We start from the raw sequence: 72,089 nt of genomic DNA, 5'->3' as shown, positions 1-72,089 counted from the left end.
TGCTTTGAGACGAATTGAGATGATGCCGTTGTTGAATCATAACCCCCTGGAGGGGAATTGCAAACACATGTAGGGGGGTGCGAGAGAGAAGCTTTTTGGGTTTAAAGGAATCAATGCCAAGAACAGAGGAGCTGAGTGGGTGAAAGTACACGCTGGTGTGGATTAGATCAGCCATTATCAGAAGCAGAGCTGGCCTGGGCCCTCCTGTCAGTCCATGTGATATAAATGAGCAGTGACGTGACAGTCGTATCACCCACAACTACCCCTGACAGAGTCAAGAGTTGAAATGCAAAGAACTATCGCTGTAAGTAATGCCAAATCCAGATGAGGAAATAATGATTGCAACTGATGAAGTAGGAGGGGAGCTTTATTTTAAGTGGTTTTAAGAGTGGAAAGTGAACTGGAAAGCCTTTAGAGGTTGGCCATGTTGCGAAAGACTTCAGAAACCCAAAAGTGAAACAGCAGTAGGGAGCGGAGCTGGAGCGAAATGTAAAATGGACTTTGGAGCTCAGTCCAGCAGGAAATCCAATAAAGAACTTCAAAAGATCGCAGCTGACAGTGAAAAATCACAAAATTCTCAAAATGAGCTGGAGAAATGAAAAAGAATGATTGAATTTGGCAAGGGAGCAAGGGAACAAGAGCCCAGGGCGACACGGCCAAATGAGCCGTCACAGATTGAGAGAGCTTGGCTCTGTTCGAGTTCAGCATGGAGGGGAACTGGTACACACTTCTTCTGGCCTTGCCCAATGAAGTTTCCCTTCCTCCCGGGGAATTCCCTATCGTGTTAGTGATGACAGAATGAAAGATGTAGAGAAGGGCTTAGTGGGGACATGACTTAGGAAATGAATGGATGGCAGACCCAGCAGTTGACAGGCAATTGGGAATCCAAGTGAGATGCATCGGTTTGCCAAGCACAGTCAAACTGAAAGGCTTTGGGTTTCCAGAAATGAAGGTCATTTCTCAACTGTGTTTAAAAATGTGTCAGCATGCAGCAAGATGAACTTAACCTGCCAATTATTAATATATCTGTGTGCCTCAAAGTGAAATTTAAAATCATTTTATTTAGATATGGTGAGCATGCCAAAACCTTAAATATGTGCCTCATCATAAAAGCAAATGGGTGTTCTACATCAGCCTTCAGACCTCTTGCTCGACTCGTTCAAGAGGCATTTTCCTCTTTCCCCCCGGCCCCCCATCGCACCACCCACAACCCGCCCCAGCATTTTCGTTTAAGAAAAGCCTGTCAGAGGAAATCAAGTCAGGCTGAAGACATAGTTGAGCGTCTGTGACAGGCTGAAAGCAACTCAAATGGGTCTATAATGAGTCTAATAATGGTGTGGGTAAGCATAATTTAGCAGGGCAGGGGCCTCGGCGCGGCAGGGAGAGTGGAGGAGAATGATGAGTGCAGCGCCGCTTGGCAGGTCGTGATGAGCCTTCGTTCCCAATGATACGACAAGGCCAGAGCAGAAGGTGGACAAGCTCCAATTCCGCCAGTCTCTCTGCGGGCCGGGGCCCTGGGGGCTGAGCCGTGGCCAGGCCTGCTCATCACGGAGCACTGGACTGGAAAATCACACATGACTGGTTGCTTCCACAGGGCCTCGGCTAACTCTGTGGCGACCCTGTATCTTTGGAAATTGAGAACGGGGTGACCTCACACTGCCTAGGGAGAACATGTTAACTGTATCTCCCCCTTCCCGGCGTGCACAGTATGTGTGTGGAAATGTGTGTTTGTGTGTGTGTGCAGTGATGTGGGGGGGAAGCGGTGACAGGCTATAGCCACAAGCGAATCACCCACGCTCCCCAAGGAGACAGTTCCCCCCCAGGACAGGATAATCAAATGTCCCTTGGCAGAAACCAGCAGAATGATGTAAACAAACACACATATACACACACAGAGGGATCAGCAGCAGACACACGTGTCCTTGGTTGTACTCCGGACTCTGTCCCTGCTGTAGACAGGGCCGTGGTGAAAGGTGGCTCCGGCCCAGGGTGATTCCCACCAGGCTTCCACCGGGCCGGACAGCAGCAGACTGACCTCCATTCTCCTTCAGTTGTTTTGCTGAATGCCACCAACTGCTGTGGTGGTCTTACCTTTTGGAAACAATCATGTGCTTTAAATGGTGTCAATCATAGATTTATAGATAAAGGCTAGATGTCTCGTCCGCGTTGCCGGCCAACGGAGACGAACGTCCCCACATGGCGGCCATCTTGCTAGGGGGCAGCTCGCTCACCCATAACATTGTGTTGGTAGTGGTAAATAACCATCACTTGCTCAATTTTCAACCGATTTTTAAACGGTTTGGTTTAAAAAAAGTCAGAGATGTAGATATGACACTGCATTAGGGTTGCAAAGGGGCGGAAAGTTTCCGGTAAATTTCCACGGGAATATTAGGCTCGGGAATTTTGGGAATTTTGAAAAAAAAAACTATGCAAATTAAACGCTGAGCAATATAAACATCGTTCAAAACACTATTTTAAAGATGTATGGAATGCAGCACAGACTGCACGTTGAGTTTCAACCCTCCACTGAGCATTCTTCCATCACATGCACAGATAACTCCCAGCATCCTTCACTCTACAGCAGGGCTATTGAGGCCTGCTGTAGTGTGCAGGATTAGTCAGGTAAGTTTCCATGATATTACTGGGGAAAATATATTAGCATGCTGATTGAGGATTGTTCATCTGTTCATCTAGCCTTAAGAATGACACAAAGATGCAGAAGCGTATAGTCAAGTGCCCAAAGTTTCCTCAGGGCTCAAATCAGCCCATTACAAAACAAAATGTTTATATTTATGTCTGTATATGACAAGGTAAATACAGTTATTATAAATTACCCACATAATTTCCAGTTTATTCCTGTTAATTCCCGTATATTCCCGTTTATTCCCATGGAAAGTTTCCAACTTTGAATATTCCCGGAATTTTGCAACCCTACACTGCATACTTATGAATAATTATGTTATTTTCTAAAAAAAATGAATAATGTATGCAGTGTCATAACTACATCTCTGACGTTTATAACAAACCAGATCGTTTAAAAATCGGTTGAAAATTTAGCAAGTTATGGTTATTTACCTCTACCAACACAATGTTATGGGTGAGCGAGCTGCCCCCTAGCAAGATGGCCGCCATGTGGTGACGTCCGGCTCCGTCGAACGAGACATCAAGCCTTTATATATAAATCTATGGTGTCAATAGTCTATATTTATTTGGTGCTTTTCTCATCTTTATGTATCTATGTGCAGCACTTTGTCTATGATACATCACTCGCACAATGCTGGCTCAGCTGTCAGGGGTTCTTTGGGGTTCAGTATCTTGCCAAAGGATTATTCAGCATGCAGAATGTGGGAGACAGGGATCGAACTTGACGACCGTTTGGTTAGTGCATGACCCGCTCTCCTGAGCCACAGCTGCCCAATATAGCCATTTTCCTAGTGCATATATTAACATCATTTTTTTTTTTCTGTGAGGGGCAATTTGGGGGACACCATCTTGCCCAGGTACACTTGTGAATGCAGATCGAAGACTGGGATTGAACTGTCAACCTTCTGGATGACTCTACCCCTCAGCCACAGCCGCCTAGCATAAACTCCGATCATGTGATTCTCTTTGCAACACACAGACACCAGCGCCAATTTCCCTCTCATGCTTTTTAATATCCTCAATGTTCATCAGTGTAGAAACACTGAATATATTAATATACTGTTATGTTGTGGTTCATCTGGTTGAAAAAATTTGACTCTTATCTCTCCTACAAAATAAGACATGGGTCACGACATAGGACATGATAGCCATGAGCCACAGCCATGGTTACTATGGAGATGAGTTGCGAATCAAAACTCAATCCAATTTTTCAGTGAAATTGCATTGACTTTTGAACCACATTTTCATATCGCTGAATGCACGCATTTTTGCACTTAACCTGAAGATTTTCTCGCTCATCATGCCTTTGAAATAACTCCTAATACTGTCTTTGCAAAAGATGAACCAGATTTTTTTTTACTTCCTGTTTTCCAGTTCCACCTTCATTTTCAGCCATAACAAACACATTTAGGTTCCAGTTGTCAAGACGACCACCCTTAATCCATGACCTGTAAACCCCAGCTATTAGTTTTGTTGGACAAATTGCGCACCTGGCCAATTTATTTCCTGGTTTGCAAGTCGCAATGTTACAATGGTTATTCTAAAGTAAACGAGGATGACAATGTAAAGAATAAAAGGATTTACCCATCAATTTACCAGGGGCTTTATGAAATTGCCTCGCGGCCTGGGTTCTCGGCCCTTGTTTGAGACACCTGCTTTAGTGTAACTGGTGCAATAGCCTGAACCGTGGCCTCTGCTCCGCCTGTCATCCAGGATACACAGACTCAACATTTGTTTAAAATGTGTGCAACATCCCCTGTTAGTGTTTTTCCTCGTAATGCCAGGATAATTAGTTGGGCTGTGTGACAGGAGGCTGCGTCAGGCCCGAGGTCAGCAGCAGAACAGCAGAGTGTCTGTTGGAAGGTGGACTCAGCTGGGCAGTGCCTACGTGTTTTTAGGGAAGCAGCAACAGCAGCAGCAGAGCAGGGGGTTGTGGGAGACAGTCATCAGGGCCAATGCAGCGCCTCCAGTGAAGCAGGTAGACGTGCGGATCGCCTGCCTTGGTTGCCACCACCTTGTCAGAGTCACTTTCCCAAAGTCGCAGTGACGCACGGAGCCCTGAGCCCCACGGTTCAGGTTACAATAGCGGTAAAAGGGATAATGGCCTGGCATTTGACATTTCTGTTAGGGGAGAGGAGCATTTAGAGGGCAGGGGTAGGAATTGGACTGAAGATTTTTCTGTGGATGTGGATTTTACTTCAACACTCCACAGGTTTAACTCTAGATTTTTTTTTTCATTTGACTCTGCCTCTCTGAGTTTACAATTCTCTCTGTCTTCCCTCCTGTCTAAGGACACGCGTGTCCCAGTGTGTTTGGCACTCGCACTGTGTCTGATGGCTAAACTGAGCAGACAGGCCGCTGACAGGCCCGCTGCCAGAGCGGGATATGCCAACAGGGGAGATTTGTGAAAATATGCCCTGTGTCATTTCCTCTCCATTTCCTTGACAACTTCACTCTGTCAAAAAGCCTACGTGTGAGTGTATGTGTAGGTAGGCGGGCGGGGGACAGTGTGTTTGTTTGTGTGTGTGCGAGGGATAAGATGTCTCAAAGTGTGTGTGGGTGGGTGAGTGACTGGGTGGGGAACGTGATATCTGCATGTGTGTAACAGAGACAGAGCAATGAATTATGCCCATGTCATGACAACAAAGTCTGCAAAGGTGGAAGCCAAGTGATTAAATCTGTCTCGAAAGCATCTCTGCCTCAAACTTCACCCTAAACCACACGTTTCGCTTTGGTGTTCTCACTCTTCAAACCGCTCCCCAAATCTACCCTGAGTTTAATCTTTGATCCCTCCTCTTGGAATGCAGGCTGAGAGATAACATTTCATGCAGGGCAAAGCGGAAGAAAAACCGCCTGCAGAAAGCCAGCGTGCTGAACATGCTCGCTGTCAGCCGCTCTCGCTTAATTTGATGCCTCTGTCTCTGCCGCCGCCAGTTGAGTCTAATCTCACTGAGCGCTAGAAATGAGTGTTGGTGACAGGGATGTCAACAGCGGTTTGTTTCGAGCTCGGCGGGAGAACAGTACCTGCCTGTGTGTCTCTGTTACACAAGTGCCCCCAGTCTTTCTCCCCCCTCGTGTGTCCAAGTCAGCCGGCGTTACTGTCAATCCTGCAGGCCGGCTCTGACGTGTTTAATCACTCTACACCACAACTCCACACACACACACACACACACACACACACACACATGTCCCTCTCGCTGACAGCTTAAATAGAATCCCACCTTGCCACACATGAAAAAAAATTTTTTAAAAAGCCCAAACCTTATGTTTTCATTTGGATGGATTCGCACTGAGTGGCTTCCAACATGGCTGCCAGAAAGTGAGGATGTGTGTGTGTGTATGTGTGTGTGTGTGTGTGTGTGTGAGCTGGTCTGGCAAAGGCCCTGACAGTTGGTGTAGGGGTCACGTCAACTTCTGTGACTTTACAGATGTTGAACTCTCCCCTGCATGCTGCTGCTGCTTGACCCCATAAGAACTTCACCTCCTTCTCTCTCCTCCCGCAATTCAATAATTCCCCAACGACTGTCACTCTCCCAGTGGGGCCGGCTGTACAGACATCCTGCGGAGTGACTGGGCATGTGGGAGAAGGAGCAAAGGGGGGGTGATAGCCAGGGTCACAAGTTCAGAGTAAACCGATGACGGAGTTGTGCTTGAAGAACGTGTGTGTGTGCTGAGGTGTGAGTGGAAAACTTTCAGCACCATTAGGCTGTACGCTGTGTGTGTGTGTGTGTGTGTGTGTGTGTGTGTGTGTGTGTGTGTGTGTGTGTGTGTGTGTGTGAGCAGAAATCCTTGCGGCGGTAGCAGCAGTGAGGGGCAGATCCGGTGCAGCAGCAAGACAGCGAATCCGATTCTTCCTGATCAAAGGCTGCTGTCAGTGACAAAGGACCGTTTGTTTAGCCTAAGCATGACATGTATCTGAGAGCCATAAATTACAGGGGGAATTAGAGGAGGTTTGGTGGATTTCATGCTCGTGTGCCTGTCTGTCTCTTTGGGTACAGCGCACACACACTCGTATGCATTCACGATCACACAGACCACACACACACACACATGTACATAGAGGGGAGTGGGAAGGGAAAATGGATCCGTATGTGACTGTAGAAGTGATGATGAGCGATGGGAGCTGGCATGTGTCGGGCTCTGGATCAGAGGGTTGGGTGCAGAGAGGAGGAGGCTGGAACCGGGACCGTGGTGGGGACTGTGCGTACAGACTGTGAAGGTTTGCAACAGCAACACAAAAGGATTTCTACTGGCTTAATGGAAACTAGAATGGTACTCAGTTCAGTGCATTCCTCCGCCAAGGCCCAACAGCCCCTCATGAAACCACGTTTCAATTCACACGATCTAGATTTTTACTTTGAATCATAAATATCAGTCCATTAAACATACCTTTTTTTTCATCAGGTTCTATGAATTATTCTTTGAGAAGTCAAAGACAATGATCAAATAATCTAGCAATGTTAAAGAAAGTGAAATAAGATTCCTGGATCCGCCCCCAGATTTGGATCAGCACCAAAATTGACTGGGTTCTTTCTTGGCTCATGCCTCACCTCTCCACAAAATGTCATGGTAATCCATCCTGTAGTTTTTGCATTATTCTCCTAAAAAACAAACAATTTTAGACTGGCACTCACGGAGCCCATTCCCAACAGTTTTCTTATGAAACCACATGTTTTGTTTTGATCTACACCAAATTTTACAAACTATTAGTCCCCTTAACATGTCTGCATTTTTTCATCAGGATCCTCAAAATAAAGTCAAAGAAAGTAAAAACAAAAAAAACCTGACCCATGACACATAATACTTATACTTTTTAGGTAATCCTGCTGAAACAAGTTCTGATAAAAACATAACGTTCCTTGTTGAAGGTAATAATGTGTTTTTGTTTGACCCCAAACCAGCCAAAGACTTGTTTTTTTGTAGCACAAGATTAGCAATGTAATAAATAAGCATAGTTAAAGGATTGGGGGAATTATGATTACTGGTTGTCTTGCCAAGAGTTAGATGAGAGAGTTGATGCCACTCTCATATCTGCCCGAAGCTACAGGAGAGGGTTAGTTTTAGCTTAGTATGTCAGGGGGGATCAGATAGCCTGGCTCATAATCATCTGTGCTATGAGCTCCCCTGATTGGGAATCACTGCATGAGGCCTTCTGTGAGACAGAGAGAAAAAAGAGGAGGGGGTCGGTTACACTGTCAATGCTGTCAAAGGGAATCAGTTGCAGGAAAAGTTACAGTGAAGTGCACGGCCCTCATGCAGCCGTACTCTTTTTGTCTGGCTTGCATGACATTTGTTTGTCTGACGCTCTGAGCCAAAGGCGTCATCTCTGTTGACTCTACTCTGGCATGTTTGGCAAAAACTTGTCAATAGTAATTATCCCACTTTAGCAGAACACGACTGCTGAATTAACAAAAATACAAGTTGTTGAGCTGATGAGCCATGAATGTTGATCTGATGCCTGGAGGTTTCTCTGAGCCCAATCCCTTGACAGCAAACCGTGGAGATAAATTGTACTCGGGTGGGAATTAATTCAAGTCTATTTCAGAGCAGGGGAATTTATGTATTTTGGTCTGAGTACACGTGATGTACAGTCAATGGGTTTTAGTTTCCCGAAATTATCTTTTCAGAGTACTCGAGGTACTGGGAAACACATTTCTGGAAGCCTGGAGTAAAGAAAGAAAAACTGCTGCAATGAATTTAAACGGTGGAAAAAAGTGAGCAAGTTTTGACAAATTAGTTTGAACACTTTTGACTGTCAAGTCGTTAATTTATGACTGAGCAAACTTCAGAGTGTTTAGCTTGGACACCTAACACAGGGGCCCACAGCTCTTGGAGGTGAAAGTCACATGAAATATGGAGGCAGCCGTACTATTTATTTATTTCTTCCCCTGCCCGGCACTTTCATGGCCCTATTTGTTTTAATCCTCGTGAGTGTTGTAGGAGAAACCGATTCCTGTTCACATTAATAAAAATAATATTTTGCAGAGCGAGGTCTAATGGTCAAAATGTCACATCTACGACTCTCTCTTTTTTTCCGACCCACAGCCATTACTCAACAAGCCTCTCTTTTATTCCGAGCCGCCAAGGACAAATCTCCCCACGGCTTCAGTTTGTTGGTCCTGCACATGTGCTGATCCAAATTAGGGTTTATGGAGCTTACATGACAATGCCAATATATTGTTGGCCTACTAAAATGCTTATATATGACAGAACAAAAAAAAGGCTTATTTAACAGCTGGAAGACCCTCACGTGATGGTAAAAATTCCAAAGGCCACTGATTGAATCTTTTCTGTCAGGCCTTAAGTCATCATGGCACAAACTTCAGTGCATGTTTTTCTGGCTGACAGATCAATTTAACACGAACACTAACTGATGTGTGTTTTTATTCTAATAAATTGCCACTGTTTGCACAATACAACCTCACCTCCTTGCAAAAGTCCCCTTTGTGCCGTTTGACTTTCCCAAATGCTTTTATTCTTCATCTGTGAAAACGCTAGAAGCTCTTTATCTCCCCGCTCGACTCTGAGCCTCTCCCCGCCTCCCTCCCTCCCTCCCTCCCTCCCTCCCTCTGGGATCACTCCCCTCTGAGGCGTTTGACTGAAAACATGCGCTCTTTAATCACTGGGGTGACAGTCCCTGCCCTGTGTTTGCGCCTCTGCCCTGCTGCAACAATAAAGGCAGGGTCACACTCAGTGTCAGCTCCAGGCGTGATGTTTGAAGGAGGGAGCGAGGGCAAAGAAAGAAAGAAAGAAAGAAATTGAGAGGGTCAGAGGAAGGGGTTAAGGGAAAGGGAGAGGAAAAGCTAAGGGATATATTGTGAGTATGTCAGCCACTGATGGAATCTTACACTCGTCAACAGAAAAGGAGAAACTGATTCAAAGTCAAAAGGATTCAGGGTGTCGAAAAGAAGTTGACATAATTTTGTGGGTTTGTTTGACTGGCTGACGGATCAGTGTGTGTGTGTGTGTGTGTGTGTGTGTGTGTGTGTGTGTGTGTGTGTTGAGATCTAGGGTAGCAGAGGAATCACAGGATCCCATGACCCTGCGACCTGGGGGACCTTGTGCTTCTGTTTGTCTGGCTGATTGACAAATGAAGGGGCAAGCAGCAGGGGGCTGGGCCTCTGGATGTGTGTGTGTATGAGCCTGTGAGTATGCGTGTGTATGTGTATGTGTGACCTTTTCTCAGTTGCTTTTGTCTGTGTTTGAGCAGGAGGCTATATCTGAGGAACAGGCTCAGGTATTTCTGAATTCTTAGGTGTGAGTCCCGAGGTGCGTGTGCCTTTCTACATGCGTAACTAGCATTTTTCACCGTGTTTAATTTAAGTGCAAATCTAAAAAATCCCACAAACTGGTGGCAGCCAATTATTTCTCAAGTTACATGTCACTTGAACGCAGCATGCATGTGCGTGGTTTGTTGTGTGTGTAAGCTTTGCCTGTGTGTGTGTGTGTGTGTGTGTGTGTGTGTGTGTGTGTGTGTGTGTGTGTTTGTCTCTGAATTCCTGTGGAGTTCACGGTGAGGCCAGGCCCCATGGCGCAGCACCAGGGAGAGCCCATTAATTACAGAGCAATGACACCAGGACGGCCGGGGCCTGTAATTGATGCCTCCTGTGCGGCAGGAGAGGCGCTCAGTCACGAAGGGAAAGGAAGGGGTCACCCTGCAGACAGGCCCGGGTGGGTGGGAAGGGGTGAGGGATGACGCTGGACGACATCAGCTCTCATATTGGCCCTTATACTTATTGTTAAACCATAACGGAAATGGTGCTGTTGCTTTCCAATGTTGCAGAACTCTGTCATGCAATTATAAAGCTCATAATCACTCTCTTTAGTAAGAACAACAACTTTATTCATGTAACTGTCTCCTGACAGAAGTGAGTAGGACAGAACATGTCCACCTTCAGAAGAGGCACTCTTCCTTGAAGGAATCATATACAGTTAATGTTAGAAATATATTTTTAAGAGTCAGGTATGAGGCTGTGGTACAACACATTTGGGATTTGTTGAAATCTAGTCTTGGTAAATAGCTAATCCTGCTTTGTATGGGGTTAAAAGGTCACATTACACACACATCTGTCCAGAGCTTACATTCTCCATGGTTATTTTTTATGTAAAATTGCTTTCTTTGTTTTGCATCAACCAGTAGTAGCTAAAATACAGCATCATATTATTTGAATTAAAATAACAATGTTTTTAATTATTAATGGAATTGATTCAATTTCTATTCATTGGTATTATTTAATGTTGTTTCACTACAACACTTTTGCATGGATGGACTGAAGCGTCAGCACTGTCGCTAACCTCACTTTGAACTGTACGGCAGAGATGTGTGTTTCAAGTGAAACCAAAATGAGGCACCTGTGTTGATTTGGACAGATTCAGATTTAACTCCTGATGCAGAACCTGTTTGAGCTGGTGAAGGTGAAGAGACCCTTGTGACTGGGAGGTTGCAGTTTCGGGGGTTAGAAATGTGTAATGTGTGTCAAATGCAACTTTAGACTAGTCAATTCTGTTTTCCTCTTACAGATGAAGTGAAGACATCACTGTTCCAAATCCAGTGATTCCTTTACTGATTAGTCAATCAGACACACAGGTCGTTACTTGTGCTGCATATTTTGACCCTGGCTGATCTCTTCAGTGATTCAACACCTGTTGTGACCTTCCCTCTTACGTGCATGAATAAAAAAGAGACATCAACCCTTAGACCTATTAATAATCTTTCATACATTCTTGGAATAGTTCAACATTTTGAGAAATTCTCTTTATCATGAGTTAGATAAGAAGACGGACACCACCCTCATGTCTGTTATGAAGGACACTGGGGGTAAGCAGGGAAAAACAGCATGCCTGGCGCTGTTCAATGCCAACTATACAACAATAATAGTGTTATGTGTTATGTTGTGATTACAAACAATCTGTGTTTATACTTGTTACCTGACATGTCTAGGTCTCCATAATTAATATGTGGAACATTTTAGAAAGTTTCTATGCTCCTATATTCACTTTTGAGTGAAAGTTCATAGTACACTTTTTTCAGCCCAATTTGCAAATCGCAGACAAACTTTGCAACGAAAGCTCCCAATCAACACTGGTTATGTGTAAACTCTTCCAAGACATGATAAGAGAAGCTCACTGATGTGTCGTACACATGTTTAGAGACCAAACATGCAAGACAGCAGGTTGTGTAGTGTGTACTGTGAAGTGTGCAGCCATCGGACAACTTTGAAAGTGTGAGCTCAGCTTCATAAAGGTGTGTCTCCCACTTGACCTCTCCCTTTTCTGCTGTTGTGGTCCATGGGAGAGGGGCTCAACTTGTGTACACAATTGAACAGAGGATGTTGTCGTTCGGTGCTTTCAGGCCCAGAGGACAGAGGTTGCCTCCAGAAATGATCATGGTCTGGCCCTTTCATCATGTCACAGCGCCCTATTGATAGATGGTTGGATCTACACAGCAGTCCTGTGTGTGAAGATTCACCAACATCCCTTAAGCTCTCAATTATGACTGTATCTATTATTATCACATCTTTGTATGTTGAAGCTGCTGGTCACAGAACTTCATGTTTCAGCCTTTATCAAAACCAAACTTCTCCCTGAGATATGAGTCCTGTTTCACAAGCCTGGACCAGCAGTCAGATCCATGGAGAGTGTGCCCCCCCCCTGTCAGCTGAGGATGAGCGATGGCCTGCCAGCCAGATGGACTCCTCCTTGTCAAGGTCCTTTCACTTCCTGCGGTTGTCCTTTGATCTGCCTGATGACTAATGGCTACCCCGGGAGGAGTCAGGCAGGTCGACACGAGATCCCCATGTGTGTGTGTGTGTGTGTGCGCGTATGTATGAGAGAGGCCTTTTTACATGCTGCGCAGGGGGTCTCTCTTTGGAGGCTTTCAGCACCAGGGAGCCCCCCTGCTTGCTCGGCTCTCCTGTTGCAGCAGCAGAAGAAGAGGAGGAGGAAGGAGAGGAGGAGAAGGAGAGGTGTCTGTGAAGACATGGGTGATTGAGAGAGGACAGAGAGTGAGGTCAGACTCAGGGCATCAGGAGACACACTCGCCAACCCACACACAATGTGACAGGCCCTCTTTAGAAGTCATGGATACCCTATGTGACCTCTCTGACCTCTCGGAGGGGACTGGGACTGTTCTACCCACTTCATTCTGGAAGTCTGCACTTGTTTGTGAAACTTAGTTTGCACTAAAATAAACCTGTAAAGTAATTTGTCATATAAACCATATTGATATTAAATATCATTTTATACAATAATATTGTCTTTTGCACACTCTGTCTACATATTCTTACACTCATAGTATATTATATTACCTATTGTATAGTCAAATACTTATATTCATACCTCTACTATATATCATATATTATATCATACTCTCTGTATATTCTTTGTATACATAAGTCTATATACACATTTATACATGTGTACATGTTATAATTACTATTATTATATCACTATTACTATTATATATACTGTTGCTGCCATTATTACTATATACTGCTTTTATATTGGTATAATTACTATCATATATAAATATATATTATGTTATATTATATACTATTCTTATATACTGTCTAACAATCACATTACCATCATATCATCAGTACTATTACCATCATCTTGCCACTGCACCTTATCTACCTATTTATCTTGTGTTTCTGTTTTTTATTCTTTCCACCTCAATATTTTTTATTTTATTGTATTGTATTTTATTGTATTCAAATATACCGGCTGCTATGACGACTTAATTTCCCTTCGGGGATGAATAAAGTACTCTATCTATCTATCTATCTATCTATCTATCTATCTATCTATCTATCTATCTATCTATCTATCTATCTATCTATCTATCTATCTATCTATCTATCTATCTATCTATCTATCTATCTATCTATCTATCTATCTATCTATCTATCTATCTATCTATCTATCTATCTATCTATCTATCTATCTATCTATCTATCTATCTATCTATCTATCTATCTATCTATCTATCTATCTATCTATCTATCTATCTATCTATCTATCTATCTATCTATCTATCCATCTATCCATCTATCTATCTATCTATCTCTACTCACCATGAACTTTCCTTATCTAATCTAAAGTTGAAATTTCGGACTCACAAGTCTCACAGTAAAACGCTCTCGGTCCATAATCGTGCATCTGAACATTATCTCCCGTCTGCCTTCACACAGACAGACAGAGAAGTGGAGTTCCTCCCGCTGCTCTGATGGAAAGTGAAATGTGAGAAATGAGAACCAGGTGTGTGAAGGATCAGGGGTAAGATTGAGCAGACAGAGTGGGGGGGGGGGGAGGGCGTTGGTGTTGTAAGCTGACCTAAGCAAAAGGGCCAGCAGGTCAGTCAGGGGTCAGGGTGTACACGGGAGGGTAGAGTGGAGGTGAGAAGGTTACAGAGGTGAATCCAGGGGTGGGGGAAGAGAGGGGAGGGGGGTTGTGTTAGTTTAAACAGGTCGCCTCTAAGCCAGTCGCCAGGGGAAGTGATCGAACCCCCCGAGCCGGCCCTGTGATTGGTTACCGGTTGGGCGACGAGCAGACTTTCCCTTTGGTTAACTGGCGTGGCGTGTTTCATGTTGATTCGTCGCTCTGGAACCAAATGAGTGACAGTGCCGCTCTGGCGGGACGTCTTTATCTTGCCAATTACTGTAGCCGGGGCCTTTTGTTGCCTTCCTGCCAGCCCTTGGGAGAGATCACACGGGCTGTCAGTCAGAGCCGGCTTCCCACAGAGACACGGGGTGATTGACAAGCACCGGGACTGACAGACTGCTGCGGTGCCTGTGTGTGTAGTGTAAATGACTGCTGCAGCTCCAGCATGGGGCTAATGAACAAAGATATTTCTCTTGTCACTCTTTTATGCGATATGATGGATGAAAAAATAGCTTAGGTGATCAAAGTGAAGTGAAGTCGTGGAACGCAATCTGATTTACACTTCAGGCGTTTGGAGGGACTGAAAGGAGTGAGTCATGCATGACAGGCACATAATGGCTGAAGCCAGGAGTGAATGTGTGAACTTTGGGGCGAAGGGACAGCCTTTCTAACCTCTCTGTCTCCAAGTGTGATTTCATATTATTCCACTTTGCCTGTCCGTAGGTAAAACAGCGCCGGGGCTCGTCGGTTGACTGAATCATTTCAATGATAAAGCAGAGCACCTTAGCCAGCTCTTTGACTCAACTGTCAGTGAAGGATCACACTGCACCAGGAGGGTCCCGACCTCATGCAAAGGGGAAACACCTTTTGACATTCAAATCCATAAGCTCGGGCTGCTCTTCATCCCCAGAACTCCGGTGAACTTTTAACACAGCACACTGATAGTTAATACAAATATGATCCACCCTTCCTCAAACGTTTACAGGAAAAATCAGCAGCGGCAGCAAAGTATCCAAACACTCCCGGATGATTTATCACACACAGGATACATCAGCTCGAGTTGAAAGGACACGAGGAGCAAAACCGGTCTGGATAAAAAATAAACAGGAATAAATCCAGTGAAAAGGGGGAGGGAGGGAGGGAGGAGCGGGCAGCGGGCCTGGAAGGATGTGGAAATGGGAGGAGGTGGCAAGAGGGGAGTGCTGGGTCGTTGATTCATGAGCCTTTTGGTGTTTAAATCACCCAACACACAACACCCCTTCTTGTGAAATCATGTGTCCCTTTCCCACCTTTCAGCCCGTTTAACCCCCCCCGGCTGGTGACTCTGGTACGCTGGTGACGGGGGGGGCCGGCCTCTATCGCGGCCAAATGCCAGTGAGTGAGCTGAGAGCCGGCGAGTCACGCCCATCACCCCTGACAACTTATTGTCTGAGAGCAAACTTGTATTTGCAGAGCAAAGTGATTTAAAAAAAAGGGAAGAAGTCTGTGTGTGTTGGGCAAGGGGAGAGGGGGGGGGGGGGGTAGTCTTCGTGGTGTCAAAATGATGTAATGATGGTCAGCAGGCCATGAAAGGACGCCTATGTTTCATTTTCCAAGCAGTGAGAAAGAACAGGAGGAAGGAAAAGAGAGACGTCTGCAAGGGAGAGGCAGTGGGGAGGGAGGGAGGGAGGGAGGCAGGGAGGGAGGGAGGGAGGGAGGGGGGGAGGTGAATGAGCAATATATGAGTGTTGAGAGAGCGGAGGGGAAAAAAGAAAGAACGCCAAGGCTTCAGGTTTGATGTGGGCGTTTTTCTGACAGCTATAATTCTCCAGCCTACAGAATTTCATCAACACAAGTTGTGTTAAAGCTGTGCCGCAGGGCTGCGGCCCTTTCAAGTCCCGGGCTCTGACAGGTAGATTTATTAGTCCTGAAATTTGTACAGATCAGACGTCACTCATGGCAAACTGTCAAAGTGTCAGCGCTGCAATGTTCCTGCAGGGGCCTTTTACTTTTTTCGAAGCATTTCTGCAGGGACAGAAGATTGTTCACCAGCGCTCCAAACTCAAAACATTATCGCTGCGTGAGCCAGAATACGAGGGAACAGAATTCATATCCCACTTAAGTCTCCTGATCCAAACATTTTTGACGTTAGGCGGAAATAGAGACTGACATAAATCACGGAAAAAGCACATTTGTCTGAGATTAACTGCAAAAAAAAAGAGAGGGGGGATAAGTTTAAAAGTAGTATCTGGACTTTTTTTTTGAGCATAAATTTAAAAAACTTGGGGTCTGGTTACACTTTCTGGGCACAAGCTCAATATTTCACTAAAACCTGAACCTTTGGAGCTTTGAGTGAGAAAAGTGAGCCGGTCGGAGGAGGGAGGAGAATAAATTAGGTGGAGGTGCTGAGTGATACCGAGGGGGGGGAAGGAGGAGGAGGTAAACACGGGGCATTTGCAGGTTAACTTCACACTGCCAGATTTATGACCTTCTGCAACGCGTTGGTTCTCAATAGGAAAAGCTCCGACTTCTAAGGAAGGTGTGTGCGATGAAAAATAAAAAGGGCAGGAGTAGGTTGGAGGAAGCTGGTGTTTGACGGGGAGGAGGAGGAGGAGGCAGGGGTGAGGAAAAAGGAGGAGGGTTGTTGCTGGAGGAGGAAGGCAAGCCGGCTCTCCTTGGCTGCCTGTTGAGAACTTCCTTCAGCTCGACATCTGGTTCTGATACATCAGAGTTAATTAGTCATATTGGGGTTGTCTGAAGATAAATTTATCATCCAGCAAAGAACACAAACATTTTGAAAAATGAAAGGAAGAGAGGTGACACATTGCCTGACGTTTAAATAAATCATTTCAACATGATTAAAAACTCACGGCCTGTTGATGGGAGCGAGCGGCTCGGGAGGAAGGGTGGGAGTCGGGGGGGGGGGGGGGCGAGCCGAGCGCACAGGGAAAGCCTTGTCTCTGCCTTTTAATTACTGCGCCTGCTGCATGTGTGGCTTTCTCGCCTCCTCATCGTGCAGCAATAAGAAGTTATTCCCTTGCGGAGTCAGAACATATGTGACACCTTTTACAGCACCTCTATGTATTAGTTATATGATGGGTTTCACTACAGCTTTGCGGCTCATACCTGTGAAAACAAAAAGCATCACAAGAAACACAAAGAAAACAACACATTACTTTATTTTTCTAGTTCCTAGTTCTTTATCTCTGCCCATTGTTTTTTTTTAAACTTGTTATATTTACTTGATTTCCCTCCTTTGCTGTTTGTCTTTATTATTGGCTCCTTCTTGTTTCTATCACTTTATTGCACAATACCAAAAACGGAGTTGTTGGAATGAGCTAATACAAGGAACTTCAGGGTTAAAAAGTTAAGGTTAAAATGTTTAAAGAAGTCATTTTTATTATTCTGTCAACACACAGTCAAGTTTGTTTTTAAATAGCAATAATTAAGCTAGCTTACTATTCAACTTAGTAGGCAATTTAAAGTATTTCTTGTCAAGTTTGCCTGATTCTGGAACTAGTTTGCTAAATATGGTTTGAGGAGTTCTGCCTGAATTTTGGTTTGCTAACTCTTCACCTTTTCAACTTTTAGTAATCTACATGTGGTATGTGAGTATTTGACTAAGATTTGAAAACCTGGACCAGTTCGCTAACAGTATTCGCTAATGTTTAGCTGATGATAAAACTGAAATTGCATTACACCGAGTAATCCAGGAGCTGCTGCACACAATACACAATACAATGCATTAAGCCAGAGTAGGCCTGAGTAAAAAAAAAAAATGACTGGCAACCAAAATGGTGTCTGTCAAGAAGAAAAAAGGCTAGATGAAAGAACATGTCAAAAGAGAGATGATATCTCTTCTGAGCCTGAGGCGGATGCATGCATGTACACACACACTCACTCACACACAGAGACATAAACACACACACACACACCCTCTGACAGAGTTTTAATAAAACCTGTCCAACGCCCTCTCCTAGGGTAAAGTGTGACTGATGGCCTGGATAGACTCCAGGCTGAGCTACAAACAGCCAGTCAGACTCTTTCTGACACACACACACACACACACACACACACACACACACACACACACACACACACAAAGCAGACAGACAAAGAAGATCAGGTGATTTGCCCTAACTGCCACTCACTCATGCCTCATCCTTTGTTTCACCGGAAATACTTGCCCGTGTTGCGGATTCACTTTGTGTGAGTGTTTGTTTTGGCACACATATTGTATGTGTTGTATGAATATGTCCTCAAACACAGATGTACTCCACCTGCAGGCCTTAATCTACCTACTATGAACATACACAATGGGAGCTGTGTATTAATGTCTGTATGAGTATGAAATCAAAGGTAAACAGCACCTTGACTCTTTATCAATATTTGTGGAGTCGAGAGGCTGAATTTGTGTTTGATGGAAGATCTCCAGCTCCTAATTACCTGCCGGGCTATGTGTGTGTGTGTGTGTGTGTTTAAGTGTGTGTGTTTAAGTGTGTGTGTGTTTGAGTGTGTAAGGCCAGACCTCCATAGAAGAGGCCTGTCTGTTTGATGTAATCTTGCCTGGCGAGCCAACAAAATGCTCTGCACATCGGACTGACATACCCAAATAGCTCAGCGATTTCTATCCCCTTCACTGTGAGTGTGTGCGTGTGTGTGTGTGTGTGTGTGTGTCTGTGTGTGTGTCTGTGTGTCTGTGGGTGGGTGGTCATTAGTGAAGGCACAACAAGACCAGCAAGATGAGACTGTGCAAATGTCATATGAGCAGGGGGGGGGACGTTGACTAGCTTGTCATTACGGTGAACATGTCAAATGGTGGTCGTGTGTGAAAGAGAGAGAGAGAGAGAGAGAGAGAGAGAGAGAGAGAGAGAGAGAGAGAGAGAGAGAGAGAGAGAGAGAGAGAGAGAGAGAAAAAACAATTAATGTGAGGAGTGAAAAGACCTGCACATGGTTATGACTTCTGTTATTCGAAATCATGTGTTTACACTGAGCATGTATCCAGCAGCCATTCCTCAGATCTTACTGACAGTGAGAGATCTGCAAAGAGGCAGCAAAGCTCCACTGGAGACAGGCCGGTCACCAAGAATCAACATCAACACTTCACTGCTTGACATGCTGCTACAGGACGGCTCCCACACGTAATAACACCGACACACAGACGAACATGCAAGTATTTCTCCCTCCCAAACAATTCAGTATATGTTTATATGAGACCACTCAGCATGGGCTCGGTACCCCTCCTCCGTTCAGACCCAGCTCCATCCATCCTGGAACTGTTTTGAGTAATTCCATCACTTAATCCAAAAAGGGCTGGGATTGACAAAGGAGTCTCCAATGGAGAGAACCACTGCAGCATTAAGGGTGGGAATTGGCAAAAATGTGACGATTCAATAGTATTGCAATATTTGGGCCACGATTCAATAGAATGGCGATTCTGCGATATATTGCGATACTGCAAGTATTGCGATTCCATTCTGCAATATATTGCGATTCATGTCCCCCATATTTTTCAAAGGCATTACAATAAATTAGGAAAATAAGGACTGCTCAACTCACTTCAAATTTCTCATTTAATTCTGTGAACAACATTGTCTTCTACACATTAACTGAAGTGCAGAAACTTTGTCCTTGAACATTCAGGACACAGGACCTTTGTAATTATTTTCTGAATAGGAGACCTCTCACATGAACACTGAGCTCAATCATATAAATAAGAGGAACCTAGAGCTTCAATCAAATTGAGACCTGCAAGGTCATGACCCAAAATGTTAAATTCATTTGGGAATATTGGCATTTTTGTTCAGAAAAAGGAGTTGGTCAACATGCTCAGATGTTACAGTTTTTCTCAGTTGTTAACACACAAAAAGCGAAAATTCGGCACAATTTGCACAACATTCACTTCATGTACCAATAGCTTGACCCAATTTGGCACTACTTCACACTCCCTTACCGCATTAGACTCTGACTTTCCTTCTTTACACTCTGATGTAAATTACACATCACCTTGTTGTCAAAACACTACACACAATGTTCAGTTGTTGCACACACTTCTCAAGTAAAATATCAAAGCATCAACCTACAACACACAAATCCTCAAATCTCTAAACATTCAGGTCTGTTGAGCAATTTGCAATCAGGACTGCAGCATAAAAGTGCCTTCAGCCTCTGTTTTGTTTGATGAACAATGGAATAGAATAGAATTCAGTGTGCTCACAGTATTTATATTTTGCAGGACTGAAAGAGAACCACACCGTGGAGGAAGAACACGCATTTTCACAGCCGAACATGAGACTGAAATTGTAGATATGGTTCACGAGAACAAGGCTATCACACTCAGACAAATAAAAACTAGGATCCTGGCTGACCATGCTACATTTAGAAACGTCCAGACCGCCATCCTTTCTACTTTGGACCGTATTCTTCACAGGAATGCCATGCGGAGGAAACAGGTATACAGGGTCCCATTCGAACGGAACACAGACGCATCAAGTTACGACGAGAGTTTGTGCTTGTAAGTACCAAACATTCAGCACTGACACATGCATGTATTTGACCTGTAATCCAATATTGTTCCTTTTCTACAGTGTCTCACTGTAGCCCACTGTGTTGAACTTGCATTCTCATGCTGTCTGTGTCAGTACTGTACTGTTCCCTGTGTGTACCGAAATAAACCTTTTTTTGCTGCATATTTGTGTGCTGTTTTATGTTTGACTATGAAAAAAGTAGGCCTACACTGAGACAGTTTACAAAAGAAGAAATGGCTAATTCTCCAGTCATTGTCATTCATATGGTGTGTTCCATTTCGATGATTGTGTTTTCAATTTTGCACTTCAGTGTGCTGTAAATGCTTGGAAGTGTGCAAGCAAATGCTTAGTTGTGTGTACTCAATAAATGGTACGTGTGTGTCATTTGAAAATATGGCTGTGTGTACCAAATTAAAACACGAGTTCCATTTTGATGGCAAAGAGTCATCTTGCAAAGGGAGTGTCAGGTTTAGCATTTTGTGTGTGAGGTTTTGAGTTTTCTGTGTGCATTTTTGAGAAAGCCGTTATTGTTTTGAAAAACGTGTGTTAACAATTGTGAAAAACTGTAAAGTGTTCCTCTGGGCCGTTACTATATCTCCTGCAGTGGAGAACATCCTTTCCACATACACACTAGGTATCTTTTAAACTCTGAAACTCTCCTCGTCATACTTTGCCAGCCAGGGGCTGTTACATATATAATTGTAAATAAATATTGCAATACTTTGTGCTATCTTTTACGCATATATCGGTATATATCTTACACTTACACTGATTTGTGCGATAAAAGTGTGTTGTAAACAAATATTACATGTAATGAATCACACACACACACACACCCCGAACACACACACATTTATTCGGGTTTAGGCTACACCAGCAAATTTGATAACATTGGGTATTTTGAAGATTTCTCATGCAACGTATAATACATTATTAACAGTAATATGATAGTGCTCTCTATACATTTTTGCATATGGAGTTGTCCCTTAAGTCTTAAGCAGGCAATGCTACCAGCAAATATATTGACACTTGCATACACAAATCACATATATAGAGAATTGTGACAGAGACCAACTTTGTGGTATGTAGTTGTGATGTAGCCAGATTTCTATTTTGTCTCACACGTATCCAATAATGTTGACATCCTACCTCTTGTGTTTTACCATATATATTTTACATAATAAAATATTATGTAAGCTGTTCATAATCCACATCATAAAAGAGAATAAATTATCAGATTTTTACTGAAGCCTGTTTGCTTTGGGATGGTTGCCAACAGGCCATCATGGTTTGCTAACCTGGTTGCACACTGGCAGTCTCATACAAAGAGGAACACTAGCTTCGTCAGCAGAGTCCAGTCAGCACGGAGCTGGCTGTCTCTGCATGCTGGCTCTGGACGGTGGGAGGGTGGATTGTTTTACCGCAGCCTAATAAACCTGCTACTTCATTTACAGGCTGATGAATGGGTGTGGGGCGAACGGGGCGACAGTGCTGACAGGAAAGGGATGACTGTGGTGGCCAGACTCTCCTTCCCAGCCAGGGGAGGTAAGGAGAGGACACGGGAAGGAGGCAGACAGCACGTCGCAAATGGTGACTTACAGATTTTATAAGCTACAAAACTTGTTATTACATTTATTGAACATTTCAAGGGCCACTCATTGCAACAATATGAGTATAATACAACTTTTACACTGTGTGTAGTGTACCACATAATAACGCATAGCTAATAAAGAAGGCTTAATTTATCCTTTTTCCTTTGGAAGATCCTATTTTCATGAGTTAACACTTTTAACCACTTAGGTATGAATAGCTAAAAATGTTGTGTCATTAATATTTATGCCAACTTTACAAGGTGGTAAAAGCTATTCTGGAATTTAAATGATGGGTAAACAGAGCTCTGGGTTCTGAGGCCTGGCCTCCACCACATTCCTGTGGTTCTCTCTCCACCTCTGTCTGTGTGGACTCAAGCCCACGTGTGCTGGTATGCATCATCTCTGTCACAGCTGTGCCGCCTGTCACTCAAGAAAGTGCCCGGTGAAAAGGAGTTCCATTCCTCCTCATTCCTCCTTCGCCTCCCACTCCCATTGCCTCCTCTGTTCCCTCCCCCCGCCCCTGACAGGAGGGCTGACCCCCTCCCCCCTGTCAGCACCCAGGTATAATGTGACCTGTCACCGAGGCCCATTCCACCTGCAGCTGGCTGCCCTGTGGTGCGGACCTGAGCAGGGAGGAGGGGGTCGCTCTGTCCTGTGGTTATTAGGGTTGCAAAGGGGCGGAAAGTTTCCATGGGAAGTTTAGCTCGGGAATTTTGGGAATTTTGAAAAAAAAAAAAAAATACACAAATTAAACGCTGAGCAATAAAAACATCATTCAAGACTCTATTTTAAAGTTGTATAGAATGCAACACACGCTGCATGTTGAGTTTCAACCCTCCACTGTGCATTCTTCCATCACATGCACAGATAACTCCCAGCATCCTTCACTCTACAGCAGGGCTATTGAGGCCTGCTGTAGAGTGCAGGACTAGTCAGGTAAGTTTCAATGATATTACTGGGAAAATATATTAGCATGCTGATTGAGGATTGTTCATCTGTTCATCTAGCCTATTTCCATTCATTTATCCATCAATTGTAAAATATGTTTACAGACGATTCCAATTGTTTGGCTAACTATTTATATCTCTGGCATTGCATTAGTGTTTTTTTACAAACTTTTTTCTCATCTTATTCTACAGAACAATGCCACGTGCACTCTCTCATGTGTGGAGACATTTTACCCCATCCAATGTAGAAGGAAAGACTGTGTACATTTGCAAATACTGTGCAAAGACCTATGTTAAGAATGACACAATGATACAGAAGCATTTAGTCAAGTGCCCAAAGTTTCCTCAGGGCTCAAATCAGGCTATGACATACAAAATGTTTATATTTATGTATGTATATGACAAGGTAAATACAGTTAGTATAAATTACCCACAAAATTTCCAGTTTATTCCCGTTAATTACCGTTAATTCCCGTATATTCCCGTTTATTCCCGTTAATTCCCGTATATTCCCGTATATTCCCATGGAAAGTTTCCAACTTTGAATATTCCCGGAATTTTGCAACCCTAGTGGTTATAGCCATATTTTAGTGTGTAGGAACACTACTCAATTAAGATTAGACTTTAAAGAGTCTTTTCAATCAAATTAAAAAGAAACTTGTTTCTCACCTGCCCCTAGTGTTTTCTAGCCCTTCATAAAATAGTTTATTTTATTTGTCCAGGTTTTGAGGTTGCTTTGCCCCTCATCAATGATTGGATATTTGTTGCTGGTGCAAACAGAAACATATATCCCCTCACAAAGATTCAGACACAGCTGTTTCGTTGCTCTGAACAACCAAAGGGTCTGAGATGTGAGGGGGAACAGATGCTTGTAACGCACATGGCAAAAAGCTGGGCATAAACAAGCTTTTACAAGATTTTCTAGCAGAGGCTGCCCTAGGCCCAACTGACTGAGTCTGTAGAGCTTGATGGCCGCTCCATGTATCTGCTGTCTGTGGTTCACACAGGCAATGTCTGCAGCAGAACTGCAATGTGAGGTTTCTGATATGATCACTGTATTTGCTCCAATAAAGGCACAACTATACACGCAACTAAATGTCAGGACTCTACAGTATGTGCATCTTCGGGTCCTGCGATAACAATAAAACCTTTTTCTAAACAAATGAATGGATTCACTCAACTGAAACACAAGAGTGCGTTTACTTTGAAAATGGAAAAGAAAGTATTGCAAATGTTTGTTTGTTATATATTTGACAGTTAACATGGAAACTGCTGTAAAAGATAATTTTCACTTCCAATATATATTGATCTATATATATATATATATACATATATATCTATAAATATCTTGATCGGAGAGATTGACACTTTATGTGTCATAAAGTTTGCCCGCACAAACTTCTAAGAACAAAAACATTTGTCCAAACTACTAAACGAATCTGAACCTCGTGACCCCATTCATGAGACAACAGGCCTCTCAGGAATCTGCTGGCTGTATGAAAAGAAACGGTGGAGACAAGCCTTTGGATGACATGTCACAAGAAACAAGAAAGAGAGGTATAGTTACAGTGGGAAGATTTCTCCTGTGGGCTTTTTTGTTGTCAACTGCCAAAAGGGAAGACCCAGATTCCTATCAGGGCTGCAGGCTGAGGATTGGGGGGGGGGGGGGGCTGTCACACAAGAAGAACAAGCTTTACCTAGTGGGAACACAATGTTGCCTGACATTTTACTATTTGCATGTAATGATTTACGCACACACTTAGCATTTAACCATGCCACGGGCCAATGTCTCGGCCTATTTGACGGCTTTCCAGCTGCCGTCAGCAATCGTGTCACGTGAACTGAAGTTGACCCGACATACTGCTGATGTTTCTCCAGCGACGCCCTCCAGCTTCACAGCGTTCGACCTGTCAGTGTTCAGCCCGTCGCACTGTTACCGGGCCGCAGCTCAACACACGAGTCTGTTGTGCCTCATCATGATCGACCCCCAACATGCTGCTGTTTATCACAGTGCACACAGGCTGATTCAGATGATGGGTTCAAGGATTTCTTCCACGGGGGGGGGGGGGGGGGGGTTGATTCAACAAGGCCTCTGCATTTCAGTGACACACACACACACATACTGTATATACACACAGGTGACAGTGTATGTTTGGGTATAGGGTGTGTGATTCAGTGCGGCGCAGGCTGTGGATGGGCCGACCCCATTACGAGCGGGGGGGGGTGGTAGTGGGGTGGTGTGGGTGGGGGGGAGTTGTTGGCTCGGCCGCGGCCTGGGCTCCTCGCTCGCAGGATAATTTACAACCCCTTCATCCTGGCGGAATGTGTTTGTAGCCAGGCGTAATGGAGGCCATCCATTCTCCCTGTCAGCATGGGGAAGCACTTTTTTAGCCGGCTACGGGAGGAAATGTTTGACAGAGAGAGAGGGCAAAGCTGTTTCTATGCATGGTAGCTCGCAAAGGAAGGAGCACTTGTGGGTTTCACTGTTTGCGGGAATGCGAGTGTGTGAAAGATGCTGTTTGTTTTAAGGATTTCTCCTCTCTTATGAATGTTGTCCCTCATGGCGCCGTTATTGCAAAAATGCGACTGTAGCTTCAAGCTACACCCAGAAGTATTCATTTAAGAAAAAACTGTGCTAAAGATCGTCTGGAAACGCTGCTCGCCACATTTTTGTTTGGAAACTCTTGGTTTTAATCTGGACCGGTGTTGGAATTTCAAACTTTTTAACTATAGTGTGTGTCTGACTGAACTCTTAACCAAATAAAGATAGGAGTAGTTTTAGCTAGATATTATGCTTCATACAAATGATTTTAATAACTGTTGCTGTTAAGTGCCAATAATATATCTTTTACTTGTCCTCATAATTCACTTTTCTGATATTAAAGGCTTATTCCCTTGGATTCAACATCATAAAGAGTTCCAGGAGCTGTCTGATAAAGTTCTCGAGGTCGGACAGAGAGACTTTGTTGACTTCATTTTGTGACATTGTTTGGTTTCGAGGATCAGAATGTTTACACAGTCAGGATTGTTTTGATATAGCTGAAACATAATATTCTTTACTTCGCTGGACAACAATTTTGCCCCACATTGCATCTACTGGTTCAAGGGCTTTTATGAAGTAAACAGGTTGCCGAGCAACTATAGCGTCATGGGGAGTGTCTCCCTGTTCTACTTCCGTATTCCAAAAGCCAGGAGGATGGATTACGCCTGCGCACTTCCGAGGAGGAGGAACGAAGAGCTACTGTTATAAAATAGACAGGCGCCGGATGTTCGTAGCGCTCTGATACAACTAATGTACTGGAAGCCCATTGCTTTGCTGTAACCTGTTCATTGCTTTTCTAAATAAATTCTTGATTGAACAAACCGAGTTCGGCTCTACTTCTCTTAAAGGATAAAAGAACACGCTTCAACATCGGCAGACTAAGAAGAAGTATGGAAACAATGGCCGCTTGCTGATTGGGTCCCGACGTAGTCTTCACTGATTCATTGGTGTCCTGTCACATGACTCCCCTCCGGACGAAAACAACCAACGTTAGTCTCGGCTACCCGTGGTGAACGATGCATGGACAATCAATTACAATTCTTGTTTACTCTGTTGTCTTTTCTTTCAGATGTTCTGCAGTTAAATTCTGTATTTTACAATGAAACAACTGTGTACATTTGTAGGAGTCAAGCTGTTATTTAAGCAATAAATTCCTGTTCCCGACATGTTTGCCTTCCTGTTTACACCAGCATGTGTATGACCATTGTACATGAGTGCTCACGTGATATGTGTTACCAGCAGTGGTGGGAAGTAATGAAGTAGAAATACTTTGTTACTGTACTTAAGTAGATTTTTCACGTATCTGTACTTTACTTGAGTTTTTATTTCCTTGACGACTTTTTACTTTTACTTGTTACATTTGAACAAAAATATGTGTACTTACTACTTCTTACATTCTCAAACTGGCTCGTCACTTGAGCAGCGGAGGTTGACGCAGCTCTCTCTCTCTCTCTCTCTCTCTCTCTCTCTCTCATCTAGGGTTCAAAATTTGTGAAATTATACATTACATACATTATATTCATATTGTTGTTATAATTTTTCAGTCAGTTGAGATAAATCTTGAGGAGAAGCATTTTGGATTGTTTTGTGTCTGTATAGGACTACTATAAAAAGCACTTTGTACTTTTACTTTTGATACTTAAGTACATTTCAACACCAGATAATTTTGATACTTAAGTACTTTAAATATGAGCTACTTTAAGACTTTTACTCAAGTCATTTTCTGACGGGTGACTTTTACTTTTACCGAAGTCACTTTCAGGAAAGATATCTGTTCTTTTACTCAAGTATGGCTTTCAAGTACTTTATACACCACTGGTTACCAGGCATGTTAATATGGACGGGGATTAAAACCATGGCAGAACCCAAACGTGTTTATGTAGCTTCATGATCCCAGGTTCACAGACACGTTTACATGTGCTGCATGTTCTATTCAACTCTTTGTCAATGATAGTTAATGGTTCTTTCTTCAGGACCTGCTGTTTCTAGGAAGCTGTAGAGACTTGCTGTTGGCGTATCACAGCATCTTCACTACAGAGTCAGGACACTTTACAAGGAGTGGCAGAACAACCAAGCAGAATCATTTGACAGGTGTTGTTCATTTCGTCCATAGCAACGAAGCCTTGTTGTGAAGAGGAGGATAAAACAGCTGGGCTCTGACAAAGTCTTGAAACCGACCTGACAAAAAACAGCTGTGCTGCGAGCGAGAGACAGGAAGAACCATTTTGGTAAAATACCGTGTGAAGAGGAGAGGAAGACAAGGAGCAGCCCACTAAGGTTAACACTGACACTAAATCTCTCGTCCTTGGCTCTGCATTTAATCAGTCTGAGGCGGCCGTGGGAAGTTCTGAAGTGATGGAAGTCAATGTATCACACTTAACATTATTCACAGACCTCTGTGTTGAGTTTGTCAGCCCCCTGAGAAACTGCAGGCCTCAGGCAGACATACAGGGAGCTTAGCTCCAAAATGGCTGTGCAGCATCACCTCTGTTCCTCAGCAAAGCTGTCGCATCGACCTTCACTGAGAGCCGGGGGAGAGGGGGGGGGGAGCGCACAGGAGCAAGGGAAATAAATCAAACTATGTACACCACCTATTCGTGTGGCTCTCTGTGTGGATACATCTGTTTATACGTGTGTGCTTGTGTATGTGGTGTAAGTGGGTTGCCACTTTAATTAATTCCCTTATCCCTTCCCACTGGTAGCTCCTCCTCTCCTTGTCGAGATTTGGCGGCTGACTCTTGTTAGTTGCGCAGTGAGTGGGGAAGTGACTGCGCCTGACAATATAATTTACATTGTCTGTGGAGAGCGATCGGAGCACGCCAGCCTTATTTATGCCACATTAGGGGATTTGCTTGTGCTGCCGGCTCAAGGTCCAATCCATCAGATGGCTGTTTTCCAATGCCGCTTTATTGGAACGTGCCCTTGAGAGAGTGCTGAGTAGTAGGGAGTGTGTTTATCAGTGTGTGCGACAGGGTTTTACAGTGGTGTATTTATATGAAAGCGTGTGAGAGTTTGTTTCGCACCATCTAGGTTATGGTGCTTCTCTGTGTGTACGTGCTGCACCACTGTTTCCACTGACTGTGTCCAGCATTGTCGGACAAATGGACTCCATTCTCCTACCGACCAAATTACAGCAATAACTTCTGTAGAAGAACAATGATTACTTGGCCATTGTCGTACCAGGGTGCCTGCACAGCAGACATTTGTCTTCTTTCCTGCTGCGCCAGGGCTTCTCGTGCAGCACGTCCTCTACAAGAGCCCTGAGATCCTTCCTTCTTTGGCTGTCAGGTCTCTCTCCCTTTGTTATGGTCCCCAAATTACAGTCAAGTCATTCCCTTGACATGCATTTCACGGGATAGCTGTCCCGATATGCGAGTTAAATGCAAAGCGACATGGACACCCACACGCAGAACGAGAGATGCACTAGGCTTAGTGAGCACAAATATGCGTTGGAGACTCCTGGCAGTGGAACTGTGTAATGAACGACACCAAGGAGCTCATTTTTCACAGGAGATACAAAATGCCGGGTCCGGAAAGACCTGTCGAAGTTGCAAGGCACCAACACATGAAGCTCCAAGTGCTACTCATTAATCATAAGCCAGGGAGCAGCGGCGAGGGGAACCATATCCATCTGTAGCGCACTTATGAGAGTATTATAAACGTGCCGTGCAGCTAGTTGACTGGGAGAGTAAATAGCAGAGCAGTAGACTGCAGAGCGTGACCTTACAAGGGCACTGGGCCTGGAGCACCTGTTAGGACACACGGAGGGTGATTGGTCATCTGGCCTGCGATGCAAATTAAGAACTAATTAGTCAAACAATCAGGTCAAAGACAAACTCTGTTCTGTCCTCAGTATTTTATATATTTATTCTTCATGGGCAATTTAAAGAACCACACCTTTATAATCTGTGATTTCAAAAAGCTTTTTTTTCCATGACCTTCTTTTTACAAATCTTCGTCCAGCACAAAAATATCTAGTAACGCTCAAACAAGGTGGCTGTACCAGTAGATGTTGTGTTATAGTCTGAATCAAAGATCTGTCAAATACTAGAGAAGAAGGCTATGGTCCAAGCAATATTTGGGCGAGGCAGTCTGTGAATGCAGGTGATTTGGTGCAGTGATGCTTTCTTTTTAGAACATAGGACAAGATGGAGAACGTCAGTTGTATGTTTGAATGTCTACCGCACAAATTAAAATTCCAACCACCAGTTGATGTTAGCGGATGTTAGGGACTACCTATGGATATAAGGGGCTTCAGATCAGATTTTGATTTTGTCAGCAGGTGTTTCGGCCTTTTAGTCACAAAAACTTTTCAATCCGAACATAAGGGTATCCTAAAGCTAATGGTAATTTCATCAGAATTACAATTAACAACTTGTAATTAGACCCAGCAGTGCTAACCAAACGAATATAAATCAATATAGCCTCCATTGTTGTTGTTTCTGGCGCATAATCACTTAGAACTATTTCATGCATGTTCAATATGTACATGGAGATATACAGAAACGGGAGTTTTAAAAAATTTGCACTTCGGAAGGCATTTGTAAAAATCTCAAAACACCATTTCCATGTGGACGGGAGGAAAAGTTATATTCACATTAGTGTGTACAGGATATAAGACAAAAAGCTGCTTGACGACAGTAACATTCATGACATTACTAATTTAAAAACATCACCAACAATCTAAGTGGCAGGGGACAAGTTTTCCATGAACCTTCAATCCAAAGAATTATGCAACTTCTTTCAAGTACCAGCACACCCAACCTGAAAAACTACCAAACCCTACCTAGAGCACTGTTGTCCACCCCCTGCTCATATCCTGGGGACATGAGGCAATTTGGCCTTTAATTAATGGATGCTGCTTCCTAGCTGTAAAAAGATAATGAATGAGGGTCGTGTTTGGGCCGGGGTGCTGTGTCAGTGTGTGTAGGTAATGACTGTACAGGGCTGTGGAGGGAGGGGTGGTTGATAAATTAGGCAGGAGTGAACTTAACACCCCGTCCTTACCACTGGGAGTGGAAGGGAGAGAGACGGAGGGTGCGAGAGGAGGAGGAGAGGGGGGTGGGGGGGAGATGACAAGGCCTATCACGTTGATGGAGTGGCTGTGCTACTCTTGACTGCACACTGCTGTTTGTTCTCATTCTCATTCTCCGCCTGTTCAGACACACAGACGGGGACAGAGACATGCTGCTTTTCAAACACACGTACGCCGGCTTCGTCTCTGCCGTAAAATGGCGCCGCACCCATCGAATAACTTTAAAAAATCGACTCAGTAAGCAAAATAAACCCGCTGCAATCGGTAAGAGATGCAGAGCTGCTCTATATACAAACACATACACTAATAATACAGTGGCCCGCTAAGACAGAGATATCATCCCTCAAACATACATTCTGCAAGTGCTTTAGAGGCTATATGTTTACATGAGTATAATAACTATCACATTACCTTTAATAACGTCTACTCACTGATTGCCAATTAAGGTAAAAATCAAAGTCAATTCTATTATATAGGGGTAAATATATATGCATAGATAATAATAATAATATATTATTCATGATTATACGGATATCGTTAGGATTTATAAAGCACAGAAAGTGCAAGACTTGGGTTGAAGAAGTTGTTGGGATTTCTAATTTTTAACTATAGGATGTTGCTGACAGAATTCTAAACAAATAAAGATAGGTTGGGATAGGAGCAGTTTTAGCTAGATATTATGCTTTATACAAATGAATTTAATAACCGTTGCTGTTTAGTGCCAATAATGTATCTTTTACTTGTTCTAATACTTAACTTTTTGATATTAAACCGTAATTCCCTCAGATTCATTTAACTCACACAGAGATCCAGGAACTGTTCCTTCTGGGGCAAAGTCAGTATGACATTGTTTGGGTTAAGTTGTTGCGAATGTTTACACAGTCAGGATTGTTTTGATATAGCTGAATCATAATATTCTTTGCTTCGCTGGACAACAATTTTGCCCCATATTGCATCTGTGGTTCAAGGACTTTTATGAAGTAAACAGGTTGCCTAGCAACTATAGCGTCATTGGGAGTGTCTTCCTTTTCACTTCCGTATTCCAAAAGCCAGGAGGATGGATTACGCCTGCGCACTTCCGAGGAGGAGGAACGAAGATCGACTGCTATAAAATGGACAGATGCCGGATATTCGTAGCGCTCTGATACAACTAATGTACTGGAAGCCCATTGCTTTTGCTGTAACCTGTTCATTGCCTCCTAAATAAATACTTTGATTGAGCAAACTGAATTCGGCTCGTCTTCTCTTAAAGGATAAAAGAACACGCTTCGACAAAGTCCAGTTGAGTTTTTGTTGTTGGATGACACAGAAGAAAAAATAAGTAATCTGTTAATGCTATGCAGTGAAACCATGTATTTCCCAAGTTAAACTTTTCAAGAGCTAAGAGGAACAGGCATGTTTTAATTTCTGAGACCAAATTTTGTTCAGATTGAAATTATTGTAGTGTTAAACAAATTGTGCTAAACAAATTTACCTGTGAACTTTTTTATAATTTAAAAAAATGTATCAAATTTACGAGATGGCAACACAATGCTAGGTTAGTGTTGATAAAAAAATATAAAAAGGTTGTATCCGGTATGATTGTAAATGATGCAATTTTAGGTACTTCAGGTGTCCAATCAATTTGAACAGAATCCTGTGGAAGTCTGCAGCATATGATGTATATCAAGTGTCAACATTTCCTTACAAATGCAAGGAAGTGTGCCCTTTATTAAGCATATTAAGGAAAATAAGCGTATGAAGTTAAAGCTGTGTAGCACATCAAATATTCATGCAGGAGACCAGCGTTTGTATTATGTCACAATCCATAGGTTGATATAGTTTGATTTATCATTCAGGGTCAGTCTATGCTAACTCTAATCCAATGCTATGCCCTAAACTATCCCTTACTCTATTGGCTAATCATTAACCATGAACCTTTCCTAATCTTAACCAACCATATTTTAATGCCCTATGACTCAGATACAGTAGCAAGAAATCTCCTAATGAGATCTATAGTTTTGATATAGTTCGAGCCTCTAGAAAACTCCATTCTGAGTTAGGTGGGGTTTTTCCAATATGAACGACATTCCACGGGAAAAACAGATGATACCAGGGTTCAGATATATTCTACTTAAGGACTAGTGAGCAATAAACACACACACATGGATGTGTGGCATTTTACATAGAGATTGCAAAGGAATCTGGATAATTTACATTGTGTTGATGAAGAAGCTGCTTAAGAATTGGGGTTGACTAAGATTGACGACAGCTTGACTTTCATCTCTCCAGCAGAGGATGTATGAACATGCGTCCTGAGAATTGAGATAACCAGTGGACAGTGTTAACTTTGTCTGTACATTTGGTGATAAAATCTGCCCTGAATGTGTCTCCTGTGACCATTTGTAATCAGATCTTACTTCTCCTGCTTTATGTGTTCTATAACAATCCTCAGAACAATCACTTCATTTGTGTTTCGAGAAGACCAAATAATGTTGTTATTACCCAGTCTGGAGTCAGTAGGGGCTGAATGAGTGCATGCAGCTATGAAGACAAATGTAACCAATTTAAGAAACCTATCAGTCTTGGTGATTAGTATCAGTGTTGATATTGTGGCTGCGGCCACAAACAAATCCACACATGGACACTGAGAAGCATAACAATACATTACAAGCAGCAGGTCAGAGGAAGTCCGCTTGGTCACGTAAGCGGTCACATGAAGCTGGTTATCAACTCGTTAAGTCAACCCAGGTTGAAGGGGCGGTGTTAACTGCCAATGACCAATCACAGACATGGACGACAGCAGGAGCAAACAAGGAGCAAACTGTTATATAAATATTTGAGGAAAACAAACACATAATCCAGACTGAAAGAAATACAGTTATCTTCTAAATGCAAGAAGTACATCTGGTAAAACATTTCTGATTGTGGGAATGTGTAAGTTATGGAAAACAAATTTAAGAAAAATATCTGGGCTATCATAATTATATTATATTAGCAGTCGAGATAAAGCAGGTCATCATTTGATTGTTTCATTGCTGGTTTGGCTTCCACTTTTCCTGTCCAGATGTTGAAGTGCCCTTGAGCAAGACACCGGACTTCACTGTGAAGTTTTCTGTCCAGTGGAAAAGTGCTATGTAAATGCAGTCCTTTTTACCAGGACAAATTACCATAAATTGATGGAATAATGTGGTAAAGTGACGTTTAATTTCTCTAAAATAGAAACCTTTCCATTTTTTTTGAAATATGAGCCACTACTTCACCTAAAGCTCTGTATTTGTGGGTTATTTCTAGGAAGCCAAGTGAAGGATGTGCACCCCGGTGTTTACACTGAACCTTTATATCTGCTCGCTCCAGTCCCTGTTCTTCTACCCCACCGAGGTGATAAGTGTCCAAACAGGAGTGCCAGGACACTCAACCCTACGCCTGGTGAAAAGAACAAGGCTTTGATAAATTAACTCATCATCAGACATTAAAATTAATGAGGGCTGTGCTGTGTTTAAAAAAATATAGTCTGGCCTATTATTCTAAAGGACAAAGCAGGCATTTGTCGCTGTCGGCTAGACCCCCCCACCCCTAGTTTACACACACACACACACACACTCTCTCTCTCTCTCTCTCTCTCTCTCTCTCTCTCTCTCTGCCCCTATGGAGTGTAGATGTCACAGCGGTTAATTTAGGGGGACAGAGATGAGGGTTGCACTGAGCTTCCAAACTGGCTGTGGTGATTGGGGGGTGATGGCGATGCTGCACCCGGGGTAACGCCTGTGGAGAAAAGGGCACACACAGTGGGGCTGTGTGTGTGTTTGTATTTGTGTGTCTGTGTCTGTGGCAAGCACATTTAACTGTTATGTGTGTTTGACACGTAGTTAACCAATATATGCTACTATATTAGTGTATTGTTTGGTCTTGTAACAGTAATTTCTTGTAGATTTGAGTGTGAGGGTGTGTAACATTGTGTTCAGACTGCGAGAAAAGAGTCTCATCAATTAGGAACATAGAGAAACTAACTAAGGGAAAAGATATTAAAAGCAAATGTGCTCGCACTGCAGATGAGAGAAGACTGATGGTTAGTTGGTTCATGTCTCTCTAATTAGAAATCACACCAATCTTCCAGCCTGCCAAGTCCATGGTAATGGGCTGAATTCAATGACATTAATGTAGATAAAAAACCAACTCCCCCGGATTGATCCGAAAGGTTGCTGAAATTTGTTCCACTCCTTCATATTGATCTAAACGTGTGACTTGAAAAGCACTAATTAATAATGATAATAAAAGTGCCAGAGATCGTTAACATCAGCGCCTTTAGTTCTCTCTCTTTTTTCCCCTCACTCCTCTGTTTTCTTTCCCCTCCGTTCAGACCAGTCGTGGGGAACAGGACGCTCAAGTTTCCTCCACGGGACTCTCATGGTGGCACACTCGCAGCAGTGGGAGTATATTTTGTAATGGAAGATGTATATGTAACTTTGTTTCACATGATTTATGACCAGATTCTTTATAATAAGCAAGCTAATTACAGGAGCTATTAAAATTACATGCAGCCAAACCAATTAAGTTGTCTGGCTCTGGGAGTGTGTTTCCTGTGGGGCCATTTAAGGTTCATCAGCAGTTAAGGAGCACAGTGATGTTATTGAGATATACAGAAGATTATAACCTCGGCACTGTTACAGCATGTACAGCTATGGAAATGTATATATTTGGGGTGGGTTTGAGAAAAGGGTAAATGCAGACGTACTGTATATGAAACGGTCACACATACACACATGTAATGTAGAGTACATGTGGGAGTTTTGAGCCGTTAGGGGAACTGCTGCTGTAGTAAACATTAACACAAGTAAATGATCTTCTACTGTGAAAGATTATTATTTTTGTTAGTAATATTTTCCCGAAGAGAAGAAATGGACTTTGTATCAAAGTGCAGAGGAATCATTTGAAAGCCGACCTCCTTCCTTGGTCTGATCTTTGTGGACTGGAAGGTATTTCCTCACTAACTTTCTGAGATTTACATCATATTTTGTGTGCTCCTTAAATGTTACTCAGTTTAGAAACAAAAGAGCTTTGTATAGTTGGTAACATGGGAGGTTCTGTACAATTATACATCGCTGTATTATAGTATCAGAGGTGGAGAACACGGACTAACCAGTACCAGTGTAGAGTCTGTCTGATTTATTGTCAGATCAACGTGTCACTCTCTACCTTTCTGCCTGTAATTCCTCCTCTCTTTTTATTCTCTTCTTTTGTGGTCTCTCCTGTTGTCCACCTCAGGCCGTACACCTGTGTCGGCACCATCTGTTTGGTCCCTGTGAGAAAGAGAAAAGGAGGGAGGGTGTGAATAGCTGCTGCGTGAAGATAAAGCTATTCGGTTCTGTCACAAGTCTCCCATTGAGGAAGGATGGGGGGGAGCTGAACAAGCATGGGGAGCGACGGAGGAGTGGAACGCTCCATCCATCACGACTACGCAGGACTGACACAACAAAAGATGGAGTGCTGGCAGAGGCCGCTCGGCTGCGAGGGGCCAGGGAACTCGAAACAATATTTTTTGGCGCCTGTCAGGCTGTCCAATAAAGGAGGCCGATATATGAACTATCTAGCACTGATGTAATGCGCCTCATAAATCTGCTTTAATTACGCAGCGTGGGGACAGCCAGTGGGAGCCCTCGCTTGGATTTATGGCGTCTCCGCTTGGCATCTTAACGACTCTGTGCTTTTAATATCATTACCCTGTAATTTATTATGCTGCCAGGGTGCACACCCAAACCTTCAGCATAACTTTTGTTTATTTATGCCCGTAAAAAGGCCACTTCAGTGACACAGGCATTTAGCACATTTCAGTTGGGCTTTAATCATTTGTCCTAATGAGGCCATTATGCAGCAGTGTCCTCTGGCTGCCTCTGACTGTGGCTTGATGGTTCGGGCCAAACCTTGGGAAGCCGGTTAGGTGGCAAAACACAGTGTGCTGGGTCATAGTCCTGAGTGTGCTCCTCTGCTCCAGATCCAGTGCTGCTCTCTGGGAGGCCACAGTCTGAATGGCAGCATTTAGTTCTGGGAGTTCTCGTCCGCCAAGACTCAAACCAGATACCCTGGCAGAAAATGTATAAATACATATCTTTCTTTTCCTGTTTATAGATGGTGAAAAGCCCTTACCGGTCCTCTTCAAGATTCAAGATTCAAGATTTTTTATTGTCAAATGAACAGAGATAACATGAAGTAGTCACTGTCAATGAAATGCTTGGGTCACACACTCTCTTTAAGCAATGCTCAGTCATCTAAATCCCAAAAAATAAAATAAAAATAGAAATAGTATAAAATAGAACAAAAAAAGAATAAAATAGAATAACAATGAAATAGAATATCAAAAATTTAAAATAGGAAATAAAATATATACATCTATATATATATATCTTTACAGATGAATGTTCAATTCACTGTTCCAGTTCCTACTGTTCATCCCTTGTTACCCCTCCACATCTCCTCTTCTCACCAGTTCTTGCCCCTATTTATCCTTCTCTACTTCTCTCCTGTGTGACTGCTAAGGAGAGTGAATAGAGGAAGACGGGAGAGAGGAGAGAGACAAGGGTAACGGGGGCGGATAAAAAATGAGTGCGGGTGACGACAGGCTCTGTGTTCCTGCCGCCATGTCATGGTAATGGTTTCCAGATCAGGCTCCATATTACACCCAGGCGATAGCCCGTCTCACCCGTCTCCCTCATGCTAACTGCTAAATGCCTGCGCAACCGCTGGTGACAGTGACATATTAGTTTTGCGTCCGCCTGCAATCTGATACCTCTGAGTTTGCCACCATACTAAAGATTTGATTAATGTTGTTCCATTTGGAGCCTGTAATTGGCTGCGACTGGAGCACAGAATAATCAGGCGGTCCTATTCAGAGCAGCGAGCGAGCGAGCGAGCAGAGAGGGAGGGACAGTAAAGAGGGCAGCAGTGCTAACGAGCAAGCCAGTTAATTAAGCCTGCAGCACGGTGGCGACAGTTACTGATGACTCCTATGAAGACCCGCCCCTTTTCCTCTCCACTTCCTCTTCCTGCTGCTGCTCCTCGCATTTCCTCTTCCCAAACACCCACCACCGATGTGGAGCGAGGAAGTGACGTGATATTCACATCTCGGGTGTTTCTGCTCAACGGTCTGGATTATTTAAAGTGTGCACAGGTGCATGGCTGAAAAATCTCAGGTTCAACTCCGGTAATAGCTCCACTTGGAATCTGTTTTTTGTTCACAATTTCAAATTAAAGGACAGGTTCAGATTTGATCAAACAAGTGCAGAGCCTGTTCTAAACCTGGCTGTTTGTAATGGGCTGATTACTTAGCTTGTGGTGATGCTGGCTAGCAATAACTGAAGACCTGCTGCTGGTCAACACAACCCTGAAACTGCTCTGATCACCTGCTTATTCAAAGTTCAGTGAAGCTTGACTCAGTACAGAGAACCACAAACTGGATTCTCAGTTGTCGTATATGTTGTCATGCACGCACTGTTGTTAAGATCGACAATATCACTTATGTTGATGAGTCCCAGCTACCGCTGCAACAGAGCGCTGCTCTTCTGTTTATTTAAAGCTTAGCTAATATCTAACAGGTCAGAATCACACCAAATTTGACACTGTACTTTCTTGAGTCTTTCAATAGAGCTAAGTATAATATATATTTGTGTATATACATATACATATATTATATTATATATATAATAACAATAATATCAGTTCCACTTGATTTTACTGTCGGGCCGATGGAACAATGCATTTTTACAAGCACCGCTTTGATTTAGTTTCCACAATTTAGTTTTCACACATTTTTTAAGGTCACCACTGCTGCCAGATAAAGTTAACAGATTGAAAACCGCAATACTTCCATCTCAAATGTAGTGGAGTACAATTTTACAGTGAAAAACACACAAATATTTGTCCTTAAGGTAGTGACATTCCACCTCTGGTCTTGGCAGTTGTATATAGGTTGCAAGCAATGTTAAAGAAAGTGACAAAAATGTATCCGCCCTTGTAATTAAATTTGAATCCTTGGCCCATATCCCACTTGTTCACCAAATGTCAATAAAATTGGCTCAGTAGGTTTTGAGTGATCCTGCTGAGAGATGAAAACCTCCTTGGCAGAGGTTTAATAAGAATGTATTATCCATACCATGCTTCACAACTTTATAAGACTCTTGAAATCATTTTTATGTGTACAACTTTACTGGTAATCACAGTTTAGTCTCCTACTGTCATAACACATGTAAGCTATTGAAGCTTCTTTTTTCATTTTTAATACGTAGCTGTTGTAATAGATTTTTTCTAAGCAGCACAAATATGGTTGTCAGAGAGCATTGTAGTAGATTTAGTCATATGACATTTCTTTTTTAGTACATGTGGTGTCTTCTATGAACATATTAGACACAACAACCTCCAAAGTTTCTGAAACAAAGGAATGTGAAAAACAAATCACGGTGTTCTTGGCCTCGGTGAAATAATTGCAAGTCAGTCGTTACATTGTGCGTGTGACAGCTTATTTAGCTGATGGCTGTCACTGAACTGTAAAACAGCAATTAAGTGAGTGTGGAATTCATCATGTTCATGTCACAGTTTTGTCTCCTGGCATCGGTCCCAGACACAACAATACCTTCCCTGACACGCAATCAATCAAAACCAGTCAGAGAGTCAAACTGCTACTTCTTTATTAAACTGTGACATTATATCAGTCCCGTAAGGGTTTTCAAGGCAAAGGTGTTTGACCTGTGAGAGCTAAAAATAGACATCAATTAGAATAAACCGTCTAATAGATTTGATCTTAGAACAGCCGTCTGTCCTGTAAACGGTCTGATGTTTCCTGTTTGTGTTCAGTTAGTAATGAAGTGAACACTTGTGACAGCAGCAGGTTCTTGTCTTTGGAAGTTAGCCTGACTTCCAACTGATGTCACGATATCCTTCATTTTCCAGTGTGTGACTGTGTCCCATTGACAAAGACTGGGGCTTGTCAAGCGGAGGGGAGAGCAGCTTCTTTTAGTTTTTTTTCATACTGACCAGGTCTGACAGGTATTATTATACATATGCCCAGATGAAAGTACTTTCACATCTAGGGTTGCAAAGGGGCAGAAAGTTTCTGGTAAATTTCCAGAAACTTTCCGGAAACTTTCCACAGGAATATTAAGCTTGGGAATTTTGGGAATTTTGAAAAAAAAAAAAAAATATGCAAATGAAACGCTGAGCAATAAAAACATCCTTCAAAACTCTATTTTAAAGATGTATGGAACAATGCCACGTGCACTATCTCATGTGTGGAGACATTTCACCCCATCCAATGTAGAAGGAAAGGCTGTGTACATTTGCAAATACTGTGCAAAGACCTATGTTAAGAATGACACAACGATGCAGAAGCATATAGTCAAGTGCCCAAAGTTTCCTCAGGGCTCAAATCAGCCTATGACACAACAAAATGTTTATATTTATGTCTGTATATGACAAGGTAAATACAGTTAGTATAAATTACCCACAACATTTCCAGTTTATTCCTGTTAATTCCCATTAATTCCCGTTAATTCCCGTATATTCCCGTTATTTCCCGTTAATTCCCATGGAAAGTTTCCAACTTTGAATATTCCCGGAATTTTGCAACCCTATTCACATCAGAATATTACTTCAACAGTGTTTTCCTCCTGGAAACTGGAGCAGAGGTACAGAGTTAAGGCCGGCGCATGCTTCTGCAACTGCGGCTGCGGCTTTTCACGCAGTTATGTCGACGGACTCGTTTTAATTTATGGTTCTCCAAGTGTTGCACGTGTTGCAAAGCAATTCACCGCCAGAACACTAGGCGGAGTAACGTTTTTTGTCGAAGACGACCTTAGAGATGCCTTCTTTGTGTGTGGCAGACATCTTCGACTGTTTATTTACATCGACAAATTTGTCCCATAAATAAAATTAATAAGTGGTCATACTTTCGGATCTCTTCTCCCAAACGCTCTTCTATTTGGTCCATATTCGTTCTTCTAAATCTTCCGTTATTTCTGCCGGTGTTATGGGGCATAAAACCGGAAATGTGACTCCGGAAAGGATGTAGTTAGCAGACCGATCACAGCCTTGCGGGCTGCTGCTGGTCAACAGAACCCTGAAACTGCTCTGATCACCTGCTTATTCAAAGTTCAGTGAAGCTTGACTCAGTACAGAGAACCACAAACTGGATTCTCAGTTGTCGTATCTGTTGTCATGCACGCACTGTTGTTAAGAACGACAATATGACTTATGTTGATGAGTCCCAGCTACCGCTGCAACAGAGCTGCTCTTCTGTTTATTTAAAGGTTAGCTAATATCTAACAGGTCAGAATCACACCAAATTTGACACTGTACTTTCTTGGGCCTTTTAATAGATCCAAGTATAATATATATTTGTGTATATACATATACATATATTATATTTTTTATAATAATAATAATATCAGTTCCACTTGATTTTACTGTCGGGCGGATGGAACAATGCATTTTTACAAGCACCTATTTGATTTAGTTTTCACAATTTAGTTTTCACACATTTTTTAAGGTCACCACTGCTGCCAGATAAAGTTAACAGATTGAAAACCGCAATACTTCTACTTTTACAGTGAAAAACACACAAAGATTTGTCCTTAAGGTAGTTACATTCCACCTCTGGTCCTGGCAGTTGTATATAGGTTTCAAGCAATGTTAAAGAAAGTGACAAAAATGTATCCGCCCTTGTAATTAAATTTGGGGACGACGCAAGCACGCAAGAAGGGATACGTAAAAACGCAGAAGCATGCGCCGGCCTTTAGCAGTACAGCTGTGAACTTGCAGTGCAGTGTATGTGCAGTTTAGGCTTTGTGTCAGCAAACAAGTCCAACAACTGCTCAAGACATAAGGCAAGTCCCTGGACTGTCTCTGCTGTCAGATGCTGTCTGTCTCACTGCTCACATGAGCACTGGCCAGCAGAACTCCTCCCACATTCTCATCCACCATCAACAACTGCTGACAAATATAGCTATGACAACAGGTTGCTAAGTTTCAGTGTTGTTCACTCTGATGCTGCTTTCAGGCATGGACATTCTCCAGGAATTAAGTAAGAATTTGCAGAAGATGTCAACTTGGAAAGAAAACAAGAATCGAGAGCTTTTGGTAATAAGGCCCGATGGCGTTGTTGATATTAAAACGCATGATTTCCAGAGCAAAATCTGTACATCATGCTCCGCCTCCTGGATGCTCTGGATAGTTCCCTGTTGTTGTGAATGTGTCTGACTCAGACAATCGAAGAATCTTGCTGCTTTAGTCTAACTGAAGACGGTTTCAGTCACTTTAGTCACCCATTGGATAAGAGGAGGATCAATTTTGCGCTATTGTCACAGGTCTGACTGGAGCCTTTAACAACTAAACAGACAGATATGTCTCTCAGGGGTCGGTGAACACTCAATATTCATCATGTATAAGTCATTGATGAGTTAAAATAAATTCAAATAATTAATAAAACTTGGATCCAGATATAAAGCAACAAAGGAAAATAATATTGAATCCCTCCTCAATCAATAGTGTCTCCAAAGTACAAGTGTTTTAACTGCAACATCTCCATCAACAAACTTTAGCTGTGTCCCATGCCTTACTCCATGTTTTGAGTTAATAGCACGTCAGCGGACATTAAGTGAAGAATACTTATTGTGCATTGTACTGGATTGTGCAACTTCAGAACAGTGTTCCCGCTGATTGGTGTTGTTGTTTGACTCCATGTTCAATTCACAACATCGGATGGTCTCTCAAACAACAGCCTAATGGGTCTTTCGACCAAATATGGCTGCTTCCTCAAGCCAGCTGTTATTGGGACGCCTGTGTGTGCATGTGTGTGTATGTGATTGTGCGTGTGTTGAGAGAGTGGAGGTGTGAGAGTAGGGCTGATGACAGCAGTTGAGTGCTGTGTTTGAAAAGAGCTTTGGCCTTTGCTGTTTGGTCTGAGTGTGTGTGTGTGTATGAGTGTGTGTGTGTGTGTGTGTGTGTGTGTGTGTGTGTGTGTGTGTGTGTGTGTGTGTGTGTGTGTGTGTGTGTGTGTGTGTGTGTGTGTGTGTGTGTGTGGTATCAGTCCTGAGCTGCCACCCAGAAGACTAATGACAAGACAAACAGCAGGTTAATTCTGTCTCTCTCACTATATGTTTATATGTCTAAAGCTTTCTCCCTCTCTCAGCTCAGCGACAGTTGTGACAGAACTGAACAGCAGGGTCCGTCCTTCAGAGTGTGTGTGAGCTCTTGTTCATCTATCTTTGTCAGGACCAGTTTGAGCCTACAACCTACGAAGTGAGGACATTTTGGCCGGTCCTCACTCTGTGACCCCCTCCTGACTGTTTTGGGGTTAAGACTTGGTTTAAGGGGTTAGGGTTAGAATTAGGTTCAGGTTAGGTTAAGGGTTACAGTTAGAGTAAGGCATTTGGTTTGGATGGTTAGGGTAAGGGGCTAGGGAATGCATTATGCCAATAAGATAGCTGTACAAACATGTATGTGTGTGTGTGTGTGTGTGTGTGTGTGTGTGTGTGTGTGTGTGTGTGTGTGTGTGTGTGAGTGTGTGTGTGTGTGTCTGTGTGTGTGTGTGTGTCTGTGTGTCTGTGTGTCTCATGACAGCAAACATAGAAAAACAGCATGTGCAGCCTGTGACGGCCTGGGTGAGGAGGACAAGGGGAGGAGAGGAGTGATTCATGTGTCGGGGGGAGGAGGGGGAGGAAGGAGGGCGGACTCATTGACTTCTTGAACTGACGCTGACCTTAAAACAACCCCTCTGATCTCCCTCTGACCCCGCACTGGACAGGCAGGTTTAAGAGCCGACTAGAGAGACTCACAAAGGGATAAAAATGGGTTTACGCTGACATTTGAATGGTATATGGTTGTTTTTCTTCAGTGGACAATAATCAGAAGATGAGGAAACTCTCTCAAAAGGACTGTAAAGGATTTGATCTTTACAGTCCTTTTGAGAGAGTTTTAATAAACAGTTAAAATTGTTTAATACTGTCAGTTTGTCTACCCGAACAATTAAAACACTGAAAGCATCCAAAGATCATCAACTCAATTGATGAAACGGTTCAATTTAAAGTTACCATTTGTGTATTAAAAAAAATCTAATGTTGAAATTAATTTATGAAACTATGAAAATTATTTTTATTATTTCAGAAATTGTGTGACACTGCTTGACAAGGTCACTGATTGGAAATTACAATTACCCTTTAAGGGGAAATATCAGCTCATTAAAATAGATTTTTTTGATTGAATAAAATAGTTTTGGTATAATAATGACAGCTCTGAATTTATTCCTGGCAGCCTTTCTACAAAACCTTGAGTTTTCTTTCAAGCTGATTTCATCTCAGGAAAAGTAGGTCCTGACATTTTCTGTAGTTTTTACCTCTCACATATGAGAAAGTAGCAAGAGATTGTCACAACACTAGGAAAATGTCCGAAACCTGTAAGCAAGGGACAGCACCTGGGTAAAGAATACAGGAGGCAGGATATGAATTTTATTTAAAGCACAACGATACAGGTGTCGGCTTTTATCATCAAAAGCTTTCAAATGTTGTTATTTTTTCATCTGTTTTAAAAACAATAAAAAAACATATGTTTATGGCTCACTAGAATTTACCTAACTTACATGTTGCCAAGGCGCTGGCAGGAAAATATCCTGAGCTACTGATTTGCGTTCTTACAGCAACTTCAGATAATTTCAGGAAGATGTCTGGAGTTCAGTGCACGTCCAATAGTGTCTGAAGAAAGGAGGCAGAGGATAAAGAGACAAAGTGATCCACACACACTGTCACCCTGTTTAACATCTGTGCCAAAGCACTTTACTAAGGCTCTTGACATATACTAACTGGGTCTCCTTTCAGCAGGCAAATTGGGCTCAGTTCGAAAGGTTCTCGGTGTCCCATCCATTTATAAAAGGATGATTTATTTTCCAACTGCTCCCTCTTTAAGCAGAGCGCCGACGGAGGAATGGTAAACATTGACATAAATCTCAAGGGATTTTCGCCATTGCAAATTGCGGGTCTCTCGCTTTAGCTCTCTCTCATACAGTCTCCTCCTCGTTCCCCTGAGAGTCAACACAAAATGTCTTGAAAACAAACCCACGTGTCCCGTATAGGCCTACAGCAGCAGACACGCAAAGAGGAAAACTCCCGGACTCTCTCTACCACTTTGGGAATAAAAAGGGATGACAGTCAGTTTATTGTCGCAGTCACTTGACACGGTGATAAAGTTACTGTTTGCCAAATGGTCCATCTAGGTTATTGGCTTACTTAAGCTGTTTTTAGACATGACCTGTAGATGAAGTCTGGAGAATTGGGTCCGGACTCTACCCGGAGTTTGCTTTTTCACACATCCACCCAGGTTCTGGGACTTCTACAAATATTGTTAATTCAACCTAAACACAAATAAACTGTAGATAGATAGATAGATAGATAGATAGATTACTTTATTCATCCCCGAAGGGAAATGAAGTTGTCATAGCAGCCGGTATATTTAAATACAATAAAATACAATACAATAGAATAAAATAAAATAGGTAGATAAAGTGCAGTGGCAAGATGATGGTAATAGTACTGATGATATGATGGTGATGTTGTTGTTAGACAGTATATAAAAATAGTACAGTATATATAGTATAGTAATTATACCAATATAATAGCAGTATATAGTAATAATGGCAGCAACAGTATATATAATAGTAATAGTGATATAATAATAATTATAAAATGTACACATGTATAAATATGTGTATATAGACTTATGTATACAAAGAATATACAGAGAGTATGATATAATATGATATATAGTAGAGGTATGAATATAAGTATTTGACTATACAATAGGTAATATAATATACTATGAGTGTAAGAATATGTACCATGTACCAGTTGGACGGCTCTATCGTGCATGAAACAGAAAACACATTGAATTCAAACGTAATTTTTTTAGTTGAGGAGAAAAAGAAGAAGGAGGAATTCATTGGCATACATCTGCTCTCACCGTAGTGCTCATCTAAACTAACTTAAGGAAAACAAAAAGCGCTGGATGACGTTGCTCCTTTCATAAACAGGCAACACAGTTTACCTGCTTTCTGATATTGCGCTGATATATGTTAGAACACAAATGTTAGAGTCAGATCATGTGGACTTTCTGCTGAGTTTCTCCTGCAAGCCCCTGAGTAAAAACTCTGGATAATGTCCTGATGAGCCCATGTGAGAATACAGCAGATTTTCGAGAGGATTCATATGTCATAAACATAGAAGACACCATCAAAGACACCAACAAGATTTGGGAGCTTTTGACGATTGGGCCAAAACTGTTGTTGATGTGCTGCAAACCAATACACTTTATCTCTGCAGTAGAATTGATATGTTACGATCCGGCCTCCTGCATGAGCTGAGGTGAAATATGGAGAAAATATGGGACTACCAACAACTGAACAGATGCTACAACGTCTTTCGAAAATCAATTTCACAAAATCCTGAAGAACACATTCGAATATCTCTGTTGGTACCTTCAAGCCGCTCTTAATCACATTTTAGCATCTTTGAATTATTTTCGATACAAGTTAGACGTTACTCTTCTGGTTCACTCACAACTTTCAAATGTGCGTCACAGAGGGCAAATTAAAAAAGCTCTGTAAACCACCTGCACTCTTCCTGCACAGCACCAAACTGCAGAAACGACAAGATAGCAGCAAGCTGGAATGAAACATTTTGTTGAAGAGATCCATATTTCCCTCAGGGGTTAGTGCAACATATAAAGTGAATATTGAACTTTAAACCAAGAACACAAAGTCCAAATAAATGCTTAGTTTTAGCCCCATAGATTTGCTGGATCAGTACATTTGCTTTTTAGATTAATGTATTAAACATCAAAAGATACATCTATAAGATTCTTTCAGCTAAAAATCATTTGTAATTTTTACTACAAAGTCAACTGTCCATTCATTTTGTACTGTCATGTTGTGTCGGTCTTTTGAAGGGAGGTTCAGCTGCAATGAATTTGAGTTTTCTATTGGACTTCTTCTCTGTTATATTAATTAATGTTAAAGAAACAAATAGTCTTACTATAAACTTGATTTTCTTGTTAGGGGAAAATATATATTTCTAAAGCTGTGGATGTAGACACTTTAAATAACAACCATGTTAGTTTTTCAAAATAATTCATCATTTTTAGTTCATACGTTGTTTTCTCTAGCCATAAGTGATCAAACACACAAATTATAATAAAACTTGAGCTTCATCACTATATCTACATGTATCAATTTCTAAACTCTATGGAAAAAAGTAGGGTCATACTAATAATAAAAGTAGACTCGTATTTAAGGTTAGTATGTCGGGAAAGTTCCAGAATGATACATAAACTGTGCATTTAACCTAAGGAATGGAATTGTCTCCAGCAACGACGAACATATGGTGAAGAAAAGTTATGTCCGTCACTGGGCTGTGGTGCTCTCTGTCTTTTTGTGGGGACACTTCCCGTCAGTCTCCGCCTTCACCGTATTGTTCCCAAGAAGCACTTGGTGTCAGACGGCCCGGGCTGTTTTTCGCACTGAAGCTTGGACTTGTTGCAGCTGATTTATGAGTCTGGAGCTGCTGAGAGACAGACGGAGAGAAAGGAAGAAAGAAGAGGAGACAAACGGAGAGACAGTGTGGATGAAAAGACCTTGATCACTTGTCTCCTTGCCTTCCTGCCAGTCTGCCTGCTGGGCTGTGGTTCTGCGGTGTGTCGACCCCCCCTGTAATTACACTTTACGACTTGCTCCACAGTAAATGCTACATAAATCTTATGCCCCCTTACACCCCCCCGCCCTCCCCACACATACACACACACACACACACACACACACACGCACACCCCTTATCATGCAAACATCGTAATCCCTGCCCGCAATTTCCTCCCTTTATTGGCAGTCACTTCTGATTTAATGGTGCTTTGATGATTGCACAGTAAAATGCTACATGGGGTGAGATCTGTCCAGATTGCATGGTGGCAGGGTGTGTGTGTGTGTGTGTGTGTGTGTGTGTGTGTGTGTGTGTGTGTGTGTGTCCCTGTCAGCTCTCTCTGTCCGTGTGTTTGCTGACAGGATCCAGGCCTTTCTGGTTTTTGGGTTGGCATCCGTCACTAGAGGCCTGTGCAGCCTGTGTAGCCATCCTGTTTTTCTGTTTTAAATCACTGTAAACACCCATCCCCTGTTGCCTCCCTGGCACCAGAGACACATAAAGGAATCTTTACTCTCAACGACAAACAGTTTTATACCCAATCATCTCTTGAAAGTTTTATGGGGTTACACAAGGTAAGAGCACATTACATTCCCCAGCCTCCTGAAAGCATGGGTGGGGCCTTTGGCAGTTTGGGATTAAATATAACAGTAGAGTCATTAAAAATATTAAAGGCATCTAAAAGTGTAAGGCTTTTTTAGTTTATCTGAAAGGATTCAGTGAATAGAAAGGACACTAGCTGCTGCACACAAAGATGCTTTAACATAAATTTATACTTAACATGATTTGTTTGGTCGAAACAAACACTGATGCATTTGTTCATAAGTATAGTTTGTTTAGGTGAAGTGAATCCTGGTGATGAAAAGCAATGTCCCAGTCCACTTCCAGACAGACTCTGATATGGCTTTTTAACAAAGATATGGGAGAGAAACAAAACTAATACTAATAAATCCATTATTGGTTAGTTAAAGTTAACGTAGAGATAACATATTAATTCCTCCCTAGAGATCACCAGGTTGTTATACAGCATGTCGACACCAGTGTCAGTCATATCCCCAAAACCAATCAAATCTTGTCTGCGTCTTCTATGTGTACGGCTCCTCTTTTTCATCTGAAGATATTTGTTTTCTTTTTTCAGTTTTGCATCTATCGCATCTTATAAAACATCATCAATGCATCCACTCACTTACAGTGAATCCGAGCAATAATCTCCTGCGGTATTCTCAAATAAGCTCACTCTGACATTATTAGTGAGTTTCTACTAGGGCTCTGGCGAGAGAGACTTCAGACAGTGATCATTTCTGATAATTCAGGATCTGAAAGCAGTTTTAGATGAAGCCAGATGGATAGTAAGTAAGTATAAGTATTAATACTGTAGAAGTTAAAATGGTTTTGAGCTAGCAGTGCAGGCAGAAGGCAAACACGGGTACTGAGCCGTGGTTTATTCAGGAAGAATCAACACTAAATCGTTGATATAGAACACCAACAATGAGGTTGTGGTTGTATACGGTGTAATTGGAGGTTGTAGGAACTCTAAATACAGGCTGCAGCTAGAGGAGATTAATGGTAGGAATATTATTAGGTTAGCAGCGTGCAGAGGAGTGGTCAGAGCCATCTGTCATTACCTACGTGTTTGTGTGTGTCCTCCAGCCTGGCTTCTCCTGTCACACCTCTGTCATCGTTCATCATGGACAGCTGGGTCAGGGGGTCACAGGGAGGAGTGTGTGTGTGTACAAAGGAGTGTGTGTGTGTGTGTGTGTGTGTGTGTGTGTGTGTGTGTGTGTGTGTGTGTGTTTGGATGTGTGGGTGACAGAGGAGGTGGGGTTGAAGGTTTGTTACCTCATCTTTCCCCCTGAGCTTTCACTTGGCTAACTGTCCTCACTGACTTTAAACATGGTGATATTTAACAATTGTCTTTTTCATACATAACCTCACAAGGTGACAGGGAAGTTTTAAGAGCGAGTTTGTGTTTGTGCTTGCGAAAGAGACACAGATGAGCAACATGGTCACCCCCCCAAAAGTGTGTAGGTTGCCCCCTGGTGGCTGGCTTCGGTCAAGGTTGTAAACCCTGTCTCATCCCTGTTGGTGGACGGGACATGAGGACGAAATAAACAAAATGGAGTAGAGCCACTGAAAATTGTGGGTGGCAGCAGAGTCAATAGTTCAAGTTAGAAGAACATGAGACATGAGGAAGAACATTTCAGCAAAGGTGTAACTTTCTGAGTGGCAGCTTTGCCAGTTGAAACTACAGGCGTCTGTATGATGGGCAAAATGGTTGTGAAAAAAGATGGGAGACAGCTCCTCAAAAGTGAAGTCAAAGTGTCTTGATTACCCCCTGGTGGCTGGCTGAAGTATTAATAATTAACCCTACCTCCTCCATGTTAGCGGAAGGTACATTGGTAAAAACCAAAAAGTCAAAATTCACGCCATTCTAAATGTTCATGACCACAGGCAGGTCCTTGATACTGCATCTCCATCCTCCGGTGCACAGACTCTGGTTTCAAATGACGTCATTGGTGCAAGATTGCAGCATTCCAGATGTGTCTTCCACCTTTATTTACATCCTATGGTCCCTACCCTGCATCCAACATATCAATAACTCTAAGCTGCTAATTGACTTCAGGAGTGGGATGCTGTGATTTGAACAGATATGATTGACAGGTCAAATAACTTTTACCAGCTGAGCCCTAACCCTAACCCTGTGAAATGACCACAACTGTCCTAAATTGTAAGAACTAAATTGGGTAAAAGAAGGTTTTCCCCGAGTTTTAATAGAAGTAAAAAATATGTTTCAGCACATTTAAAAAATTGCCAAAGTTGCCCAGTTTTATTTGTTAAAAAAACTATTGTGAAATGTCACGGTTTGATATAGTATGTGTTCATTTGAACTGCCCTCAAAGTAAAGTGCATAAAGAACAAAACCATAAATCAAATCCAAGTGGCAATCTTCTAATGTAGTGCTTATAGTCAGGGCCACAAAATGTGTTCTCTCTGACTGATGGGAGACCACTGCAACACGTACAAGTAAACAAAACTTAAAGCTGCTCTAATCAATACTTTTAATAGCAACAATAGATCAAATGATTACTTGTGGGAAAGGTGTCACTCATTGTGATGAGCCCACACCGACTGAACATTTGTGTTTAGTTTCATTCTTGCCTTTCTCATATGAGTTGTATCCAGCCACAGTTATTGTTACAAAATATATATATATTTTGCAGCTGATTTACCTTCAAACCTCAAACAAATTTAATTAGGAAAACATTTTAACTAGACAACTAAATTCTCACGATCTCAAACTGCTTCCTGAAATCTTCCAAGAATGTCAGATTTTAAACATTCCTGAGGGAGTCTGTCTTTCCTGATAATACGGACATGATGGAAAACTAATTCTGAGAAGGTGCAGTCTACACCCAGCGTGTTGTTACCATAAACTGTGACCTATGTAAAGATGGAAGACATTCAAAAGTTAAACCAATGCATCTAGATCGCCACCTGGTGGCTTGCTCCATTTAAGGTCATAAACTCTGCCTCCTCCACGTTAGTGTATGGGACATGCGTCAAACTAAATAGTCAAAATATACATCAGATCATTTCTTCTCAAAGATGATTTGTGCCATTTTAGGTAGACAAACTGGTATACATGCAAGTGTGAATTATGCCAGTTAGTTATTTGATTTGACATGACATCGCTGCTGCAGCTCCATCCCATCCATATTTTGGCTTTTGGATATTGAGAGGAAGTGGAGATGCATCGCCCATATTTTTATACACTCTATGGTTGTTACTGTTTATTGGGTCATTGCATTCATTACATAACATAGGCTATGATGGTCTGTTCTTTTAGGAGTCATCAGAATCAAGAATACAGTGTATAAATTAAGTGGATTATTCCTTAAAGAAGATTAATGCTAATCTTAAGCATGTCTCTGTTTAAAAATGTGTGCATCATAATGTTTTTTATTGTTTTTACATACACGTTACATTCATATATTTGACGGTCTCCGAAGCATTCCCTGTAACACAAAACTAACAAGTTAAGTGGAAATATGTGGACGCCACTTTCATTCCACTCTGATCAGTTCAGAAAAGCCCGGCTGCTCTGAAGCTGCTCTGAAGCTGCTCTGCTGTCCCAAGGTGTAATGTGTGTGTTGTAAACACCAGCGTGCCACCATATTGTCTGGCAGCAGATGATATTTTACCATGTTAACACACCATCTGTTTACCCTCATAAGCATTCATTACACATAAATGAGTACACACAGCAGGCTGCCACATCAGAGAGCGGTGGCACACACAAGCCCGCCCCCATATGGGTACACACACATGTATATCATTTGAATGTAGATAAATACTCTGTTCAAACATGTTCTGAAACAAGCAAAAGCACATTGGGAAATGCACGTACTGTGTTGATGTACGTATGCATACAAACTCAAACTCACACTCTGTCATTATCACACGCATATACGCACCACTTCCAAAAAACAGCAGGATTTAGCCTCAGGGCCTCAGCCTGTATCGCTACCTTTATCTCAAAATGCAACTTCAAATATTATTGCTCTTGTGTTTAAAGAAAGGTGCAACTATATAAATATATTATTGTTATTAATATTTGTAACTACTGTCATATGTAGTGTGTGTGTGTTGTTGTGTGGCACCTACCATATAATAAAAAACACCAGCACATTGATTATGAAAATTGGACCAGAAACTGGGTTCTCCAACAAAACGTCTACTGTTTTTCAATTGCACCTTCAGTTTGTCGTTTTTTTGTTTATTAAACTCACCTAAACTTTTTCTGTCAGGGGGACAATTCTGAAAATGCTCCCATGGAGGCATTGAAGGGGCTGAGAGGTTAAACAAAAGTTAAACAATCCACCGTGTTGCATCCTTCTCCTGTGAAATAAAGGTCAATATGACATCCATCCATCAGAGAGAAACATTTCTATTTATGTTATGTTTGACCCTGATTAACCCTTTTTTGTTGAGTGAGATTTGGTTGAAAATTAAAAAAGCTTGTATTTGTTGCTAATAGGACATGTTAGTGTTTATCACTAAGTCTGTTTCAAACAATAGTCAGGTGCTCATATTCACAATTAAAGAGTTTTTGGTTGCTGTAGTTATTCCTCCTGTTGATACTGGCCTTCATGGTCAACACTATGAATTTAAGGACTGGCTTGTAATAAACTGGAGTTATTCCTTTGTAATAAACTGGAGTTATTCCTTAGTATGTTTAGTATAGAAAGTTCTGTGCCCGAGTCCCTGTTCTGATGGTTTCCCACAGCTGAATATTTCCACTGTTGAGCTGCTGACAACAGACAGGCGTTTTTCTAAAGGACATGAATCACTTAGCTCCTGCTTAGCGTGAGGATATTTATCCATATCAGTTATGGTGCCAGCTGTTAGAGACTACATTTATAGAAACGAGTCAACACTCGGTCTAAGGTTGTTCGCAGCTAAATGCAAAATGGTATCGAGAGAGAGAAGGGAGGAGGGAGAAGAAGGGGAGAAGGGGAGAGGGGAGAGAAAAGGGAGGGACAGAGTGTTGAGGGGGGGCTGTGAGTGGATGAGGGAGGAGAGGGAGGTTGTGGCCGGGCTGACAGAGGTCCATTCATCCTCCATGCTAGAGCAGACAGAGAGCTGGCACTGGGCGACCCAGTCCATAAATCAGAGGGAATCACACCCTGCTGACACACACACACACACACACACACACACACACACACACAGATGAGCACATACAAGCACGTGTGTCCCAACAAACACACATCAGTGCAATATGGATACACGCACCTTGTTTATGCACACAGAGACACACACTCACATTGTATACACAGTCTGTATAGAGAATGACCTATACATATTTTCACACATACACACATTCCTCTGTCTGCACAGTTTCAGTGACACCCACATCTTCACTTCCTGTTTACAGCTCTTGCTGCAATGTCAGTATATCTTCTAATGGATTCTACATTCCTATGTCTTCTAACCTACACATGAATATCAATGAGATACTTCACTTTCTTTCTCTGTGGTTTCTCCTTCCCTGCTCACACAAACTGCTCTTCTTCCTTATCATCTTACAAAAACCATCTTGCCTCCCCATCCTCCATCCTTCACTCTCTCTATCTCATCTCTTTCTTTTGCATCCTTTGTTTTGGTCTGTGGGTCTAATAGAGGATGCACTCTAGCAGGCTAATGATCGCCTCGGCCGAGGGTTATTGATCACGCCCATGATTGATCTGAGGATCCCTCTGATTATTGGGTCATTAATCAGGCTTGGATTACCCTATCAATGGAGCTGCCACTGACTGGGCCAGTCTAGAGATGGATGAGGAGAGGAGAGGAGAGGAGAGGAGAGGAGAGGAGAGGAGAGGAGAGGAGAGGAGAGGAGAGGAGAGGAGAGGAGAGGAGAGGAGAGGAGAGGAGAGGAGAGGAGAGGAGAGGAGAGGAGAGGAGAGGAGAGGAGAGATCCTCCAAGGTAAAGTAAAATAAAGGAAACGTGGGAAAAGGGAGCAGACAAAATCAGATAGAGGAAAGGAGGTGTTAGAAAAGCTCAGAGGGAAGGGGAGTAATTTAGATTCAGTGACAGCCTCTACAACAGTGATAAAGTACAGGAGACTGGGTCAGAATATCTAAAAGCAGACACTGACTTTCACAGTCATACACACGTTCATGCAGTTCATTTGCCTGCTGGTTGGTACTGGTCCTGCTGCTGTCCTCGGGAAATCATTGAGCTCTGTTGTCATCCACATCGACACACAGACAAAATTAAACATTAAACAAAAAAGTTTACCAGACACAATGCTTTTAGCACCATCTCTACATCTTTACTGCAGTTACACATTTACCTATAAATATTGTTGGGGCTGTGTGTTCAGAAACCGACCAGCCAAACTCTGTTTGAATACCGGCCCTAACCCTAAATAAGTAACCAACCCCAAGTCATAGATTTAGTTTACCTGAATCACAAACAATATTTCTAACTTGTGCATTGAAAGTTCTGTCTGTACCTTGGAAACATCAGTTTGGCATAAAATAACATATATCTCAAGGTCCACTGAGGAACTTCTTTTGAGATTTCCACTGCATCTCAAGGTTATCCTCGACACAAGGAGTGTGCTCAGCTGTACTAGACGCAGCTCAGTTGTTATTGGGTGACCTTCATGGAACTTTAAACATGTCACCACGCTCAGTGGTCATACATGGAAGCTAGTTAAAACTTTCAGATTGAACACACTATCTGCCAAAAAGGAAGACTAGATGTTGCTGAAAGTTCCTGATGATAAAATAAAATAAATGATAATGAAAAAGGACAATATTAATAACTTATATGGCACATTTACAAATTACTGAACAATAACCCCTATAAAAGATAGCAACTAGACCCTATCAAATTGATTGATTTATATATATATATAATAATCATTTCTTAATTATTGCCTATATTTTTTGATAACTATGAATAAATGTCATTCCCTATTGTCAGTAGTGGTGCTATGATGAGGCTTATGCCAAAACTCTATATAATACAAGTTAAATGAATCTGAGCAAATAGAATAAGTTGGTCATCTTAACCTTAATTAACCTTTAAAGAAGTGAGTTTATAGCCCAAAGGTTTCAGCTCTTAATCTCCAGAGAACTTTGAACAGATCAAACTGAGGAATGACTCTATGCTACCTCATGCCAACAGGGTCTCCGCAACCTAGTGATGTAAATGTGAGCTATAAATCATTTTATTAAAGCGGAAACACATGACTGGTGTTCCATTTCGCAAGAGTAATGTGAAATGTCCGGGTTCATCCTACAGTCCCATTGTTGTTGTGTGTTCCTCCTTATGTCAGAAAGTATTTGAATTGGTTGATTAGCTGTGTCATGGAGTCTTAAAAGCAGTTACATACCATTCAAGCAAACACATATAGACCACCTCCCTCCAACATGAGGCTTTCTCTCTAACAGAGTGCATCATGGGATAGGCTGCAGCAGTGGTAAACGGCTGAATGTGAGACTGTGTGATTATGCACAGTCCACATATCTGTTTCTTTCTCTTCTACCAGTGTCTGAGTCCAATATTACTCGTGGGTTTATTTAATGGGCAAATAAAAAATGCAGGTGGATTGTAAAAACAGATGGATGGATGTTTTAAGTTAAAACTTAACTATATTATTTTGGAATCTGACTCTTGTTGCTCAGGAGTCAGTATTGTTGCTTGTTGTTGTCATGATAAACTTGAGGTGAGATTTGCATTTGATTTATGTTAAAAGTGCTGGGATTGGGGGGAAATTCTTGTGAATACATCATAAAACTATTTATTCAATGTATTAACTTTTAATGTATCAACTTTTTTATTGTACCCTCGGCACCATTGTAAATGAGGGTCTTATCCCTCAATGTGTCTTCCGAGGCTTAAATAAATATTCAATCAGTCAATCAATAAAAAAATCTTTAGGTATCTAACAATTTTGTGGATGTTATAGTGTGAATGGAAGTAAAGGCAACCTAATAAAGAATGATCAAACTTAACTAATTCTGTTGCTAATTTCACTCACCTTGCCAAACTCTATCAATGTCTCTAGCTGTCACTAACTGGGCAGCCAGCAATTCTTTCCCTTGAGAGAGGAAAGAAAGTAGTTTCTCAGGAGTGAGTATTGATAGGGTTGTGTGTAATGGTCCCTTTTGTGTCTGATCCATGTATGTCTCATTGTGGTCCAAGTCCCCTGCTGAGAGACAGACAGATATAGGGCCCATTATGGATGAATGTCTGTCTATGATCGATGACCTGGGGGACTTAACACAGATCGGCCATCGATACGTGTTTCTGTGCAGACACGCGCACGTGTACACACACATACCTCATTTATCATTTATCACAAAGCAGAGTGGAGGAAGGATGCTTCCATCTTTTTCTTTCCTTCCACTGTCCTCCTTCAGCTGAGTGTGTTTACAAGCATTTACCAGCACTGATATTACCTCATATCCCAGTTAACTTCACAATCAGGATGAGCCGTTTCCATGCATTGTATCACCAGACTCACAGATAACACTGCACAAGTTTACAGGATACTGTGAACATCAGAAATTTGACAGAAGATTCAGCCTGAGGTACTTTAAACTTTCATGTTATTGTGAGAACAATGGAAACTGTAACTTTAGCCAACACAGCTCAAGGAGGGGGCTCTAAAGTAAGTGAGACATGTTCCAGTAAATTGACAATTCTGTTATCAACTCACTCCCATTGTCCATTAATAAAACATACAGTCAACAAGAATCATGTCACGGTTTGTTGAGGGAGAGGTGGACCCAGGATGCAGAGATTATAAAGAAAGGGTATTTAATACAACAAAAGTCTTTTAACAAGACACAAACAAAACATAAAACATTACACTACATGTCATTTAGCTGACGCTTTTGTCCAAAGCGACTTACATTTTTAGTACACTCAACATTTATGAGGGGCCATTTAAGGGGTTCAGTATCTTGCCAAGGACACTTCGGCATGCAGATGGGGAAGAGTGGGGATTGAACCGGCAACCTTCTTGTTGGAGAACGCCCACTCTACCCCCCAGGCCACACCATGAAGACAGAAACAACACACAAGGAACACGAGACTACAAAATAAAACAGGAAACAGAAAACCAAAAGACACTGAAATAACAAACTAAAATGACAGTACACCACAGATCATCCCATAAACAGCAGCTGTCCTTTCATTCTTCGTTGACTAGTTGATGCCAATGACTGAGCAGTTACATTCTGTGCCAAACAGCTGTAATATTACAACCAATTTCCTACAAAATAATATAGTGACTGTTATAACAATCCAGTAGAAAGTAGGAACATAACTTCACTAATACTTACAAAGAAGTAAAAGTAGCATTTTTACAATGAACAGCAAAGATGGTCAAAGGTCAAATGAGCCAATTCCACTGTCGTAACATCTTGTCACATTCCCTGTGTTTAACAAAAGAAAATATTATGTTAGAGCAGCGAGCCAAAGTTTGAGATGGATTAACTTTACTTTGGTCATTCCAAAGAATTATGATAAGCTCAGAGAATGCTGGAAAATTGAATATTTATCTCTAAAATTGTTCAGCTGAACACAAAGCTTTTAGGGCTTGGACCAAGTGACATCGGCCACAAACATGGCGACAAGACTAGGGTTGCAAACTTTTTTCTCATCTTATTCTACAGAACAATGCCACGTGCACTATCTCATGTGTGGAGACATTTCACCTCATCAAATGTAGAAGGAAAGGCTGTGTACATTTGCAAATACTGTGTAAAGACCTATGTTAAGAATGACACAACGATGCAGAAGCATATAGTCAAGTGCCCAAAGTTTCCTCAGGGCTCAAATCAGCCTATGACAAAACAAAATGTTTATATTTATGTCTGTATATGACAAGGTAATTACAGTTAGTATAAATTACCCACAACATTTCCAGTTTATTCCCGTTAATTCCCGTTAATTCCCGTATATTCCCGTTAATTCCCGTTTATTCCCGTTAATTCCCATGGAAAGTTTCCAACTTTGAATATTCCCGGAATTTTGCAACCCTAGACAAGACACAGACGACAACATACACATAGGAACAGGTCAAAACAAAACAGTTAGCACTTAAAGAGTTCAGCTAGCATGACCATAGACTTGTATCACATTTCTTTGATTATTGTTTCAAATTGTGTGGCTATAAAAATACTTGAGAAATGTTGAGTAATACTTTCACAATGGTTCTTTGTGGGGATAATAACAGCAGCAACCAGCTCTTATACTGCAACCTAGTAGAATTATGTCCAGTGGTTTTTGCAATCAGCCATATTCCTTTCAAGCTTTTCATACACACTATAGACAAAGTACTATACTAATGTCCACGTTTCAGCCCTGGTCCTGGGGTCATTCAACAATGTGTGTTGTGTCACACTTCCATTTTACATGTAATTGTTCATTTAAGTAAGTACTCTGCTTTGTTCAGTTCCTATTTTACCATCAAACTTTTGATGAAGTTGTTTGTGTACACTTGGATTAACTTTCCGATAACAGCTCACTTCTTCTCCACCTCCTGTTTTTGTGTGTGTGTGTGTGTGTGTGTGTGTGTGTGTGTGTGTGTGTGTGTGTGTATGCGAATGCACACATGAGAAGAGACTCCCTTTACTGCTCACAGAGATTACATTTCAAAAGGATCAAAAATACACCAGACAGCCCTGCTGAGATAATCAATCACCGCACCCAAGATGTGTGTGTGTGTGTGTCTGTGTGTGTGTCTGTGTGTGTGTTTGTGTGTGAGTTTGACAAAGAGAAGGAGAGAAATGGAGAAGCTGATAGAGACAGGGTAAAAGATAGGGAGTGGGAGAGAGAAGTGTAGCCAAGGAGAGGGGAAGACTGCAGGAAAGTAAAATACATACATATAGTTGGGAGTGCGGCCTGCGTCTATGTGTCTGCACTGGGGAATTGGAGTCATAAATCAAACAGCCTGTCAAAAGTGGTGGTGGTGGTGGGGTTGTTGGGGAACATGAAGGGGGGAGAGTGTGGGGAGCAGAGGCATGTAAAGAGAGAGAGAGAGGGGGGGAGAGGGGGAGAGCCTCGGAGTCATTCACACACTGCATCACACACTGAGCCCAAATGCAATTTCCCCTGAATGTCAGGCAGAGATGCGAGGTGGGGCAGATAAGAAGAGTCAGTGAGTGTGTGTGTGTGTGTGTGTGTGTGTGTGTGTGTGTGTGTGTGTGTGTGTGTGTGTGTGTGTGTGTGTGTGTGTGTCCAAGTCCCTGTCCTCGACCCCGGGACGCAAGACACAAGCCCAAATCTCATTATGCTGACATGATAGAATTTGCTCTCTGTGCATCCTCATTATCCTTACTGTTAGATAAGGTGCTGTAATTGCTCAAAGCAACAACAGTAATACAGAAATGCCTGTTTCAGTGTGTGTGTTTCTACACTGTGTCAATGTGTTCTGAGGCCTAAACCAGATAGATAGATATATGTTGAAAAGAGAATTAGCTTCATCACTCAATGGCAGCAGCATGTACAGCTGATGAGAAGCACTGATCAGATGTTTGTCTCAGGTCAAAGTGACACATTAGCTTGAAACAGATTCTGCTGTCATGTTTCCAGCATTGTCTGTGACACATTGCTCTGAGTGATCTTACAGTGCAGTGCCAACAAGCTCATGTTTATCAGTTTTTATGTTTGTTGTGTTCACCGTCAAGTATGTCACATGCTGACATTTATAAAAAGTGAAATGCTGTGAGTGACAGAAGAAGAAGATACACTTTATTTATCCCACACACATGCACAAACATGCATAGACAGACTCATGCAATGGGGAAATTAGTCCTCTGCATTTATCCCATCTGGTGTGTGATCTTTGGACAGACACACAGAGCAGAGCAGTGAGCAGCCATGTACAGCGCCCGGGGAGCAGATGTTGGGGGAGTAAAGGCCGATTTATACTCGGCTTTTTACGCACGCACGCACGCGAGAGACGCAACACGCCCCCCGCAAGTACGCGAGGGACTATACGACAAAGCGACGCGAGCCTCACGCAGACCGCAAGGCTTGTGATTGGTCTGCTTACTACATCCCGTCCGGAGTCGCATTTCCGGTTTCATGCCCGGAAACTGCGGAAACCACGGAGAATTTAGAAGAACGAATATGGACCAAAATAGAAGAGCACTTGGCAGAAAAGATCCGAAACTATGACCACTAGTATAACCCGTCACTAACCGGCGGATTTGTCTGCCAGAAAAAGGCTCTGAGAAGCCGCCGTGGCGATGTAAATATACGTGTGCCACACACGAAGAAGAGCCGACTTCAACAAAAAACATTACTCCGGCTAGTGGTCTGGCGGTGATTTGCGTTGCAACACGCGCAAGTGTGGGGGAACTATAAACCAAAACGAGTCCGTAGAAGCTGCGTGCGTAAAAAACGACTATAATTCGGCCTTTAGGTGCCTTGCTCAGGGGCACTAGACAGGGTAGGTAGAATAGTCTTTTGGACAGATCCAGGTTCGTCTTTATGTTGTTATTCTATCCAGGTGTGTTTTTGTTGAAACTCCGTGGAGTCGAACCAGCATCGAACCAGAGACCTTTTTCTGCCAGTAGTCCAAGTTTCTGCCACTAGTCCACCGCCTCTCCCAGCTGAGACTAACTCAAGATTCTGCCACTAGTCCACCGCCTCTCCCATCTGAGACTAACTCAAGATTGGTCTTGAGTTAGTCTCAGTCAAGCGCATGTATTGGTGGGACCAGTGGCGGGCTGCACATCAGGAGCACTCGGACATTTCCCGGTGGCCTGGTGATCTTTTTGGCCTGCCATGAACTGACAACTTGACCAGCAATAATATACAGTGTTTGTGCTATGGTCATTTTGCAGGGGCGGCCCGCTGGTTCTGTGATAGTTATGAAAAGGGTGAGAGATAGAAGAAATAATCATTTCAATCCATCCACTTCTCCCTTTGACGGTCATGGGGGGAGCTGGAGCCAAACCCAGCAGACGTTTGGCAATGGGAAGGTATGAACAGCGCAGGTTGCCAGCGTATCACAGGGCTGACATAAACTGCTTTCAGACAAGCAATGATCCAGATAATCTCCTGACATTCTTAGGAGGGGCTCGACATTCTTTGCCAGCCTCCTATAGTAAAAACTCTGGATAATATCTGAATGATCCCATGTGAGAAAACAGCAGGAGATTTTCTCCAAGATGCACTGTGATTGAATCGTTTTATTAATTACAACTCTAACACACGACTGACTCAAAAATGAAAAAAACAACACTATACATATCTCAGGATGAAAGCCGTAAATGTGAAAGACACAGAGGAAAATATCAAAAGAGTTTTTGGAGATAAGGGCTGACGCAGGTATTGATGTGCTGTAACAAAAACCTATATTTATATACATAGATGTAATATAATACAAACAACTACTGCAATTTTGCCTATTTGTCTCTTATTCATAGTTTGTCATCTCTGACAATAAGTTCCTAATCTATCTATCTATCTAAACAGTCAGACCACCATTCAAACATACACAGCTAACTTAGAGTGTCTTACCCGATCTGCAAGTCTTTGGACTGTGGGAGGGAGCCAGAGTACTTGGAGAAAGTCTATCCAAACATTGGGAGACATATGTAAACTCCACAAAGAAAGACCCCAACTAAACCAGGATTAGAAAAAGGAAATGTTTTGCTGTGAGGTAACAGTACCGACCACCATACAACCTCTCTGCCCTCAAGGTGACTCCTATACTTGTATCCCCTGCCTACTGTTCTCATTTAGCTTTTACTAGTTGCTGATTGTATTATTTTCAAGGTTAAATGAAATCAAACCAAATGCAAAACCAAAGTAAAAATGTGGAATATGGCCAAAATGGCCACTAATTGCAAAATAGCAGGCTTCCTGTTGTGTTTATCCAATTGCACCTACAGACTTTTTTGTTTGTCTGGTCATGATACACCTGTATATTGATTTTTGTGAAGACCGGTCAATGTGAACACGTTCCAGGGGTCTCGGGGGGAACCGTTGAGCCATTTTGCGACGCCCATTAAAAATTCCTTCAGAATACGTAAATTTTCACCACTTTCTAACTTTCTGCAAATTTTGGTAAGAATTTAAGCATGGTAAAGCCCTCAAAAAGCCAATTAATTTGCCTGAATAATAATAATAATAATAATAATAATAATAATCCTTACAATTTCAATAGGGCCTCACCTGACCTTTGATGTCAGTGCTTGGGCCCTAATTATCCTAATTTCACTGCAACTAACTACATAAGTTAGTTACAAAAACAGACAAAAACACAGAGATGGCTCATGGGAAGTGCAGACATCCCAGACGCGTGTTTTCCCTCAGCAGCATTTACTCAGCTGTAAGCAAAAGCTGCAAATGTATCATTCTGGTAAGAATAGCAGCCCTGTGGTGGAGCCTGTCGAAACTGAATAGTATGTGGTGCCTGTGCGTGTCTGAATGCATTGGTTCGTACACCCCTCGACCACCCACAATCCACCTCGTTGGATGTCTCTCTTACTCCTTTTGCCAAAAGCAGCATGGAAAAGCTAGCTTTATGAGCTTGTGGGCAGCAGAGGAGAAGAAGGGAAATGTAGATGATTTGTAGGGAGACCATAATGGAGACAGATGATCCTGCTCTGGGTCTGTGTGCTGTTGAATCAGCGCTGCCACCCAGGAGGGCAGAGTGGGCTCTCCAGCCTCGGTCTGTCTCCTTCCTATTTCTGTTTTCATGCTGCTCCTCTTGTCGACCTCCACTGCACTGCACTTCCATCCCAGAACATAGTGAGCATGTTCTGTTTGTACATAGTGACTCAGCTGTGGAAACAAGGCAACACATCCTTTCTACTGGTAGCAGGTACCTCAGGTAAGTGAACTAGAATCCTGAGGTGAAGGAACACTGCTGTGGTTTATAGTTACACTCACACTCAAGAGTATATCTCAGAAGTTTACAGGCAAGGAAAGGCAAGTTTATTTGTATAGCACATTTCAAGAACAAGGCAATTCAAAGTGCTTTACATAAAATATAAAAAGGCATCCTAACAGATTGTAAAAGCAACATAAGACAATACAACAAAATAATAATTTAAAAGTAAGAGTTAAAAAGTGAATGAAAAACGGCAAAAATATAATTCCAAGTGTTAAATTCTTTGTAGCTGCATTTATTAAAGCTTATGGTCTAATGTTACGCAGACTAAGTGTTTGAGTTTCAAAACATACAAATAATTTTCAAAACAGTGATTGTTCCAAATTACTGATGCTATTTCATTTGAGTGTTTCGTATATATTTATTAAAAACTCAAAGATATTGACATTGATACAGGAAAATAAATATCAAAAATAGAAAATGAACTCATGAAATGTTATGATAAAAGTGCCTGAGCGAGCCTCAGCAGACTCAAAGTGGAAGGCAGCATCTCAGGCCTGCTGATCACATGCTGTCCGCCTTAATCGTCAAGCTCCACATTCTGACTTTGCTCATCTTGAACGTAAAATTATATGTTTATTCTTTATCTTTTTCTAAATTCAATTCTCACTTACTACACTTTTAAACTCACGCTACCAGATTGGTTAAAGACGCACCATATGCCTCTGGATGTGAGTGATATTCCACTTGCAGAATAGATATTTTTTTCAGACACGAGCTCGGGGGCCATACAGAGCAGCAGTTCTGTTGTTGTCTTCTGTTCTATTGTACTGTATAATCTCCACGATACCCAGATGGGCATTCAGCACCATTATTGGTACTTTACAGATGCCAGCGTTTTCTATCAACAACACCCTCATACCCCAAATTCGCAGTAAAGAACGCCCTCAGAGCCAGGGCTGCAATAAAGGATGTTTAATTGAGTGAGATAATTGACATCAGTCTTTTATCTTCAAATAAGGCTCGATAATGAAAGGGCCAGCGCTCAAATTAAAATTTACTGATCAACCACATGACCATGATGTTCTCTATTTGTGGTGTCAGCGACCACAACACTAGGTGGAAGCGATCAGCAGTTTGTTGATTTGGCTTCGGATGGTTTTATCGTCTGCAGTGGATCACATCTATGTTTTAACGCTGCCAGCTGTGGATTCTTGGGAGTATGTGGGCGGCCCAGCTGTGGTCTGTGGATGAAAGCCACCACGTCCACCAGAGACAGTGCTGGATTCTCTCTATTGATTTCAACAGAAAAAGAAAAAACTGCACTTTTCAATCTGTGATCGTTCATTCAATGTGAACAATCAGTGAGCATAGCTTTTTTAATGAAAATCTATTATTACTACTGAGGGTTACAAATGTAGGAAGCATTTTGATGTTGAATCAAATGAAGTTGAGGCTTATTTAAACTATCCACAAACAAGTTTGATACGGTTTGAATGAAAAGCTGTAATGTCACAATCTGACCTCTTTTAATGACTTCTTATGTGAACAATGTCAAGTTATGACCTTTTATTTTGAAATTACATTTATTGTCATGTTGCTTGATTTGGCTTCCTGCCCTTTTGTGTTTCCTGCTCTTGAGACCTGATTGTTTTGTACCTGTGACTCATTACCTCCAGTCTTTGTGTGTATTTAGTTGCTTGCTGTGTGTCAAATTACATGTTGTACACACATAGGAGACAGAGCACTCACTGGTGTAGTATGTGATTTTCAGCAGTGTAGTGAAGTCTCAAATCAACCCTCAATCACATAAATGTACTTTTCACTTTCTTGTGTGAGCCCAATTTTTTTCCACAAGTCGGAAATCCCGTTGTTGGTCCCTCCCCCTTTGCTATGTGGTCACTAGGCCAAAGGCTCGAGACCCTTTTAGTCTGAATAACAATTACGCCTGTAAGTTTTCCACCAATCATAACTGTTGAACTGGAGTAGAAAGGAAATGAGTTATCAAAGGATAGAACAGGTAATACTTTGTTATCTTTCTATCACTAACTCTGGAGATTGTTTGCACAATGAGGTGTGAACTAAATTCTGCTGTGGATATATCTCGTTTCTGTTTTACCTCACATTAACACTTGCGCCTTGAATCTCGTTGTCTTTCTGAGTTGACATCTTCATCAGAGTCTTACATGTATATCACACTTCTTTTTTATATTATATCCGGCTTATTCTGACATCATCTGGAGTTTTACTAGGGAGCTGGCACGAGAAACTCCGGAGAATGTCCAGAAGCGACTGACTCAGACCTTTGTGTTCTCCTTCCTGATCACTTCAGGAGATTAACCGCAGTTCAGTACATATCTGAAAGCAGCATGTGTCGTAGTCTAAAAGTGCCTTTGTGTTACAAGATAAACATTCAAAGCCTGTAAAGGTCTTTGACTTGACTAAAGCTGAAAATGGGTATGAGCTGCAGGGGGGGTTTCATGAAGGACACAGTATGTGGACATAGCTGAACAGCCTCATCAGTATGACTGACAATCGGACAGACCAGCTGCTGTCCCGCTGCAAGGAGGGGAGATAGCGGAAGGATGACAAGGATGGTGTGTGTGTGGATGTGTGTGTGTCTGTCTTTTTGTGCGTGCCTGCATGCCTGAGATTTGAAGTCACTGTGTCGCCGTCATCTCTTTTGTGAGAGCACTACATTCTGCTGCTCTTTGTCGGTGGCTCTTGCAGCGGGCGGGTTGACAGGCTGTGAATGGTCGTCCCTGCTGTGCAGTGGCGGCCTGCCGCGTGGAGTCAAACCCTCAGCCGCCCTTATTAGTGTCAGCAGCTCGCAGACATGAGGGGCCTCTGGCATGTGCATGAGCGAGAGAGCGCATGTGTTTATCCTTTTACTTTTCCCTCTTTTTACGTTATATTACATTTTATTTAAACAAATTGAACTGAGGCACGGAGACACAGGAGGTCTGTGAAAGAATGTACAGAGCAGTGCATGTCTGTGTGTGTGTGTGTGTGTGTGTGTGTGTGTGTGTGTGTGTGTGTGTGTGTGTGTGTGTGTGTGTGTGTTGCCACGTCAAACACCACCCCCGCCTCCTCCTCCTTCTCCTCCTCCTCCTCGTCCTCCTTCTCTCCTTTCAAGTCTGACAGTGATTAATGATCCTTAGCTGTCAGGTACATTACTCACTATGTTCTCTCTCTCTCTCTCTCTCTCTCTCTCTCTCTCTCTCTCTCTCTCTCTCTCTCTCTCTCTCTCTCTCTCTCTCTCTCTCATTTCTGAGCGGTCTGGTTGGATGTAATAAGAGAACAGTATGGCCACCGCTCGATTTAAAAGAATCACAAATAATGAGAGACACACAGTACACACAAACTCTCTCTCTCTCTAAGGTAGGTTGACCAACCCGCTGCTGAAAAGAATAATACCACTAATGAGAGTCAAAAAAACTGGAACAGGAGCCAGAATATATTCACTGGCCCAAGTGTGTGTGTGTGTGTGTGTGTAAGTGTGTGAGTGTGTGAGTGTGTGTGTGTGTAAGTGTGTGTGTGTGTAAGTGTGTGAGTGTGTGAGTGTATGCATGTGCTAGTACATGGGTGTATGAGTGCGAGCCATGAATGTGCCATGCGAAGGCATTTGAAAGAGGCCAGACGCTGGGTGTCAGGCAATGCTCTGTCTTTCCTCCCCCTCCTCTCCGTCCCCCCCCGCTCCCCCAGCCAGGATGATGGATGACGGTGAATAAGAAGTTTCCTCTCCTGGACTGCCGACTGCAGCCGGCTGCCGTCAGAGGACTGGCCATCTGCTTTCCATTGCAGGGGCCAGCGGGGGCCCTGGGTTTTTAGGCCTGGGTTTTGGCAGCATGATGAGGCTTTAGAGGCAGCCAGGCCTGGAGGCAGGGTGGGCTAGAGAAGCAATGAACAATCCCCCTGATGCCGAGGCATAAAACATAGAAAATGATGTTTATTTTAACTGAACTAGAGTCGTGATTAATCAGTCTGAATCAATGTAAGGTCGGAAGCTCCTGTAACTGAGATTCTACTGCTTTTTTAACTTGGTTTAAATTATTTCAAGTCCAAAAGTAGAAGTGGAAGCAAATTACCATTTCATCTGATAAAGATCCAGGTGGAAAGTTGCTCTCTGAAATGTGGAGTATGATAAATGTGTTGGAGCCGGAAAAAGCAAAGGCATCTATGATTTCTTTCTTCCATTCCAGTCGTATATTAGACCATTGATAAACAAGGAGGGTAAAGAACAGTATGTGCACACCAGGAGAACGGGTGATGTGGTGTTTTTGTCGAGTTTAACTTGGTAAACTGGGACAAGTGAACTGTCACCATCGACCAAAAGCAGGTGCTGTCAGTGCTGTGGTCGAGTTACTAAACCTTGCTTTGCAGTTGAGTTTCAAGTCCCTGGCGTTAAAAGGCCGAGTCCAAGTTCCTGCCACCAAAGAATGCAGTCAATGCTCGAGTCCTAGTCCAAGTCTGAGTCATTCGTGCTGAAGTCCAAGTCAAGTCACAGGTCTGGAAAATCAAGACTTGAGTGTTGTAGAACTGAAGCACTCGTACTATAACATTGCAGACAGGTATGTGACAGGAGTTGACAGTTATGACAGCGAAAGCTTTCTACCATACCGCCACTCAACACTGTCACCCCCTTTTCCACTGGTCAAAAACAACACTAACACATCTGGCTTTTGTCTGCATTGGGAATGGCATTAAAGGGACTCTCACCTTTGTTGCATTTTTACACTTTTTTTGGATAAGGTTAAATTGGTATTAATAAGGTAATGACACTCTAAAATGCAAGACAGACCCACCAGGAGTAAAAACAAACAATTATTTCACTCTCATAATATTTAGTGAAAACTTCAACCAATAAAATTCTTCGGACCGAAGGACCTTATTGGCCGACAGACCTGTCTGTTTGCTGCATGGACATGCAGGTTTTCCATCTGCTTCTTGTGGTTAACCCTAACCCAAAATATTTATGTGAATGTAAATGTATATAACTTACCGGTGCTTCTGAATCCGAATCCATTGCTTTGGTAAACAAAAACTCACATGCGTGCGCGGAGGCAGTAGGTTGTAAGTCTGCTTGTAAATAAAGTTTCTTCAAAAAAATAAAAACACCGGGATGGTTGTAAGTCTGCTTGTGTAAATAAAGTTTCTTAAATAAAACACCGCGGATGGGAACGAGGGGGTGGGGCATTGGAGGAAGGCGGGATGATTTGAATGTGCTGTAATTCTCAAATGCAACAAAGGTGAGAGTCCCTTTAACTCCCTCGTCAAATGACTCCGCAGTAGAAAGAGTTTTACACCGCTCCGGTTGGCAGTGATGGAAATACGACACCCGGATGAACACGCTATATTTTTCTTCTTCTTCTTTATTTTGGCAGCCTGGGCGCAAACGCTGCATCTCTTCCAGTGCAAGATTATGACGTGCTTTGGGGCGCAAATAACCATGAGCATTTGTGATTGTTTTTAACATGGAACAATGTGGCAACAGCACATTGTTTTCCTTTGTATGGACGGGAGGGAGCTTCTCAATTTCCAGGAAGAAAAAATAAATCTAAATCTAACAAATCTCCTCAACTGGCAACGGCAAAGGAGTCAATCACATTTTTTAAGGGGGTTTTATCAAATAAAAACCCCAGATATACCGACTTTTTTTGGTGCAAAAGAGGATGTTAGATAACACTTGTTGCTAGAAAGCCGAAATGAGTCCTTAGTTGTGAGCTCATAAGCTCCAATATTTCACAAGCTAACACTGCATGTACTCTCTATGTCACCAAACTTCTGAAAAAGTTAAACCATTACAGGACACTTTCTTTCAGTGGACCAGCAAGATGTATGTGATTATATTGTAGCTTTTAAATACATCTTAATGTGAGAAGTGAAATCGTGCAGCAAAATATGAAATATCATATGTACTCACTGTGGTTGAACATTCATTATATGTGATTGTTGTATTCTACATATGATTAATGGGTCAGTTACTTAACCAAGACCTCCATGTGGTCCATGTGCATCTATTCTGACAAGCCACCCACCCAAGAAGAGAATTCATCAAGCCGTAGATCATCTTCACAGCTTTGCCATGTTGCGGAATGTCAGAAAGTTCGAGGCGGAGCTGGAAAGTGCAGATTTAAACAAACCATTTTAATCAGAGGCCATCCAGGGCCACGTCGAGCCAAGCCACCATTTGCATGTCAGTTGTGATTTATGAATCCTGGAGGCAGAAGATGAGGAGGATTGTTGGCAGCACAGATGAGAGAGATCACAAGACAAAATGGGAAGAGAGAGAGGGACAAAGAGGAAAATAATCACTTAGCGCTGCTCGCCAGGATTCATTATTTGGACATTCCTGCCTGACTCTCTTTTTCAACTGAACCACTGCAGAACTAGACTAAAATACACTGTGCAATGACTACAACGCCTCTTTAAGTCATGCAAGTTGAACAGATGTTCACTATTATAATATCATTTTTATGCTATATTTGTATTCTTTGATTCCGTGGTGTTTATTGTGGATTCCAGTTCAATATGTCAGTAATGCATACTGGACTGAAGTGAAAAACGAAAGATGGAAACAAAGAGAGAAACAGAAGAACCCAGAGAGATTTATAGCCACACAGCCACAAATAGAAAACATGTGAATGTAGGTTCTTCTATTTCTGTCAATTTACTGAAAATTACATTTTTCATTTACATACACATGCAGCAGGAGGTCCCATGAATCAAGAGGGTGAGGAGATAAGAGAGAGGAATGAGAGTCCTACGAGGGTTAGGTTATATAAATATATAGTTACAACCTTATTGTTATAGGGTAAGACTTTCTCAAGAGGTTGGCTTTCACAAACTTCTCACTCACTCACAGTCAATTCCTCTGACATGTTCTCACATCGGCCTAGTAATACACATGAATATACGGCTGCAGACAGGGTGCATAACTATGTCATTTTTGTTATATATTAGTAAACTTACTCATAATATAGATATATTACAACTGTTAGTCAAAGTAACATATGCTATATGCATAAACATATGTGTATTAAACTTATAATATTTGAATATTATATCAATATATAGAATATATAGAATTTATGTAAATACATGTAAAGTATAATTTTGTCCCATGCAGACATCACACGTATACACACATAACAAAAAAGTATAATTTGCTCTACTTGCAATCACAACAATGTGTTGGCTGTGGCTGATGTTTACTACATGTATAATATACTACATGTATAACAAAATTGTTAATGTGCAGTATACAGTCCCTCTATTGTTCTCAATTGCTGGGATACTCCTACAAGAGTGTATAGGTTCAAATCAAATGGAGCTGATAATCAGAATTTTCGGATTTGAATAAGAATGTATTACATACACAGTATCACCATATCGTCCCTAGTGTCTAACCATGTGCATGTGAACCAATAAGAGCAGAAGGTTTTGAAATGTCATGTGAAAAACACTTCCAGGTGACTGTTCACTTCCATAAAACAGCATCAATCATCGTCCCAGAGAGTCTGTTATTCCCATCCCACTCCTTTCATCCTCCACTCCCCCACACATCCTTTCCTCTCTCTTTCTCCTCTTTTCTTCTGGTATCTGTTTGTCCCACTCTATCCACCCATGCACTCTGCTTGTAAAGGAGAGTGGGCTTTCCACTTCCTTTGGCTTTTGTTCTTCTGTTACCAGGCGGCTGGCAGCATTAATTTGATGGTGACTAATGCAAAGGCTGGTAAACTCTGATCTCCATCCCCAAATATGAACACAACGAGTTCTCTTTCACTCTACTTAACTCTACATGCACTCCTTCCTGAATCTGAGAGCATCTTCCTCACTCTCCTGACAATTGCCAGATGTCTTTCTCTCGCACATGGTGGCCAATAATCATTGACAATAGAAATCTCAGCAATGTGTGTGTGGGTTGTTGGTATGAGTGAGTGTGTTTGTGGGTCACTGACTGATGAGTGCAGGTTTTTCATGCAGTCATCAGCCACCTGCCAGCTTTTTGACATCTCTTTCTCCCTGTGTCATCTCCTTTCTGCTCTCCTTCACTCCTGTCGTCCTTCCGCTGACACCTGTCTTTCATCAAGATTAACGGCTGTGTGTGTGTTTGTGTGTGTGTGTGTAATGGCTGGTTTCAGTTAGGCTATCCACATTGACTGGAATTTAAAACAAAGTTCTCATAAGCATGGGTGCATATAGCTGTAGCTGTTTTCAGACATGACCTGTGGATAAAGTCTGAAGAATTTGGTCCAGAGTTTAACCGCAGTTAGGCACACACTCTTTAGACATCGGGAGATCTTTCTTTTCTTTTTGTCTTTTGAATGTTTGCGTCCGTTGCGTGTTAGAAGCATCATCAACCCACCCCACTAGCTCGCTGGTAATCCAGCGGGGGGATCTCCTGCTGTGTTCTCACATCAAATTCTCCTGACTTTCTACAGACTTTAGACTAGGAGGCCAAATGGAAAAAGTCCACAGATAATCCCTCTCACTCGGACATTTGCGTTCACTTATCCACCTCCTCTGGAGTAAGTGTGGAGAATCTCCGGATTTCCGCACATGTCTGAACGCAGCCTGTGTGTGTTTGTGAGCGTGTGCGCTGTTTTCTGTCTTCAGGCCTGTGTGTCTTGGCTTTTATCTATGTGTGTTACTTGAATCGATCTGAATCTGGACTGATGGGTAAAGGGTGGGAGTCTGCATTGATAAGGCAGTAAATGAAGTGATTGGCAGGATCGATTGAGACCCCAAGGGAACAATGAGCATTTATAGTTGTCTGTCTGTCTGTCTGCCTGCTTGGTGTGTCAGGGGAGAGAGTGTAACAGAGGAAGTGAGAGCACGGGCAGAATGTAATACATAATGGAGCTGGCCACGGCCTCTGTTGCTGCTGTGTGCCTCATCCATCCATATGACAGGACAATGGAACAGCATGGTACAACACTGAGCAGTGGCTCCCATTGTGAGGATGGGAGGCCAAGCACTGGGAGGCCATGATGCATGTACTCGAGTTAATCATTCACCTCCCCGATCCACTTTCTTTTGTTAATTGTTCAACTTTGTAGAAATTATTATCACCATTTAATTTTTGTTCATCTACTACAATGTCTCATGTATTTTCATGTTATTTTTTTTTTTTAAATCATAGTCCTGAGATCTAGTCAATGTTGTCCTTAATTTCTTTATTTTATCAGTTTTTATTGAAACTAAATCTTATTGATTTTAGTTCTGCCTTAGTCGTAAATAACCTAAAACATTTCAGTCTACATTTAGCTGCTTAAAATGATGGGAATTTGACAGTTTTTATATCAGAAGTGAGTCCGATTGACAACCCTTTTTTTCCATCACCATAGGTTGTCTGAGTTTCCAGAGCC

Source organism: Limanda limanda, chromosome 5, assembly GCF_963576545.1.
Source record: "Limanda limanda chromosome 5, fLimLim1.1, whole genome shotgun sequence".
NCBI lineage: Eukaryota > Metazoa > Chordata > Actinopteri > Pleuronectiformes > Pleuronectidae > Limanda > Limanda limanda.
Note: the sequence above shows the minus strand (reverse complement) of the source record.